This window comes from Triticum urartu, chromosome 2 (assembly GCF_003073215.2).
Source record: "Triticum urartu cultivar G1812 chromosome 2, Tu2.1, whole genome shotgun sequence".
Classification (NCBI taxonomy): Eukaryota; Viridiplantae; Streptophyta; class Magnoliopsida; order Poales; family Poaceae; genus Triticum; species Triticum urartu.
The window spans coordinates 82,145,108-82,216,406 of NC_053023.1; the positions used below are offsets into that span (position 1 = coordinate 82,145,108).

At 49.4% G+C, this 71,299-nt stretch overlaps 3 protein-coding genes across 3 annotated transcripts; 1 reads left to right on the forward strand and 2 right to left on the reverse strand.

The window, feature by feature from the left end:
• Window positions 1-19,367: 19,367 nt before the first annotated feature.
• Window positions 19,368-21,156, reverse strand: LOC125541122 (basic leucine zipper 2-like). The gene is made up of 4 exons (XM_048704599.1): window positions 20,391-21,156; window positions 20,201-20,291; window positions 19,988-20,114; window positions 19,368-19,854 (listed from the first exon to the last, which is right to left on the reverse strand). Exons 1-4 carry the CDS (start codon window positions 20,930-20,932, stop codon window positions 19,694-19,696), a joined length of 921 nt encoding a protein of 306 aa, XP_048560556.1. The 5' UTR covers window positions 20,933-21,156; the 3' UTR covers window positions 19,368-19,693.
• Window positions 21,157-31,495: 10,339 nt separating this feature from the next.
• On the forward strand, window positions 31,496-35,985 carry LOC125535175. The gene is made up of 6 exons (XM_048698219.1): window positions 31,496-31,783; window positions 31,882-31,989; window positions 32,540-32,575; window positions 32,695-33,030; window positions 33,369-33,954; window positions 35,942-35,985. The coding sequence occupies exons 1-6, from the start codon at window positions 31,496-31,498 to the stop codon at window positions 35,983-35,985; spliced, it is 1,398 nt and encodes a 465-aa protein (XP_048554176.1).
• A 1,881-nt stretch (window positions 35,986-37,866) lies between these two features.
• LOC125541124 lies at window positions 37,867-39,511 on the reverse strand. The gene is made up of 2 exons (XM_048704600.1): window positions 39,366-39,511; window positions 37,867-39,232 (listed from the first exon to the last, which is right to left on the reverse strand). The coding sequence occupies exon 2, from the start codon at window positions 39,220-39,222 to the stop codon at window positions 38,080-38,082; it is 1,143 nt and encodes a 380-aa protein (XP_048560557.1). The 5' UTR covers window positions 39,223-39,232; window positions 39,366-39,511; the 3' UTR covers window positions 37,867-38,079.
• Window positions 39,512-71,299: the final 31,788 nt, after the last annotated feature.

The window sequence follows — 71,299 nt, forward strand, 5'->3', positions numbered from 1 at the left end:
GTTTAGCCTCTACGATCTCGTGGTAGATCAACTCTTGTAATACTCATATCATCAATATCAATCAAGCAGGATGTAGGGTATTACCTCCATCAAGAGGGCCCGAACCTGGGTAAACATCGTGTCCCCTGCCTCCTGTTACCATCGATCCTAGACGCACAGTTCGGGACCCCTACCCGAGATCCGCCGGTTTTGACACCGACAACTAGGCAAGCAGACCGCCCTAGGAGAGGGATGGGCCTGACCCTTGCCGTAAGTCTGCAAGGCGGGGCGACAGGATCATTGATCATCTTTGTGCACTACCAATACACTAACAAAACTAGTGCAAAAAGAATCAACTCATTTGGACTTATAGATTAGGAGATATTGCTGGTCAAAGTTCTGATCAAAATATATGAATTTAACTGAAAATTAGAGATTCCAAAAGAGGCCACGTCGAAGGCGTATTTTCAGATACGTCTCCACTTATACCCCTTCGGGCGAGAGAGAGAGAGAGATAGAGAGAGAGAGGCTGACGGGTGGGGCCTCCTATCAGGTTTGAAGGAGAGAGGGGGGAAACAAAAGAGGCGGCGCTATCGCTGGTGGTTCTCTGGTGAGGAGGCTACGACGACTGGCGGAGAGGAGGGGGGTGGACCTAGCGTATTAAGGCGAGCACGGGCGTACCCCAATGATAACATCGGAACGGTCATCTCCAGAGATGGTGGGCGGTGGAGCTCGTCGAAGTTGGCGATTCTGGTGTCAATCCGGCGAACCGACGGCACCATCGTGCTCAGGAGAACAACACGAACTCGATGGGACAGGAGAGCGAGGTCGGAGAGCACCGGAGCAGGAGGGCGACTGAGGGGGATCTGCGGCCAACTCTGGCGATCTGCGACCGAGGCCTGTTGCTCAGGAGGCCTTCTTGTCCTTGCCGCACTAGGTAGAAGCTTGATTTGTGGCTAGAGGAGAAGATGTGGATGGCTAGAAGGGCTCGAGACGTGTTGTATTTATAGGTGGCGAGGTGGCTGAGCTCGAGCTCCACCAGAGAGGCTTCTGGAGAAGATAAGGAGAGAGGGAGGAGCTCGGGCTCGACGCGTAGGAGCAGAAGCATGGCGCCAAGCACAGTGGAGGGACGCGGCCAAGCTACAGGGCTCGGGTGGGACAAGTCACTCATGCGGGCGCACTGTGTCGTCGTGACTCGCTATGTCCGCATCTGTCGTGCAGGCCGCCAACGTTGGGGAGCTACAAAGAGGTGCTAGGTGGAAGAAGATGCTGAGTGGCAAGGACACATTGTGGTGGCACGAGGAGGGCGAACGGGCGGCGGCATAGGGGTCCCGACACTCATAGCGCGTCGATCGACTGTCGAACACCGCGTTCATGCGCGGTCACCGCGTGCACTAGCGCATGCGGTATGCTAGGGCTGCCAGACCGTGTCTAGGGTGTTGTCCCTTCGACGGGGTGCTGCAGAGTGCCCTTGGCTTGCCACCTCGCCACTATACAAGACTTGAGAAAGCAGATAAGTTTCTGGGCAGAAAATTGTGATGGAACTGGAGAGAAAATTACTGGGAGTTAGACAGTGAAATCGGGTGGTTAAGCTTCTGGTAGGAAGGTAGTCATGTGGTAAAAATTTCATCCCAAGAGGATCAAGTAAAAATGCACTTGCTTCACAAAGTGCCCTTATTGTCCAGAAGTCAAAATAATTTCTTGAGCTAAAATTCTCCAAATGACTATGGCATATTTTTGCATGGGAAGGTGAGGCATGATCCAAAGAATATTTGGAAATTTATTGGGAATATTCCAAGGAAGAAAAATGAGGGTTGCTTCATAGCAGATTGAGAAAACCTTCACTTTCAGAATGAAAATGAATATTATGCCATTAAATAAAATCATTTCATGGCATAACTTTGAGAGGGATGAGGTCAAGAGAGTGTTTAGAGATGATAGGACCCACTTGGAAGAAAACCAAAAGAATTTCCAAGTGGTAAGTCCAAAAGAATTGAGTGAAAATTTAAATGCAAATCTAAATATCCAATAAATCCAAGAAAAAGAAAAAGGGCAAAATCCAGGGTGTCACAGTGAGCGAGGCATGCGATCATTGATTTGTGGGCTAGAGAGCGGGCGAGAGCAACCAACGAGATCATTCATCTAGACGTATTTGTGGCCCAAATTTGCTTCAGGTTGTGGGTCCGGCGGATAAAAAGCAGAATGCCCGTTAGGCTGAGTTTTGCCTAAAACGAAAGAAACTGGGCGATTTGGGGTCTAGCACTGGAGTTGGCCTAAGTCCTAAGTCCTAGTAGAAAAGCTAGCCATAAGAGTAACTCCAATAAGGCGATCCATTTCATCTGTCGCCGTCCGTTTTGGGTCGGGGCGGACAGAAAAGCCGGCCCAATGCGCCGACCCAAACGGACGCGCGTCCGCTTTCGTCCGCGTGGCGACCCATTCCCGGTCCATTTTTGAGCCGGATTTGTGTCGGCGCTGACACAAGCCGGACGCGCGCGGTTGCCCTCTTTCCTCCCCGGGCCCGCTGGTCGGAGGCACATTGGCCTCTCCACATCCAATAGCGCATCCTCGCCCGCCAGCTTCGCCGTCGACGCCGCCGGCCATTTTTTCCGATAGAAAAAGGATACATAGATAGTTCTAGCGTACACAGATAAAAGAAAAGATCAACTACTCGTCGCTTTCCGACTCCGGCTCGGTAATGTCCTTCTCCGACGTCTGAATGTAGGCGTCAGCATACCCCTCGTCATCAAAGTCCCGCCCCGACGTTTCTCGTAGCTTCAGTTTTAATTGAGCGGCCTGCTTCCGCGCATGCTTGTCCTCCCGATAGGCGGCTCGCTCCGTCCTCCTCGCCTCCCTCTCCATCCTCCATTGCTTGTAGAACTGGCGCTCGCCGATGATGTCCCATGGGAAGCATTCGCGCCACACCACCATGGCTTCCACGTCCATCTCAGGGATGGCGAGGCGACGCTGCCACCTCCGGTGGACACGACGATCCTCGTCGGTGAAAAGCCACGGGAGAGGTGCGAGATTCTGCGCCCGCTGGCTCGACACGTCGGGAAAATTCATCTCCCGACAAGGCCTTAGGAGGTGCCACGCCGCCGCGTCATGCGTGCGGGGCGCCTCCTATGTGGTGTCGAAGGTGCCAAGGATGAGACGTTTCTCGCGAGATCAGATCTCGAAGGAGAAGTCGCGGAAGCGGCGCTCGCGGACTCCGCGAAAATCCGAAGCACCCAGGTGGCGCATCAACATGGTGGTGCAGAGGCGGTGAGGCTAGTGAGAGGGGGCGAGACGAGTGGGTGGCGGACAAAGTGTGGAGGAAGCTCCTTTTTATAACGAGCGCCGGGCTTTCCCACACGCTGGAGCACCAAAACCAGCACGCGCTAGGCCGATTTTCTCCCCCGCGCTGGAGCGCCAAAACCAGAACGACGACATGGCTGCTGGCATGATCTAAAGCGCGCGTGGTCATGAAATAAGCTGACGCGTTGGGCGTACTGTCGACCCAAATCTAAAAGAGGGCGGACGCCGGGCGGACGGTCGACCCAAATGGACAAAAAGCGAATAAAAGCGTCGTCGATTTGAATCGGCCCGTTGGAGTTACTCTAAGGCCCGAGGAAAGAAATGACGAGTCGCAATCCAGTAATCCATTGTTGGCATGGTGGTGTGAGATTTGTCCAAACCTTTGGGCCCTCTCGGGCTGGCTAGCTGACGACAAGCCAGAACCAACCTCGCCAACACGGCTGGATACCGGCTATGTACGCCAGACCCAACCCTGACAGTGGCAGGGGCAGGGTAACTTGCATCGGCGGATACGTACGGGTACAGCCGGCACGCACATACGCGTGACCCACAGGAACATGCATGCCTATCCCTTGCACCAAAAGTAAGGCACCTCCCCTCGAAAAAGAATTTTATGAGATTAGGTCTCACGTGAGACCCATCCTTATGGATAACACATGTTATTCATAAATCACAAAGCATCTCTCACCTCCCACTTAAAATCAGGGGGCGAGAGATTAGATACTTTGTGATTTGTGAATGCCACGTGTCATCCATCAGGACGGGTCTCATCTGCTAACCGTGAGACCTGGTCTCATATAATTTTTCCCCTCCCCTCCCCCTCTCGTTGTCACTGCATTTTAATATCCCTATTATTATCGAACAGCAAGGAATGACATGCCCCCTTGCATGTTCGCTTCACACTCTAGTTGCAGCTGCCCTGCATGTGACACCGTAATAAATCTGCTTATCTCTTCTCCTACCTAAAAGGAACGGAACGTTTCGTTTCCCATCTTACGTCGTGGGCTTCGTCTGACCTCCTCCGCATCGCTATGTTTTGAATTTTTTTTCCGCCCCTTTCATCTCTGACTTTCCTTTCATAGGTTTTCAAGAAGAAAAGCAGCCTCAAGTTCAAAAAAAAACAGTCTCAAATTACGCTCTAATTTGTCTCCCTAATTCTCAGCCAAAACTCCTCCATGCAGGCATGCACACAATCTCTCCCATCTCTCTTTGTATTCCTGATGCATACTAGGGTTTCCCGCCGCCGTCCACCTGGCTCCTAGCGCCGCCATGCCTTTGATCTCCTCCACCAATCCACTACGATCCTTCTCATCCACGTTACAGGTTCGTTCCCTTCCCTCCATTTTTTTTCAAATCGAGCAGAACAGAGTGTCTTTTCTGGATCCACGCGTTTGCGTGGCCGCCGAGGCTGGATATCGGGAGGAGCTAGAAGGAAGGTGCTATCCGCCGCTGCTAGAGGGGATCAGCTCGTTTCGAGGTGTAGGGAGAATAGAGGGATGGGCAGGGGGCCAACGCCGGCGTGGGCTTGCTGGTTTCTGCTGCTCCGTATGGGAGAGAGAGTGTGTGCATGTGTGAGAAAGGCACAGGGCCAGAGCAGTTTTACCCAGGCGCGAAATTGTGATGCCGACGAGGAGCAGCAACCGGAGTTGTGCATGATTTCGCAAGATGAACCAGGCCTCGGGCGTTGAGAGAGAGAGAGAGATGGAGCGATTATTTTTTCGTGACCGATTGATGCCGCTGATGTGCTGCTTCTGCTAATGCATAATCAGAGAGGGGCATGTGTCTAATACCGTTGTTGCTAATGCATACGCATAGATAGACAAAATTAAGTTGTGTGCTAGCTATGGGAGCGTGTACTTCTACTACTATTATTTTTAGTTGCTCTACTATTGTTAGCTATGGGAGCGTGATCACCGGGTCAGATCTCTCCTAGCCCAAGATTCCAACAACTGGTCGACTCAGAAGACCGATTTTGAAACACCCTATCACCCGCGTCGTCCTCCCCCTAGGGCGACTTGGGCGGCCAGAAACCTATCCGCCGCCGCCGCAAACTCCCTTCTCCTCTCCCTCCACCGCCGCCGGAAGACGCCGTCGGGCTAAGCCCGGGGGCCGACGGCGGTGGCGGGGGATCTCCTCTCTCGCGCGTCTTCGGCGTGGGGCGGACCCCAAAGCGTGTGGTGGCGCGACTGATCTGGGATCTGCGGCGCAGCGGATGGCTGCAGGCGGCGGGAGGCTGGCCCGTCCTCGGACAGCGATGGCTTGGCGCGGCGGAGGCCAGGGCTGCGGGCACTGCAGATGGCCCTTTGGGCGGCGGCGGCTACTGGCGGCGGCAGCCGTCTTGGCTGTGGTGGCGTGCATGCTGCCTTCAAATCGGCAACGGCGGTGTGGAGGGCCTGGTGGTCTCGTCGGCGGCACCTCCGATCAGATCTGTTCTGACCGGTGCAGCCGGCGGTGGTGGTCATCTCTTTCGTCAGAGGTGGTCGGCCTGAGGCTGGGTGTTCGGATCTCGGGATCCTTCATCTGGCACCAGCTGCGAGTCGGCGAGACGTAGTTGCCGGTTAAAACCGAGCCGACGGCGGGCGACGGCGGTGTTCCATGTCGTTACCTTGATGAAGGCATCGTCATGTTACTACCATCGACCCACTCGTATTGCTCCGGGGGAAACCCTAGGATCTTGTGTTCTAGACCGGACGATGGCGGCACTGCGGTGTCATTTCTCTCTTGGGAGCATCATTTTGTGGAGCAGCGCTGGAAGTCAGAGGCAGGAGGTGTCGTGGTTCTAACTCTGACAGTGAGGTAGGGGGTATGTATGGAGAGGCTAGATCTCAGCTATGGAGAAGCTGTAAATACACCAGGATGTACGAGTTCAGGCCCTTCGCGGAGGAAGTAACAGCCCTACGTCTCGGTGCCCGGAGGCGGTCGACTGGATTATGTGTGTATGAATTATAGGGGTGCCAACCCCTGCTACCGAGGAGGGGGGTGGCTTATATAGAGTTCGCCAGACCCCTCCGGTCCTCAGTAATGCAGGGTTAAAATACATTAAGACTGGGCGTTACTGGTAACGTCCCTATTAAAGTGCTATGATGACCATAAAGACTACTTAATGGCCGACCGTTTGCTTGCGGAGTGACTTTAGATCTCCTGTCAGTCGAGTGGTTGGTCTTCATAGTCGAGTGGTAGCTTCCTGGTCGAGTGTCTTGAATCCGTCGAGTGGGATACCTTCAAGTCGATTGAAAGGTGACTTCTTCCAGGGATGTCCTTGGGTAGGGCTCTTAGGACAGGTCCATGCCCCTACCCTAGGTACATAGCTTCATCATTAGCCCCCGAATGGATCGAGGTTCGAGTGGGGAAGGAGTTGGGGGTCCTTCCGACTGGTTCTTAGCGTTATACGAATGTCTTGTACTGGATCAATCGTCACGGATGACGTTGTCAACTTCTTTCGGTCACCTTGATCCATTCTTGGTCTCTCGTCGAGTGAATTTCCTTACTTGTGGAATACCGAGTGCCGGCACGGCGGGCTCTTCAGTTTGATGAGTTGTTCTGCAGCCCGCGGATTTTGTGGGATTCGAATTTCGGGAAGCGAGCGGGACGGGGGCGGCCGAAGTAATCGGATGGGATAGGATGGAAGCTCCTCGATCTTCGCGCCACCTTTTTTGCCACGTACCGCGCGCGCGCCTGTTGCGGGATTTGACGGGATCGCCTGGGCCTACCAGTCAGCCACTCGGAAGCGGCTCCTTATAAGTTGCCGGCTCGGGGCTCCCCAACAGTGTGCTCTCGCCTTTCCTTCTCCCCCCGCAAGGTCCTCCGCCACCTCCGCTCTCACCCTAGCGCCGTAGGTCCGTTCGAGCCTCGCCGGCGACGATGGTGAAGGACAAGACGTCGGCTTTGGAGCACGCGAAGAAGGCGGCGGTGCAGGGGAAGGGAAAGAAGTCCGCTCGGGGCGGATCTTCCTCGAGGACTGCTCTGCCCAGGGATTGGATCCAGGGTGACTGGATGCCCTCGATGATTCGGCAGGAAGATCTTTATGACATGGTCGAGGGGGGAGTCATTCCCCACGAAGCTGTGCGTCTCTCGGGGGGAGAAGTCGAACCCCAACCTCGTGACGGTGAGTGCGTCCTCCTCGCCACCCATATCGATCGCGGATTTTCTCTACCTCCTCATCCTTTTTTCCGGAGCTTTTTGAACTTCTTCGGAGCGCAGCTCCACCATTTCACTCCCAATTCCATCGTGTATCTTGCGGCTTTCGTTTCCTTGTGCGAAAGTTTCTTGGGTTGCTGCCCTCATTGGGGACTCTTTAAACACATCTTCACTTGCCGTTCCCAATCGGTAAAGAAAGCCAAGTCGAGTGACGAACGGACGCAAGTGATCCAGCTATGCGGGGGCCTGGCGATCCAGATGAGGGGTAAAAGTTCTTTCCCGTCTATCACTTTTCCCGAGTCGGTCTGTGGTTGGCAGTCGACCTAGTTTTATTGCCAAGACCAGGTGACCCCAGGGCAGTCGACTGGTCTTCCCCCTTTCTCTCTGGACCGAGCTCAAAAGCCTGCCTCTCTGAAAGTGCTGCCAGAGGAAAAGGCGCAAGTCAAGGTGCTGGTTGGTCGAGTGGTTCAGCTTGTCCGAGACGGCGTGACCGGCATGGACCTGCTGGAGGTCTTCCTTCGGAGGCGCATCCAACCGCTTCAGGCTCGTGACCACCCTATGTGGCTGTACTCGGGTCTCGACGACACCACGGGTTCACCCAGAGGAGGTCACCCATGAGATGCTGGAAGGGTGGCTGTCGAGCATCACAGGGAACAAAGACAACCCCCGAGGAGCCAGGAGGGTTGTCCCGCTTGACAGTACATACGAGGTGGACCAGGTCTGACCTTGTGTTCCCGACTGAGATCTTGCTTTCTTCATTTGCTCTCTTTGAATCGGTCGACTGACTTTCGACTTGTCTGCTATTCTCTAGGCAACTACAAAGATGTACTCGACACCCAACGGAGCACAGGGGCAGGCCGAGGAAGGGGAGGCGAGCGGAGGCGAAAGCGGAGACGAACAGGAGGAGTGGGAGTCTGACGGCGAAGGAGAGGGAGACGACGGCGTCGACTCCAGCGAAGAGGAGGAGGAGGAGGAAGCTGGACCTCCCCGCTCGGAAAGGCGATCCAAGCTTACACACGATCCTGCGCGGGAACGTGGTAAGGCGACTGCTCCCGTTGGGCAGTCATCGAAGCGCCCTCGGACCTCTTCTCCAGCGCCGACTGAGAAAGCTCCCAAGCACCCCCGCGCGGCGCCGTCCAAGCCACCCAAGGCTCTGCCCAAGATGAGGATGACTGTCCCCACCATTTCTGGGTAATGATAGAACTTGTTCTCCTTTGTCGACCGTGGACGGATCCTTGGTCGATCCACTGCGCCGACTGACGGTCTTTCAAAATTTGCAGTGCTGCTACTTCTGAGATCTCTGCCAAGGACGACGATCGAGAGATGGAAGATGCTGTTACTTCCAACCCTGGTATGATTACTGATGTTCTGCCTTGAATCGACTGACGATTTCTTATAACTCTAGTCGATTGAATTTTTCTCGTAGCTCCTCCTCATGTTATTAGCCTTCCTGACGACGAAGACGAAGCGCCGCTGAGAGTGAGGCGGAACAGGAAAGCGTCGGCTGGCGAGACTCCACAATCCACTCTGGCGCCTGAGGCCGTAGCTCGAGACGGTGGCGATACCACCCGGGCTTCTGTGACTTTCGCCAATCCTCTGGCGAGTGCACGGCCCTCGACGTCGACCGTAAATCCGCCTTCACTCTTCGCCACACACCACGTCCCTGAGGACCAAGTGGGTGCAGCTAAGGAAGCTATACGCCAGGCAGGCATCATGATGGAGCAGGTCAAGGTGGTCCGAGAAGCCAGCCAAGCGGCTTATGACACGAGTTCAGCTCTTCAGAGTAACGTCCAGGTCAGTCGATTCACTGCTTGTTCTGTTAGGGTATGCTGTCTGAAGAATCTCTTTTCTGAAGATCTTTTAAATCTGTACACCCACTGGGTGTTTCTGTTAAGTTTTTTGGTCGAGTGGGGGCACGCTGAGTGCACCCACTGGGTGTAGTCCCCGAGACTACGGTGGACTGCTGGCAGTCGACTGTAGTCTTTATATTGCGTTGCTGTAGTTTTACTCCTTCACTCGGTCTGGCCAGGCCATGTCGAATGAAACTGTATCCGATCGACTGCGGGCAGTCGATTTTTTTTTTCAAAACCAGTGGGGGCACGCTGAGTGCACCCACTAGGTGTAGTCCTCGAGACTACTGTTGAATGTTTTTGGTTCGGCTGTAGTCTTAGAAACGTCATCATTGTCTCTTGGTTACTCGGAAGTAACTTATCTTGGACCTCTGTCGACTGACTTTTGCAGAAATCCTGTGAACTTGTGGCTCTCTACACTGAGTTGGAGAACAAACAGATCCAGCTCGATCTTGACTTGAAGCTCGCTCAACAGAACCTGCAGAAGGCGCGAGACGAAGCAAAAGGTATGGCTGGCGAGGTTTCTCATTCTTGACGAGTGACTTCCCTTTCTTGCCCATTCTTAATGTTGAGTTCACTCGACGTTCTGTAGATGAACTGGAGGAAGCTCTGAAGAAGAAGGATCAAGATCTTGCCGAAGCACAAAAGGAGGCCTCGAGCAAAATGAAGCTTGCAGAAGAGAAACTGGCTTCGGTCGAAACTCTTGAACAGGAGAACTCCAGACTGAAAACTGCTCTCGAAACAGCTAATCGAGAGGTCAGTCGACTGAAGAAAGAAAATATGGTTCTGCACGACAAGGCGGGTGAGCTGGCGGGGAAGGTAAACGATCTGGAGGCTTATCTCGATGGACTCGCCAAGAAGCTGTTCGTCATGCTCGAAGGTAATTATTCTGACCCGGCTGTCTTGCAGTTACCAAGCCCGCGTAAGGCCATTGTCTTATTCTTGAATCGTGTTTGCAGAATTCTGCCAGAGCTTCGAAGAGGAAACTAGTCGAGTGGAGCCAGGCTTGGATCCCGCCAATTCTCTCGTGAAGGACGAGGCTGCTATGAACGTGCTCCGACTGGAGTCTCGTGTTACCAGCGTTGTTGACTATCTTGCTCGGCTGAAGGTTGCGATGTCGCGGATCGACACATCACTCTGGCCTGGAACGACGCTTCAGAATGACCTCGAGTCCCTGATGGTTCGACTGGATGAAGTCCCGGGTCGAGTGGCGGAATGGAAGAAATCTTCTGCCAGATGTGGTGCTGATGTCGCTCTGTCTCTGGTCCGCGTCCATTGCAAGGAGGCGCGAGAAGAAAAGCTGGCCGCCATCCAAGTTGCCAATACCAGGAAGCACAGCTTTCAAGACTTCATGGAGACTTTCATTGCTGCTGCTACTCGTGTTGCAGACGGGATCGACTTGGATGAGTTCGTCGCCCCTTCCAGTCCTCCGCTTGAGGAATGAAAAACTTTTATGCTTCACTTTAAATTTGCCTCAGAATGCCGAGTGGATTCTGTAACCGTTAAACTCTGTCGAGCCGAGGGCTCGAGTACTTTGATCTGAGGTCTTGGACCTTTGGGTTTTATTCGAACTTGATTTATCGTTGAATATCTTCGGGAATTTTTATATACTTAGGCGAGTACTTGGACTGCAGCTAAGCCCCCGAGTGGGAGGTTTGCTCTCCACTCGGTAGGATTTTCAAACACTTAGGAGAGCACTGGGCTGCAGCTAAGCCTCCGAGTGGGAGGTCTGCTCTCCACTCGGTAGGATTTTTATATACTTAGGCGAGCACTGGGACCGCAGCTAAGCCTCCGAGTGGGGGTCTAGCTCACCACTCGGTAGGATTTTCAAACACTTAGGCGAGCACTGGGCTGCAGCTAAGCCTCCGAGTGGGAGTCTGGCTCACCACTCGGTAGGATTTTCAAATACTTAGGCGAGTACTTTGGACTGCAGCTAAGCCCCCGAGTGGGAGGTTTGCTCTCCACTCGGTAGGATTTTCAAACACTTAGGCGAGCACTGGGCTGCAGCTAAGCCCCCGAGTGGGAGGTCTGCTCACCACTCGGTAGGATTTTCAAATACTTAGGCGAGTACTTGGACTGCAGCTAAGCCCCCGGGTGGGAGGTTTGCTCTCCACTCGGTAGGATTTTCAAACACTTAGGCGAGCACTGGGCTGCAGCTAAGCCCCCGAGTGGGAGTCTGGCTCGCCACTCGGTAGGATTTTTTGCAAACTTAGGCGAAACGGATTCGCAGCTAAGCTACCCACTGGGGGATTTCGTACGCAAACAAAAGTGACAGCAATTACAGGAAGAACTGGGACACTCTTGTCTTTGATAAAAATAAACTACAGAATTTTTTCTTATTACACCTCATCCGAGTGAGAATTCAAGTGTAAAATGGGCGGAGTAGTTCCGCATTCCAAGCTCGTGGCTCGTCGATCCGGCGACCGACGTTGTAGAGATTATATGCTCCATTGTGGAGGACTCTGGTGACGATGAAGGGGCCTTCCCAAGTAGGAGCAAGTTTGTGTGGTTTCTGCTGATCCACTCGGAGGACCAAATCTCCTTCTTGGAAGGCTCGGCTCTTCACATTTCTGGCATGGAATCGACGCAAGTCTTGCTGATAGATGGTCGATCTGATCATAGCCATTTCCCTCTCCTCCTCTAGGAGGTCGACTGCATCTTGCCGGGCTTGCTCTGCTTCGTCTTCGTTATAAAGCTCGACTCTGGGGGCGTTGTGAAGTAGATCACTCGGCAGGACGGCTTCGGCTCCGTAAACCAGAAAGAATGGCGTTCTTCCAGTCGACCGGTTTGAGGTGGTCCTCAGTCCCCACAAAACTGACGGAAGCTCGTCGACCCAAGTGCCTGCTGCGTGCTTGAGATCACGCATCAGTCGAGGCTTCAGTCCTTTGAGAATTAGACCATTTGCTATTTCAGCTTGTCCATTCGACTGGGGATGCGCGACCGACGCGTAGTCGACTCGTGTGCCTTGAGAGGCGCAAAAAGCTCTGAACTTGTCTGAATCGAAGTTTGACCCATTGTCAGTGATGATGCTATGCGGGACCCCATATCTGAATATCAACCCTCTGACGAAACTGATAGCAGTGCTAGCATCAAGATTTTTGATAGGCTTGGCTTCAATCCATTTGGTAAACTTGTCGACTGCCACAAGCACATGTGTGAGTCCGCTCCTGCCTGTTCTCAGTGGACCAACCATGTCCAGTCCCCAAACAGCGAAGGGCCAGACGAGTGGAATGGTCCTCAGAGCTGATGCTGGCTTGTGCGACATGTTGGAGTAGAACTGGCAGCCTTCACACTTGTCGACTATCTCTTTCGCCATTTCGTTTGTCCTGGGCCAGTAAAAACCCGCTCGGTATGCTTTGGCCGCGATGGTCCGAGAGGACGCATGGTGACCACAGGTCCCCGAGTGGATATCATCAAGGATTATCTGACCTTCTTCTGGCGTTATGCACTTCTGACCGATTCCAGTTGCGCTTTCTCTATACAACTGTCCTTTAATGACTGTGAAAGCTTTAGATCGATGGACGATCTGTCGAGCCTCTTCTTCGTCCTTTGGAAGTTCTTTCCTCAAGATATACGCGATGTATGGTATCGTCCAGTCGGGAGTGATTGCCAAGACCTCCATGACTAGGTCGACCACAGCAGGAATTTTGACTTCAGTCGGATCTGTGGCACTTTTCGGTTGCGGGGCTTCTTCTATAAAAGGATCCTCCTGGACTGACAGCGAGCGGATGTGCTCCAAAAACACATTGCTGGGAATGGCTTCTCTCTTGGAGCCTATCTTTGCCAGATCATCAGCTACTTGATTTTTCAGTCGGGGGATGTGATGAAGCTCTAACCCCTCGAATTTCTTTTCTAGCTTTCTTACTGCGTTGAAGTAGCCAGTCATAGCTGGGCTTCTGACATCCCACTCCTTCATCACCTGATTAACCACCAAATCTGAGTCGCCGTAGACCATGAGGCGTTGGACGCCGAGTGAAATGGCCATGCGCAACCCATACAAGAGTGCTTCATATTCTGCTTCATTATTGGAGGAATCGAAGTGAATCTGGAGAACATATCTGAGCTTATCTCCTCGGGGGGAGACCAATACTACCCCAGCACCGGAACCATTCAGCATCTTAGATCCATCGAAGAACATGGTCCAGTGCTCTGAGTGAACTTGAGTCGAAAGCTGCTGTTCAATCCACTCGGCGACGAAATCTGCAATTGCTTGGGACTTGATAGCCTTCTTTGCTTCAAACTTGATATCTAGGGGAAGGAGTTCAATCGCCCACTTCGCCACTCGACCAGCTGCATCTCTGTTGTGCAAAATCTCTGACAGTGGAGCGTCGCTGACGACTGTAATGGAATGGTCAGAGAAGTAGTGTGCAACCTTCTTCGTGGTCATGTAAATCCCATATACAAGCTTCTGGTAATGGGGATATCTTTGCTTCGAAGGAGTCAAAACTTCAGACACATAATATACTGGGCGCTGAACTCTGAAGGACTTTCCTTCTTCTTCCCGCTCGACTGTAAGTACTGTACTGACAACTTGTCCCGTGGCCGCAATGTAAAGCAGCAGAGGCTCTTTACTGATTGGGGCAGCAAGCATCGGCTGGGTGGAGAGCAGAGCTTTGAGCTCTGCGAACGCTGCATCAGCTTCTGGAGTCCACTCAAACTTGTCAGACTTCTTCATCAGTCGGTAAAGAGGCAACGCCTTTTCACCGAGACGAGAAATGAATCAACTTAGAGCGGCCAAGCAACCTGTAAGCTTCTAGACATCGTGTACACGCACAGGGTGCTTCATCCGGAATATGGTTCCAACTTTCTCGGGATTGGCGTCGATTCCTCGTTCGGAAACGAGAAAACCGAGTAACTTTCCACCTGGAACTCCGAATGTGCACTTTGATGGATTGAGCTTGATATCATATCTCCTGAGGTTAGCAAAGGTTTCGGCAAGGTCAGTCAGTAGGTCGGAACCTTTCCGTGACTTAACCACAATATCATCCATGTATGCTTCTACGTTCCGACTGATCTGAGTGAGCAAACACTTCTGAATCATCCTCATGAACGTGGCTTCAGCATTCTTGAGGCCGAAGGGCATGGTGATATAACAGAAGCACCCGAATGGGGTGATGAAAGCCGTTTTGATCTCGTCGGGTCCATACAGACGGATCTGATGGTACCCTGAATAAGCATCTAGAAAAGACAAACGCTCACACCCCGCGGTCGAGTCGACTACCTGGTCGATGCGGGGGAGAGGGAAATGATCTTTTGGGCAGGCCCGATTGATATGTTTAAAGTCAATGCACATGCGAAGTGACTTGTCCTTCTTGGGGACCATGACAACATTGGCGAGCCACTCGGAGTGGTAAATCTCTCGGATGAACTCCGCTGCTAAGAGCCGAGCCACCTCCTCGCCAATAGCTTTCCTCTTCTAGACGGCGAACCGTCGAAGATGTTCTTTCACAGGCTTGAACTTCGGATCGACTCGTAGATGGTGCTCAGCCAGCCCCCTGGGAACTCCAGGCATGTCAGAAGGCTTCCATGCGAAGATGTCCCAGTTCTCACGGAGGAACTGGACGAGCGCTTCTTCCTATTTGGAGTCGAGCGTCGTTGAGATGTGAGTCGGAGCAGCATCGGGGTCGGTCGGGTGAATGTGAACTGGCTTAGTTTCACCGGACGACTGAAAAGCTGATTCTGAAGCTGGCTTCTTGGCTCGCAGCAATTCACTCATATCAGCAGTCTTCTGGTACTCTTGCAGTTCGACTACTGACATCTGAGCATCAGCGATCTTTGATCCTTTCTGAAAACACTCCTCTGCTTTCTTCTGATTGCCTATAACGGTGATCACACCTCTGGGGCCGGGCATCTTCAACTTGAGATACACATAGCACGGTCGAGCCATGAAGCGTGCATAAGCTGGCCGGCCCAGAATAGCATGATAAGCACTTTGGAAGTCCACAACCTCAAATGTCAACTTTTCCTTGCGGTAATTCTTTGAATCAGCGAAAACCACATCGAGAGCAATCTGGCCGAGTGACTCGGATTTCTTTCCAGGAATGACTCCATGGAAACTCATGTTGCTGGCACTGAGTCTGGACATCGGAATGCCCATCCCTTTCAACATTTCTGCATATAGTATGTTCAGGCCGCTGCCACCATCCATCAGGACTTTGGTCAGTTGAGTGCCTTCGACAATTGGATCGACCACCAGAGCTTGCCTCCCAGGGGTGGCAATGTGCGCAGGGTGATCGGACTGGTCGAACGTGATGGCAGTCTGAGACCACTTCAGGTAGCTGGGTGTTGCCGGGGCAACCATATTCACTTCACGGTTAATGACTTTCAGTCGACTTTTGCTTTCGACATCAGCAAAAATCATCAAGGTGGAATTGACTTGGGGGTATCCATCGTCACTATCTTCTTTGTCCTCAACTCTGTCTGACTCTTTTTCCTTGTCTTTGGACTGCTTGCCCTGAAACTGCTGGATCAGGAGCCGGCACTGTCGAGTGGTATGCTTTGGGTAAATAAGGTTACCCTCTTCATCTTTCTTGGTATGGATGTGACATGGCAGATCCAAAACATCATTTCCATCTTGATCCTTGACTTTCTTGGGGTTCCAGGGCCCCTTGGGTTTTCCCTTGAATTTTCCCTGGGTTACGGCCAGGGCCTCCCCAGGAGCGGCCGGCTCGGCCTTCCGCTTCTGCTTCCGACTGGAATTGCCTCCGGTTTCTTGGGCGACTTCTTTCTGCTTGCCACTCTGGAGTCGATCTTCATCTTCTCCGTTAGCGTATTTGGTGGCAATTTCCATCATCCGATTCAGAGACATTTCTCCGGTCCGACCGAACTTCAGGTTCAGCTCTCTGTTCTTGACGCCTTCTTTAAAGGCACAAACTGCTTGGTGATCCGGTACGTTCTCAACTGTGTGATGCAAAGTGATCCACCTCTGGATGTAATCCCTCAGAGTTTCACTCGGTTTCTGCACGCAAGACCACAATTCTGTAAGGCCTGTTGGTCGCTTGCATGTTCCTTCAAAGGTCGTGACAAACACTCGAGAGAGATCCTCCCAAGTGTAGATGCTGCTGGGTGCTAACTGATTCAGCCACGCTCTGGCTGAGCCCTCTAACAGGAGAGGCAAATGCTTCATAGCCACCTCATCATTGCCGCCACCAATCTGGACAGCCACTCGGTAGTCTTCGAGCCAAGTGTCAGGCTTAGACTCGCCGATGAACTTGCTGACTCCAGTCGCCAACCGAAAGTTGGGAGGAATCACTGCGGCCCTGATGGCTCGACTGAAACACTCTGGCCCCGAAACACGTACTCTGCTGCTGGCAGGCGCATCCCTGTCGTGGCCTTCTCGGTGAGCTCTGTTCCTGTCAACCAGACCCTGAACGAGGATGAATCTCACATCAAAGCCTGGGTCCCTGGGGTCGACTGGAACCCTCCGCCCAACACTATGAGGGTGTCTGTCATCCTGCTGTCGAGGCGCATATGACCCACTCCTCGGGGGAGGGGTTGGCACTCGACGTCGATCAAACCAGTGATCATACTGCTCATTTCTTCTGTACTGATCGTACCGGTCTCCGCGTCCCTCACGCCTCGAGGGCGATCTTGGGCTGTGAGCCGACTGGACTGTATCCGTTGCAACGGATCGACTGTGGATCCTATTCCGCGACTGAGAAACAGCGGAATTCTGGTTCCCCGCTGCCCGGAGCAACGCTCTGATTTGCAACAAGCCCCTGCCAGCCTCCGACTGGGAGGGCTGAATCGATTCTGCTATACGGGCCGCGGCTGCCAAATTCTGAACCGGGGTCCGATATACCTGCGTAGGCGGGAAGAGCTGACGTCGACTGGACTCGGGAGCTCGCTGACGCGCTTGCTCGTCGAGTATCCGCTGGAGATTCTCCAGTCGAGTGCGCTCGGCCAAGTTAGCCAAGCGCGCGTCCTCCAAGGCCCGGGCCTCGGGGGTTTCTCCGACGATAGGAATGCGGAGTGCATCCATGTTCCGGCGGCGAAGCTCCTCTCGCTGCAATGATGTGAGAGGTTCGGGGAGATACTCATCGTGGGGATGCGACGGGTCGCCTCCACCCGCGCCTCCATCGGTGCGAGGGAAACCGGGAGGACTGTGTGTTCCATCGACCGCCAGAACCTCAGCCGCCGGGTCGCTGCTGCCGCACTCGGATGCGGTCTCCGCGGAGCCAGTCGACAGGTCGAACAGGCCGTAGAGGGATTCGTCGGGCTCGATTGCCGCGACTTGTGGGGCTACCGACTGGCGGGCCACGGCATGCCTCGCCCACCTTTGAAGTCTCGACCGGCCGGAGCGCTTGCGCCGGTGGGAGACAGGGCGGGAAGATGACACGGGAGCCGACCGATACTGGGTCGACGGCTGCCGCGGGAGGACGCCACGAACACATGCGCGGAAGTGCGTTGCACCGCGGACGGGGAGGGCGTCGATGTCGAGCGGAGCCTCCTGAAGCCAAGCGGAGTTGTCGGTGATGAACGTGAGTGCGCCGAGACGGATCTCGCGGCCCTCCACCAAATCTCCGCACGAAAACATGATCAAAGGGATCGGAAAAATCGCAACTTCTCCAACTAGGCGCTAAGACTCCTGCCCCACGGTGGGTGCCAACTGTCGTGGTTCTAACTCTGACAGTGAGGTAGGGGGGTATGTATGGAGAGGCTAGATCTCAGCTATGGAGAAGCTGTAAATACACCAGGATGTACGAGTTCAGGCCCTTCGCGGAGGAAGTAACAGCCCTACGTCTCGGTGCCCGGAGGCGGTCGACTGGATTATGTGTGTATGAATTACAGGGGTGCCAACCCCTGCTACTGAGGAGGGGGTGGCTTATATAGAGTTCGCCAGACCCCTCCGGTCCTCAGTAATGCAGGGTTAAAATACATTAAGACTGGGCGTTACTGGTAACGTCCCTATTAAAGTGCTATGATGACCATAAAGACTACTTAATGGCCGACTGTTTGCTTGCGGAGTGACTTTAGATCTCCTGTCAGTCGAGTGGTTGGTCTTCGTAGTCGAGTGGTAGCTTCCTGGTCGAGTGTCTTGAATCCGTCGAGTGGGATACCTTCAAGTCGATTGAAAGGTGACTTCTTCTAGGGATGTCCTTGTGTAGGGCTCTTAGGACAGGTCCATGCCCCTACCCTAGGTACATAGCTTCATCAGGAGGTGGAGCGGCTTCGTCTTGCATGGAGCTTCGGTGGAGATGTCAAGTCATGCCTGACCGACAGGTGCTACGCTTGGTCATGCCTTGTCGGCAGGTGCTACGCACGACAGATCCTCCAAGGGCTTCAAGTTGTGTCGGCTGGTGATACTTGGCAGCATGGCGCTGAGGTGTATCAGTGGCGACCGCGACGTGTTCAGCTGTTTGCGTGCAGGGAGGAGGTGTGGTTGGGCGCCGTGGTGACGTCGACGATAGCTGGACCGAGCAAGGTTGATGCATCAGTACAGTTCTGAAGATGGAGTGGTGGCAGTTGGCGGCGGCGGCCTCTGAGAGCACGCCGGACCAGTGTGTGCCTCAGACCCGGCAAGTGGCTAGATTGGGGTCTCAGGTCTTAGATGTTAGGCTTGGCTGCGATGTCTGTTTGGTATTAGACCCAGGCTATCTGCGCCCCTCCATCAACTAGATAGGTGTAGCGACAGTTTGTTGCCTAGACGGCACCTTTAGTCTTACTGTTGTATGACTTTGTAAAGTCTTGTAAGAATAATTAATAAAGTGGTCATATGCATCGCCCAGATGCAGAGGACGGGGGTCATCCTCCTTTTCTAAAAAACTATTGTTTCTCATCTGTACATATGTGTGTTATACAGATTGTTGTGATAAAAAAATAAACAATATGATCTTTTGCAAAGCTGTGTTGGACTGAATGATTTGTAGTGTTGTTTGATATACATGAGGATCGTAAAATTGTGTGTTAGACATGATTTATGTGAAAATATTAAAATTGTCTATTGTCTCATAGCAATGCACGGGCAATTACCTAGTCAATGTAAAGCAGGCAGGGACCTACGCATGAACCTTACATGTTACTACAAGTTTGGTCATGGGTGCAAGAAAAAAACTAGCAATGTATGAACAGTGGACGGAGAAAACATCACATTTGATTGACCAGAAATAGAACAAAACCCGCCAAGCAATGAAACCACTCGACCTCAACCAATCTGAGTTACAAATCCTTAGCTACAACCTTCGCCCAAAATGTCGGGGAAAAAATTACAGATCAGGGGAAGTAGAGAAGAATAATCAGGAGCAGACAGAGGACCCGAGAATGAACAAATTAGCAACCACCCACCGGAATGAACAAACTGAGTTACATACATAATCTCATCACACCCCGAAGAATGCAAACCAAGCCAATGGAATGCACCAAATCCTAACAACAACAGCAAGAAGCATAGCGACAACACTTGGTTGTCCTGAGGCCGACGGGCCGGATCTTGATCATGAGGGTGCGGCGGTCCCCTCGCCGGCGATCAAGCCATTGTTGTCGCTGCGGGCCAGGGGGCCGTCGTCGTGTGCCGGGGGTTCTACGTTCCTAAGGCTCTGCTGCTGGTAGATTTGCCTCAGCCTCTCTATCTCCTTCTTCAGTGCCTCCTGATGAGCTGAGCACGCACAACAGATTCGTTCACGCACAGGGAGTTAGTTAGCAAAGGGGTGGATTGTTTTGAATTGAATTCGGACGGTGGCCGGTGAGAAATTTCGAAATAAATTGCGAGGGGTGGCAATGCCGGTCACCATCTTTGAAGATCTTGTCCCGCGCGAGCGCCGCAATGCGCTGCTTGAGGTGGCTGTTCCCCAGCGTCAGCAGTGAGCGTTGGTGGTCGAGGAATGCCACGCGCGGGGACAATGCCGACACCTCCGTCTGCTCGGGAGCACAGTTTCCAGGTCAATTCATGGTGTGTTTTTTTTCTTTGGAGGCAGGGAAATCAAGCTCGAAATTCGATGGACCTGGAGCGACGTGACGCTGCGCTCAAGCTCCGAGATGTACTGCAGCTTGCGCACGCGTGACCGCTGTGCCGACTGCCGATTTGCAAGGATCCTGTGAATGTGGCGCCGAGGACGCTGGGAAATCAGACAATTCTTCGTTTCGGACCTATGCATTGTCGTAATTCTAATAGTAAAAGGAAAAAAAAATCACCTCTTGACCCGCTTGGGATCGACTGTGGCGGGCGAGGACAGCTGCCCAGGCGCCGCGCCATCGCCATTGCATTCGCTCTGCGCCTCCTCGGTGTCGCCCTTGTCCTGCTTCCCGTCGTTGATGCTGTTGTGATCAGACGGCGACGACGCGCTCGCCGCCTGCGCTTGCCGCTGTGGGGCCAACTCGTCGGAAAAAATGGACATGAGTTGGTTGTCGTCGAGGCGGTCGAGCTCGTTCTCCCCGATGGCGGCATTGCTGTCGTCGAGGAAGGCGATGGAGTCGCTGACCGTGCGGCGGTGCGCGCCACGCTTGGCGGCCGAGAAGTCGAGGAACTCGTCGACCCAGGAAGGCTGCTGCTGCGCCCCGTCCCCACTGGCGGGCACCGGGGGCGGGAGCGGCGGCATTGACTCGGCGAGGAAGGCGCCCGTGGAGGGGCTGCGTTGGTGATGGTGGTGGCGGGCGTGGGCGCTGTGGTGGTGCCCGCCCCCGAACTCCGGCCAGGCCGGCGCCATGGTGGGGATCTTGGGCGGCAGTTGCGCCATGGCCGGGACCGCGCGCCCGAATCAATCAACCGGCGCAGGCGCAGGCAGCGGGCGCGATCGATGGCGCAACGCCCAAACCTTTGCAGTGCCGGGGGCTCGGGCGGTAATGTAGGCTCGGGCCATGCCAGAAATTGTACGGCCCTCGTTTTCGCTCACGTTGCCGCTGCCGCTGGCCGCCGCTGCGGAAACAATGGGCGAATCCGCGAATGGATGGCGTGGGGGGTCAGCTTGGGGCTGATTTGGATCCATATGTTTCATGCTGTGGTTAAATCTACTGACGGTGTCCTGGACTAGGGGGTACGTGTCAGCTCCAACACTGAGCTAAATCGGGCAATGGGTGAATCTGCGAATGGATGGCATGGGGTGAAGCTCGACACTGAGCTAAATCGGGCAATGGGCATGATTGGGACAGAGGAGAGAGGAACGACTTGAAATGTGATATTACAAGGTGAAGTGGCGGGAGCGAAGTTGGGGCGTGGGTTCTTTGGGGCGGCGGCACGCGGAGGAGAGGAGCGCTCCATCCGTAGATTCAACATATCTACTACATTTTTTGTATTTCATGCATATAATCCTTTAATTATGCAATGTTTTTAAAGCCTTTTCAGGAACTAACATAGATACAAGCACCCAGATCCAACACGCCACCACCATACACAACACACACCATCGCGTCGAATAGCTTGTGGTGATAAGAGGCAAACAATAAATTCTTGAGGGTTGGATAGCCTGTGCATCCCTCCATCGCCCCCAGGTCGACTGGGGGGGAGGGGGCCTAACCCTAGTCGTCGTTGTCGCGAACCCCTCCTCCCTTCCTTCTCCCCTCGTCGTCCCTAGAGGTGGCCGCCAGGATAGCCTGTACGCCGCCAGTGAAGGGGACGATGGGGATCTCGCGTCCCGTGGTCATGGCGCTATTTCCTGGAGGGGCGGTGCATGGCAACACGTGATCTTCTTGTCGTGGATGCTCCTCCCAGCGGTGCGCTCTCCTGTCCGGCGACAACATGGGGATAGCGGCCTCGGTAGAGATCTACAATGCAAGGGCCCCGGAGCAGAGGCTTCGGACATGGTGGCAGCGGCGATGTCCCTTCCGTCGGGGATGGTGGGCCAGGAGGCGGCTTCATGTGGTGGTGCCTGGGACAATGGATCAAGGAATCACCTTCGCAGGTTCGTCACTAGCAGGCCCGGTCCTGATGGGGGGGCAGGGGTTCATCCCACAATACTGTTGAAGCAAGATAAGACTAGTAGCGGCAAGAAAGTTGACAACATCAACGCCCACAACAAATTGTGTTCTACTCGTGCAAGAGAACTACGCATAGACCTAGCTCATGATGCCACTGTTGGGGAACGTTGCAGAAAACAAAAAATTTCCTACGGTTTCACCAAGATCCATCTAGGAGTTCATCTAGCAACGAGTGGTTGGATTGCATCTACATACCTTTGTAGATCGCGAGCGGAAGCGTTCAAAGAACGGGGATGAGGTAGTCGTACACGACGTGATCCAAATCACCGGAGATCCTAGCGCCGAACGGACGGCACCTCCGCGTTCAACACACGTACGGTCAGCATAACGTCTCCTCCTTCTTGATCCAGCAAGGGGAGAGGAGAGGTTGAGGAAGATGGCTCCAGCAGCAGCACGACGGCGTGGTGGTGGTGGAGCTGCAGTACTCCGGCAGGGCTTCGCCAAGCACTATGGAGGAGGAGGAGGTGTTGGAGAGGGAGAGGGAGGCACCAAAGGCCTGGGGTAAGAAGTCCTCCATCTCCCCACTATATATAGGAGGGCCAAGGGGGCCGCCGGACCTAGGAGATCTAATCTCCTAGGGGGGTGCGGCCAAGGGGAGGAATCCCTCCTCCCCAAGGCACCTAGGAGGTGCCTTCCCCTCCTAGGACTCTTCCTCCCGTGAAACCCTAGGCGCATGGGCCTCTTGGGGCTGGTGCCCTTGGCCCATGTAGGCCAAGGCGCACCCCCTACAGCCCATGTGGCCCCCCGGGACAGGTGGCCCCACCCGGTGGACTCCCGGGACCCCTCCGGTGGTCCCGGTACAATACCGGTGACCCCGAAACTTGTCCCGATACCCGAAATAGCACTTCCTATATATAATTCTTTACCTCCGGACCATTCCGGAACTCCTCGTGACGTCCGGGATCTCATCCGGGACTCCGAACAGCATTCGGGTTACTGCATACACATATCCCTACAACCCTAGCGTCACCGAACCTTAAGTGTGTAGACCCTACGGGTTCGGGAGACATGTAGACATGACCGAGATCGCTCTCCGGTCAATAACCAACAGCGGGATCTGGATACCCATGTTGGCTCCCACATGCTCCTCGATGATCTCATCGGATGAACCACGATGTCGAGGATTCAAGCAACCCCGTATTCAATTCCCTTTGTCAATCGGTATGTTACTTGCCCGAGATTCGATCGTCGGTATCCCAATACCTCGTTCAATCTCGTTACCGGCAAGTCACTTTACTCGTACCATAATGCATGATCCCGTGACCAGACACTTGGTCACTTTGAGCTCACAATGATGATGCATTACCGAGTGGGCCCAGTGATACCTCTCCGTCATACGGAGTGACAAATCTCAGTCGTGATCCGTGTCAACCCAACAGACACTTTCGGAGATACCCGTAGTATACCTTTATAGTCACCCAGTTACGTTGTGACGTTTGGTATACCCAAAGCACTCCTACGGTATCCGGGAGTTACACGATCTCATGGTCTAAGGAAAAGATACTTGACATTGGAAAACTCTAGCAAACGAACTATACGATCTTGTGCTATGTTTAGGATTGGGTCTTGTCCATCACATCATTCTCCTAATGATGTGATCCCGTTATCAATGACATCCAATGTCCATAGTCAGGAAACCATGACTATCTGTTGATCAACGAGCTAGTCAACTAGAGGCTTACTAGGGACATGTTGGTGTCTATTATTCACACATGTATTACGATTTCCGGATAACACAACTATAGCATGAATAAAGACAATTATCATGAACAAGGAAATATAATAATAATGCTTTTATTATTGCCTCTTGGGCATATTTCCAACAAGGGGGGCGGGCGGCCCGGGCCCCCGGAACGGAGGGGCCCCCACCAGGGACGTACGTGTTATAGGCCTGCTATTGCGTGTGTCAGCTGAACACTGAGCTAAATCGGGCAATGGGTGAATCTGCGAATGGATGGCATGGGGTGAAGCTCGACACTGAGCTAAATCGGGCAATGGGCATGATTGGGACAGAGGAGAGAGGAACGACTTGAAATGTGATATTACAAGGTGAAGTGGCGGGAGCGAAGTTGGGGCGTGGGTTCTTTGGGGCGGCGGCACGCGGAGGAGAGGAGCGCTCCATCCGTAGATTCAACATATCTACTACATTTTTTGTATTTCATGCATATAATCCTTTAATTATGCAATGTTTTTAAAGCCTTTTCAGGAACTAACATAGATACAAGCACCCAGATCCAACACGCCACCACCATACACAACACACACCATCGCGTCGAATAGCTTGTGGTGATAAGAGGCAAACAACAAATTCTTGAGGGTTGGATAGCCTGTGCATCCCTCCATCGCCTCCAGGTCGACTGGGGGGGAGGGGGGCTAACCCTAGTCGTCGTTGCCGCGAACCCCTCCTCCCTTCCTTCTCCCCTCGCCGTCCCTAGAGGTGGCCGCCAGGATAGCCTGTACGCCGCCAGTGAAGGGGACGATGGGGATCTCGCGTCCCATGGCCATGGCGCTATTTCCTGGAGGGGCGGTGCATGGCAACACGTGATCTTCTTGTCGTGGATGCTCCTCCCGGCGGTGCGCTCTCCTGTCCGGCGACAACATGGGGATAGCGGCCTCGGTAGAGATCTACAATGCAAGGGCCCTGGAGCAGAGGCTTCGGACATGGTGGCAGTGGCGATGTCCCTTCCGTCGAGGATGGCGGGCCAGGAGGCGGCTTCATGTGGTGGTGCCTGGGACAATGGATCAAGGAATCACCTTCGCAGGTTCGTCACTAGCAGGCCCGGTCCTGATGGGGGGGCAGGGGGGCGGCCGCCCCGGGCCCCCGGAACGGAGGGGCCCCCATCAGGGACGTACGTGTTATAGGCCTGCTATTGCGTGTGTCAGCTCAACATTGAGCTAAATCGGGCAATGGGTGAATCTGCGAATGGATGGCATGGGGTGAAGCTCGACACTGAGCTAAATCGAGCAATGGGCATGATTGGGACAGAGGAGAGAGGAACGACTTGAAATGTGATATTACAAGGTGAAGTGGCGGGAGCGAAGTTGGGGCGTGGGTTCTTTGGGGCGGCGGCACGCGGAGGAGAGGAGCGCTCCATCCGTAGATTCAACATATCTACTACATTTTTTGTATTTCATGCATATAATCCTTTAATTATGCAATGTTTTTAAAGCCTTTTCAGGAACTAACATAGATACAAGCACCCAGATCCAACACGCCACCACCATACACAACACACACCATCGCGTCGAATAGCTTGTGGTGATAAGAGGCAAACAACAAATTCTTGAGGGTTGGATAGCCTGTGCATCCCTCCATCGCCCCCAGGTCGACTGGGGGGGAGGGGGGGCTAACCCTAGTCGTCGTTGCCGCGAACCCCTCCTCCCTTCCTTCTCCCCTCGTCGTCCCTAGAGGTGGCCGCCAGGATAGCCTGTACGCCGCCAGTGAAGGGGACGATGGGGATCTCGCGTCCCGTGGTCATGGCGCTATTTCCTGGAGGGGCGGTGCATGGCAACACGTGATCTTCTTATCGTGGATGCTCCTCCCAGCGGTGCGCTCTCCTGTCCGGCGACAACATGGGGATAGCGGCCTCGGTAGAGATCTACAATGCAAGGGCCCCAGAGTGGAGGCTTCAGACATGGTGGCAGCGGCGATGTCCCTTCCGTCGGGGATGGCGGGCCAGGAGGCGGCTTCATGTGGTGGTGCCTGGGACAATGGATCAAGGAATCACCTTCGCAGGTTCGTCACTGGCAGGCCCGGTCCTGATGGGGGGGCAGGAGGGGCGGCCGCCCCGGGCCCCCGGAACGGAGGGGCCCCCACCAGGGACGTACGTGTTATAGGCCTGCTATTACGTGTGTCTATATGGACTGAAAAAAAACACACTGCCTTGCTGGCCAAAGTTTGGTAGTACTACGTCGTGAGGCTAGCTACGTCGTGCGTCTATATGGAGTAACTGTTACGCATGCCGTCGATCATGGATCGAATCAGTCTTCATGGAAAGGCGCGTCAGTTACGCACGCACGCGAGGCACGATCTCTGCCGCCGCCACCGGACGCCCGGATGGATTTCGCCTCTTCGCCTCGCGATCGCTAGAACCAGTTGAACTACGGCGGAAAAGGGATGGCCAGCGAACATGAGCCCTGCACTACAATTTTAGCCGGAGACGCCCCATTATCGATTCAACAAGTTGATTCTAGATAAGGTACTGTGCCCTAGCGATTTTGCTTTTCCTATGATAATTAGTACAGATTATAAATTATAATCAATACTCCCTCTTCATTATTTCATAGGGCATTAATAATTGATAGATTGGACATGGTTACCGTAGATTTTAGAGACTTTGTCATTGAAATCATTGTGATAATTAATAAGAATTTTGTCGAGATAATTGATTGGATCATGGCTGTTCTTTGCAATTTCCTATGGAACACTGAGATGCAAGCACTAGTCCATGATTATAGTTAATCAATTGTTATCTAAATACAATGGATTTGATAGCACTCCCAATTCCGCATCCTAGTGAGTAAAATAATTTCATTGGCTGTTGAAGGCAAGATTGAATATTGGAATCAACGGGAAGCGGGAAAGACCTACGTAATCGGTCCCGAAGGCAACGCTTTAAGGGGCCCCGAGCTCTAATTTCGCCCCGGGCCCCTAAAATCCCAGGACCGGCCCTAGTCACTGGAGGCGAGTGGTGGCCGGAGCGCTCTCCGGCGTCGGTGGTGCCTGATGCATGAGATCCATAACCCTCTGAGGTTTGTGGATCGGAAGCTAGATGTGGGTCCAGGGATGTGCTTTTGCCGGTGAGAACCGCACCGACTTCAGTCATGGCGGACAATGGCGCCGTATTTGTGTCGTTTCCTTGTTGGAGGCATCGTTGTTGCAGCTATCGTCTTTTCGCCGATGCTGCGGAAACCCAAGACCTAAAGCTCGTGGATCGGACGATGCCAGTGCGTGGCGCCGTGTTCCTTCCTGGGGGCACTATTTTTTGGAGGGGTCCTGAGGTGGAGCGGCGAGGTCTTCCAAGTCAAAGACGAGGAGTCTCGGCGATGTGGTGTTACCAGGTCTCGCTGACGGGTTCTTGAGGATGGACGTGCGTAGAGCAGTGGTGCTTCTGCCGTCGACGGCAAGCCTGACAAGGTCATTTCATTGATCTTTGCACCGAAGATGGATTGGCTGAAGATGCAAGAGCGGATTCGGGAGGGAAGCGAAGGCGCGGGAGAGGCGGCGGCGGTAAGTTTTTTTAGGGGTGGTAAGTAAGGGGATGGGATGTGGGCCAGGTGAATGACATCATGCGTTTGGGCCCGTGTCGGGCATGCTTAAATATTCATCAAGGCTAGAGCCCATCACTTCTCCGTCTTCTTTGCTTTTTATGGGAGCAACTAACCTGAGGAAAACAATGAAGCCATTATTAGTGAGATCAAGTTACAGGCGTCTTTATTGAAATGTTAACCTGTCAATGTCGAAGCATATAGTCAAGTCAAGTTTGGTTTGACCAATCCCACGATCAGAACTGTATCCCACATTCTGTGATGTTTGATGAATAAAACTTGGTTTACCCCTTAAAAAATAACTGGAGGTTCCCCTTGCGGGGATCTTGAGGAGTAATTTTGGGTAACCTAGAGCACGCCAAGTCGTGCTTCCAGCCGCTGCCACATGTTGTGTGCTGGGTGGTTCTTTTCGATTTTATATTTTATTTTTCTTACGCATTTCCGGATTTTAGATGGGGTTTTCCATTTTGTGGCTTTTCGATTTTCGTCCAATTTTCCCTAGGAATTGAAGAAAAAAAACTTGCGTGGATTCTTTTTGCATGGAAAAATTTTATGCTTGCACAAATTTGCTTTTCGTGTATGCACATATTTGCTTCCGCGAAAACACAAATGTACTTTTCAGAAAGGAAAAAAAATATATGCTTCCACGAGAAGCTCAGGAAAGGGAAAAAAGATTGCTTCCACCAAAAGCACAATTGTACTTATCGGAGAAAAAAGTGCTTCCACAAGAAGCACAGTTGTGCATCTCAAAAGGTGAAAAAAATATGTGCTTCCATGAGAAGCACATATTGCTTCTCGTCGAGAAACATATTTGCTTCCACAAAGGAGCATATCTGTGTTTCTCGACAATAAAACCTTCCACAGGAAGCACAAAATATGCTTCCCGTGGAGAAACATATTTGCTTCCGCAAGGAGCACATATGTGTTTCTCCAAAAAAAAATCCTTTCACAGAAAGTACAAATTTGCTTCTCGTGGAAGCACATTTGTTTCCATTAGAAGTATAGTTGTGCTTCTCAAAAAGGAAAAAAGGAAAAAGGGGGGAAACGGCAGCCTTGTTGCTCTGGTTTTTTATTTGTTTTATCATTCACCTTTTTTGTTTGCTGTTTTTTTTGGTTTTCATTTTTTATTGGTTTTTTTGTATTGCCATTTCCCGGTTTCTGATTTTTCCAATTCTTTTTGTGAAAAAATGTTCGTCGAAACGTATTAACATAGGATGTAATTTCGAAGGTCTCGACGCAAGAAATCCAATGATAAAATCAGTTCAGATTTGGACGCATGGTTCAAGGGATAAAACGTTTTGAATAAACGAATTTACGAGGGTTGCCACAAGTGGCACGCCACTTGTCAGTGCCTCGAGATGGTGGGAGTGACATTTGCAAGAGTAACCCTTTAGTCATGATTTTCGTTTTATTATTGGCATGAGAGTCCTACAACGCAAACCCCATTCGGCGCCTAAAGCGCCAAAGTCAGGTTTATTTCAACTCGCGCACACCGCCTCACTCAACATCGTTCCTAAAAAGTCAGCCCATATAAGAGTAGTTCTAGTTTGGTTTGTTTTTTCAGAAGCCCCCTTCGGTGTTAGGACGCTTACAGCAGCTTCTCTTTCTTTTATGTGTTTTTGGTTTTCTAGTTTCACTCGGTTTTGTCCGGTATTTTAGTTTTTTTTTCATTTTCATCTTATTTTTCCTTTTTTCAAATGCGTGATTTTTGTTTCAAATTCGTGAACCTTATTTTCAAATTTCATGAATTTCCCAATTACAAACTTTTTTTATTTTTGTGAACTTGTCTTAATTTTTTTGAAAAATATAGTTTTTGCGAACCTTTTAAAATTATTATTTTTCAAGTCTTGAACTTTTTCAAATTCGTGAACTTTTTAAATTTCATGTTTTTTAAAATTTACGATATTTTTTATGAAAATTGAATTTATGTAAGGAAATTGATAAAAAAATCAACTTCTTGTGAATTTTTTAATTCACAATCTTTTTAATACATGATTGAATATTAAATTCGCAAACTTTTTGCATTTCTATAAGCTTTTTTCTAACTGTGAACTTTTCAAATTCATGAACTTTTTCAAACGGTCAATGGTAACAAGCCAGTTAGCAGGGTTATATCAATAGTCAAACCATGTCCTTGTGAAGAAAACAAACTGATGGCTGGAGCGACCCAAGCGAGGGACCAACTCGCATTCGTGAGCTGGCCCAAAAGGCGCCGCAGTGAGTGTCAGTTGGCTTCCGCGGCGCTAAAGGCGCTGAATAGTAAGGTTCTGTGGTGTTAAAGCAAGCACATGTGCCTATTTCTACAGAAGAGACGTCTAACTAAAGGGCTGCCATCTACAGATAAGCACCGGTGCTTAAAGAGATACCGATTTATTGACGCGTTTGGTTCGCCAATTTCGCACCGCCTCCCGATTACATCGCTTCCCGAAAACGTTACGGGCGTTTGGTTCGGCTGGGCCGGTTTCCGTTGCCGTGTAATCGGATACGTCGCTTCGGAAAACCGAAAACAGGGCACACCGAGTGAAAACATAAAACGCTCGTCTCCGTAATCAGATCCACTTTCCCTTCCTCCGCTCGTCCCGACCTCGCCTCCACCATGAGCTCTCCCCGTCGCCGCCACGACCTCCCCTCGCCGTCGGAGTAGGAACGCCGGCCTCTCACTCCTCCGCCGCAAGATCCAAAGCCGGACCTCTCCAAGCTCCGCCCCAAACAGCTGGTCCCCTTTCTTTCCTCGACGCGAACCTTCCCTGGATCGGCATCTTCGACAAGAACCACGGTGCGCCACCTCCCCTCTTCCCTCCCTCCTCTTCTTCTCGTGCTCTAGTGCCCGGATCTATCGTTTCCTTTCTCCGAACTGGAAGATCCAAGCGTTTTGGCCGAACTGTACTCTGGTTAGGGCTTCAGACTTAGTAAACCAGTTGAGATTTGGGTACTGTTCATGAATGTGCGCATGACTGGAATATTTTGAGGGATTCTTTGGTGGAATTAGTAATTTTTGCTTCCTCGTCATACTGTGATTTGTTGTCCCCAACAAATGAGGTGGTCAGATCCTTTTCTCTGTTGGATATAGATAAATAAAGTAGTTGTATTGGATCACACTGCATTGTTCTGTGCTTATATAGGCTGCTTGTTGTTCAATCAGAATTTGATGCTTGAGAATTGCATGGATTGCTCACATTGTATTGTACTGTACTACCTCACTGTAAATCTGATGCTTACTGCATTACCTAGATTTTCTTGTGCCCTTTTGTTTTGCGAGGGTGATACTATAAGAGAATATCTATGGAGGAGATAATATGAATAATATGAGTCATGCATGCCCTTGATAGGGAAGAGGCTGCTTGTTATTTAAAGAATAATTTGATTCTACAGTTTCTTGTGGATCACATATGCTGTACTGCACCGCTATTGTGGCCTCAGTGAGAGTGTGTGATGTATCCTGTTTTAGTTTGTTAGGTTGCAAAAGAAACATGTTTGGAGCTGTCTTTCCTTTTCATCTCTATAGCTTTGCACTTGCCCTGTGGTGAGGCTGGTTGTTAAAACTCTGGTACTCGTTTGGTTTCTTTCTTAATTGATTGGAGCCGGGGGGGTTTGACCCCTTATTATCGAAAAATATATATGATGTACTGTACTGTACTCATATAGGTTGCTTGCTATTTAAGCAGAATTTGACGCTTCAGAATTCTTGTGCCCTTTGTTTTGCTGAGAGTAATTTCATGAGCTAAGGAATATATTGTACTATACTCATATATATATTTATATATACTCATATGACTTCAAGATACACAATATTTATAATTTTGTGCTGCATTTTTATTTTCAGCATTATGGCTCGTCTTCCTTTGGCCACCACGAGATCTCGACGAAGGAATTTAGCATTTAGGAATATTTCGATTAGCATCATGCTTATGTACTATTATATATGGTTATTATTTGCACTAGTCTATAAAAGGAGGTTGTGGAAGATAGAAAAGAGGATTAGAAATAGAGAACTTAGAGCCGCACATTTGTACCAACTCATTGGCGAGAGTGATGTAGCTTGCATACAGGAGCTTCGCATGGACAGGAGGACATTCCACAAATTATGTGAGATGGTTAGAGTTACTGGTGGTCTAGAGGGCACAAGGAACACATCGCTGGAAGAGATAGTGGCTACATTTCTCTACATAATATCACACCATCTAAAAAATAGAACAATCAAGAAGTTATTTTATCGAAGTGGTGAGACGATAAGCAGAAATTTCAATAAATGTTTGCTGGCTGTTTTGAAGCTGCACAACCTACTACTTAAGAAACCAGAGCCTATACCTGAAGATTGCACAGATAATAATTGGAAGTATTTCAAGGTAAATTATCTCTGCATGAAAATTTTAGTGTCGGTCAGATGATATAATCTGATTAGTAGTATAACACACTAATATCACTCATGATGTTCATGTTGTAGAATTGTTTGGGCGCATTAGATGGTACACACGTCAAGGTTACCGTCCCAGCTAATCTAAGAGGGAGGTATAGGTCAAGGCTGGCTGATATTGATACAAATGTTTTGGGTGTATGTGCACCCGACATGCAGTTTATTTATATATTACCTGGCTGGGAGGGTTCGGCACATGATGGTCGTGTTCTTAGAGATGCTATTTCGAGGTTGGATGGGTTTCGAGTCCCTCAAGGACAATACTACCTTGTTGATGCTGGCTACACAAATGCAAATGGATTTTTAGCTCCTTATCGAGGTCAAAGGTACCACTTAGGTGGTTGGACTGCACAAAACCCACCACGCAGCACAGAGGAATATTATAATATGCTGCACGCTAGAGCTAGAAATATTATTGAGAGATGCTTTGGAAGACTCAAGGGCCGGTGGGCGATTTTGAGGTCTCCATCATATTTTCCTATCAAAACTCATTGCCGGATTATAATGGCATGCGCTCTATTACACAATCTGATTTTACAAAATATGGCTGAGGATCCACTCGCTGGTGAGGATGGGATGATGCAAGATAACATGGAAATCTTGGAGGGAGAGAACGATGAACCTGAATTTATCACTCATATATCAACATCTAATGAGTGGACTAATTTCCGGAATACTCTTTCTCAAGGGATGTATAATAGCTATAGAGCTAGAGGCCACTAAGGTTTGTGTTTCGGTGGATGATTGCAGATGTACATATATGCTTGTTTTAATTATAGAAATCTGAATATCTCATGAACTAATTTAACTTGTGCATTTTGTAGGTATGGACAACATGGATAGCTCAAGTGTTGCACGTGGCAGGGGGAAAACAAAAGAAAGTGGACAACAATGGAGGACGATGAGCTAGTCAATGCTCTCTATGATCTGTCATTGGATCCACGGTGGAAAGGTGATAATGGTTTCAAGAATGGGTATTCCTCAGTGCTGGAAAGTAGGTTGGCTGAAAAGGTACCTGGTTGTGGTCTTAGTGCTGCCCCACACATTGAGTCAAGGGTGAGATACTTTAGGACCAAGTATGGAGCAATTGAAGTTATGCTTAAAACAAGTGGGTTTTCTTGGGATGAGAATAGGAAAATGATCCAGTGTGAAAAGCAATCATACGAGGAACATTGTAAGGTATATAACTCCAGATGCCTATTACTTTTGCATTACATTTTCTACTTGTGGCCATATGGATTATCCAGCTGACATCTCTTGTATTACTACTTCTACTAGAAGTGAGGTCCTATTGGGTACCTCCTTTCCCTTCCAGTCACATTATTTCATAGATATAGATTGGAGAAAGTGCTTTTTCTGGTTCACTGCATGATTTTTCTTTACCTTGTAAGTTGTCGCACCGCATGACCTAGAAAACTGAGAACGTATGGAACTTCTTGAACAATATTTTATCTATTGATTATGGTTGTAGTAGAGTTAATCAAAAATATGATTTCCGTGCTTATTGTATTTTGCAGCTTCACAATGAGGCCAAGGGCTTGTATGGTGTGCCGTTCCCTTATTTTGATAAGTTGGCTGCAATTTATAGCAAAGATATAGCTACTGGGGAGGGTGCGGAAGGTTTTGGCGAAGCTATAACAAATTTGCAGAATGAGATTGTCATCGAGGATGAGATGAGTGATGAAGAGGAAGATGACAGAACGTCAAGAGAGACACCTAGACGGTCTGTTGACAGCCATGTCACCGCTGATTCTACAAACTCTAAGAACAGAAAGAAAGGTAACGGGTCTCGTAGGTCAGAATCAACGGATCCTTTTCTCACCATGTTTGGAGATGTAAACAGCCAGCTGAAGAGTGTCACTCAGAATGTTGGCCAAATGGCAGCAACAATGGAACGCGAAGCTATTGCCCAAGAGAAAGCAATGGAGGAAGATCCTAGACTGAAGTTTAAAGAGAAAGCTATCAATGAATTATCAAGGCTTGGATTCAATGGGACTGAAATCGTGAATGCTGCCAGCATATTTGCCAAAGCTCCAGAAGAAATGCATATGATGCTTGCACTCCCGCAGAATCTGAGAAGGGAGTATGTTAAGAAAACGCTTGGTAAGTTAAATTCATGCACTATTATCTTGTTCCGATGTTAAGTGATAGTTATGTGATGTTATCTTGTTCTTTCTCTCTTAAAAAGAATAGTCTGAGCAATACTAAACTGTTATATGTCATACCTTTGTCGAACAAATCCCATGTGATGCGACTGAACTTGCTTGTATATATTCCAATAACTAGGCCATGCACATTGATTTATGTCAGAAATGTCCAACACTGCCATTTCAGTTTTTATTGTTTATTGTTAGGCAGATTTCATGTGTGTTGTCATGAACAGATGAAATCCAACTTGCTATTATAATATCCTTCTTAGATCTGGGGCATTCAAGATTTGTTTTTCATGGCAAATCATATATGCAAAGCTTCTACATTTGCAATTCTTCAGAACTACAACATGTCTTGTTTAGAGAAATGACAAATTTTTGTTGGTCCAATGATGTGCTAGATGATGCAATTAGAAGATAAGGATCTGCTGCTACTGGTGGTGATGAGGAGCTGATGATGTGGATAATGCAATTAGAAGATGAGGGACTGCTGGTACTTGTGGTGATGATGAGCTGATGTGGTACCAGATGGATATCACATGAAAAATGTTATTGCTACTTTTCAACAATGAGAAAATGATCTATTTTGTTGGCTATTAATTATGCATGTGTTAATACATTTTTTGCTGATGACCCCATTTATGGAGTTAGCTTGAATTTGTTCAAATATTTATCTATTAAGATCCATCAAAAAAAATCTGTTACCTATGATATATGACATGGACGTGTCAGCCATGTACTAATGCTATATTGTGTAATCCCAATACATGGGTCAACCAAACGCTGCACTATATTTAGAATGCATACCTTTATTCAACCAAACAGAAGACGTGTTCACTCAATACACCATCTAATACAGTGCAGTCTGAATACAAAGCTGAATACGTTACCATAGACAAACCATACGCGTCGTAAGAGTGTTAGACAATCGTGCCATCGCTTTCTCCTCCTGCAAACACAACGGTGACCGCGGACACAGTCCCATTGGCGGGTAGCCGGGCTAGTCGTCACCCATGCATGGCAGTGGCACCACCACACTGGCACGGGCACCGGCGAGCTCCCGGAGGAACGCGCCTGGTGTCTCGCAGCACGACGGCGATGCAAGCATATGGTGCACGTCCATGTCCACCATTTCATCCCAAATCCGCCTTGCATTGGTTCCGTGATCTGCATCGTCACGATCGAGCATGACGTGACTCGAGCCGCGTGAGTGATTTGCAAGGCGTCATGGGCATGCGAGGGGTGACAGATGGACTGGGATGGTGAGGGGTATGATCAAACCATCATGCATGCCATAGCCATACACATGAGACATGCGCTGCGTAGAATCATGGATCGGTCATCGGTCCGGAACTCCACCAGATGGCCGTTCAGCGCTTGGAAATATATATCCCAACGGCCACAGGTAGTCGGCGACCTGACTTTGAAAAGGCACGGAATTTTGAAAAGTACGTACATATTCTTGAATCGTTCCTTGGGACAAAAACATGAACCCATTCTTTGAACAGAACTGGTCGTCGGCCTCGACGTAAAAGCCACCACAATAAAAACAGAACTGGTCGTAGAACGACTAATGATGGTTGGCGCAAGTGAACTCGGGTTTGGACATCTTGGCTTCTTGTATGTCCAAACTTTTAATGACAATGTTGAACAAGAAAACCCAATGAGTGTCAAAAGGTTTGTAATTTTATCTTTGTTGGTACCGTAGGATATTGGAATCCTACTGGCAGTCGAGAGGGTAGGATTTTTTCGCACCCTTCCTAGCAGCCTACAACATCCCACCGATGGTTGAGATTTGCCTAACACAGAGGGTATGATGGTCCACTTGTTAGGGAGCGAAATGTTTGAACCCTTTCTAATCTCCCGCGAGGTGGCGCAGGAGAGTTAGACACGACTGTTTGCGTGATTGGTTGTGTGATTGGTTGTATGATTGGTTGCAGATCTCCCGATGGACGCCAACAAGGACACGAGGCAGACCAACTAGGGGATATGGCTGGGGCTCTTGACATGGTCGAACTCGGATGTTGCGATGCATGGGCCCTAATGAGGAGGATGCACAATGTTGGCATCCATTGGTGCGATTGCACTCTTGAGGATGATTCTGGTGATGTCTACCGCGACCTCGGCTGCTAGATGCATCAGAGGAACACCCTTGCACTGGAAGAACGTACGCCAGCGTGCAAGACGCTCACGTGGGGAAATTAACGTCCTCCCAAAACTCCTTGATACAAAACCAACTATCGAGCTGAATACAAAATTTAATTTCAGCGCGAGAACCTTCCGCTTCCAACGAAATCTACCGGGGCCCAAACTGAAACACTGCGAAATTTCTACTCTATCCCTGGTCTAGAAATGGCATCCAGAAAATCAGGTAGTAACTAGGATTTAACAAGATATTTTGCTTAAGATGTTCAGATAAGATTCTATATGCTAGAGTACTATGAGATAACAATTTATTTCAATTGAAATTTAAATCCAAAAGCTGCCATAATTGATTTCCATCGGTAATTCTCTATTTCAAAATAGAATTTGAAAACATATTGTCAACAGATGGAAACTAACATCACCTACATTTTCTAAGAATTTTAGAGCACAATACCAAAACACGCGAAAGGACACCAGCACACACTTACTGCCGAAATTGGTATACACATGCCCAACGCGTATGCTAGTACTTTCATTGCCTTGCCGCCCTTCATTGCACCAGCAATAGAAGAGCCGATAAGTGTTCCCCACCAAATGCTTAGACCGTAAAATAGAACAAAAAAAGTCTGCAAAACAAAGGTAAAAAAAAAAAGATAAGGGCCGGCATGCTGCATGAGAAAATATAAAATATTACTAAAGCTATACTACTTAGGAAGCCATTTTTTTCATTAAGTTTTGCTTGCTTGCATTGCGTGTCACGTGGTAAAAAATTATAATCTTATATTGCATTCGAGTTATGTGTCCTCTTAGAATTTGATGAGGGAAAACAAGCAGGAACAGAAATTAAAAGAAAAGGATCAAGAATTGGTGCACACACCCATAGAACATAACGCGGCCGTGCTTTCTTCTCCTCTTGGCGTTCCTGCTCGTCATGGACGTGCAGCGCCGTGTCCCCGTGGTACCACTGCTCGCCCACACCGCCCTCCTTGGAGGCGGGCGGCGGTAACCCGTGATCGCCGGCGGTGCCGCCGGCTTCCTGGTCCACGATCGGATCGCCGCCGTCGCCGTGCCTGCCGTGGGCCTCCTTGTCGACGACCGGTGGATAATGTGTTCCACATACGCCCACACGGACCATGCACGTGGAACCGGAACACGTCACGGCCATCACCGACACCAGCGGCTGCTTGCATACCGCGCAGTAGCTCGTGAGGTTCGGCGGCGCATCGTCGTGTTGGCCGGGGTCCATACTTGCAAGGCAGCGGGATGTGCGTGCTTGTGCGGCTCCGTGGTTTGGACTTTGCACGTTCACGTGCGAGTTTATTTATATCGATGGACAAGAACGAGAGTCTGTCGCCGTCTCGGATAAGCGTTCGTCCCCCGCCGCAAGTAGAGTCCCTTTGAAAAACTGCAGATATCGTACCAGCCAGAAAGCAGGGCGTTTTGATTTTCGAGCGAATCGTGGGTCCACAGGATCAAATCCAAGCCTCTAAGAATAAGAATTTGAAAAGCAAAACACAAGAGCAAGGCAAGGCATCTCCAGCGCTGTGCATGAAGATTGGATTCAGAACTTCTGGACAGAAAGAGCAGACTAACAAAAGTCAGCACCTAAATTTTGGAGAGCCTCAGCAGCTTCTTTTTTTTTTTTGCGGGGAAGCCTCAGCAGCTTCTAATAAGCAATGAATACTGAGTGATTAGGACAGCATAAGATTAGGATGCTTGCAAGCTGAATCCTCGATGGGAAAGATAATTAGGGTCAGTTCAATCTGGCCAGAGGCAAAACTAGTTATGGACTACAGGCCATACTCAAACTAATTACTTTCTTCCTAACAAACATAATAGTTAACTAAGACACAATGATACATGGTGGACAGAACAGTTGAAACCACTGTAACCAACTAGAGTGTTGAAACCGAACGAAGGACGCAAGAGTTAATTAGAACACACACTCAATGCCACAGCCTTCGAAGACGTAAGTTCTGCTCTTGTGCTTGACCATCCGCAGCACGGTTTCACTCGTTTGTCCCTTGACAATCTCCAGACCGGTGATGATAGAAACCGTGTCAGTCGGCTCATCGTTCCTGTCCGGGGGTCCATTGTAAACGCCGAAGAACCTGACGACGCAAAACCTGTTGCCCCCGAGGTAAACCATGGTGCTGTTAACCAGCATCCAGTTCCTGGGAGTGTTGGAGCCTCGCCACTCGTGCAGCACCTTGGGAGGACCGTCGAGAGAGTAGAGGTCAATAGCACAGATGTTGTTTGGGTTGCTGCCGCTGAAGCCGAACCAGAGGTTGCCGAGCTCAGGGACGTGCCAGGCACGGCCGATGAAGGGCAGCGCCCAGCGGCCGGCCTTGGTCCACTCATGGCCGGACGTGTCGAAGCAGTAGGTGCCAAAGCCATTGTCAGGAAGTGAGGAGAAGCAGATGGTTTTGCCGTCCTCGAGCAGCGTGTAGGAATGGATGGTGTGATCCTGACCAGGATTATCAAGGTAGGGCGCCGACGGGAGCTTGAGCCAGTGCCAAGCTTTAGCTCCATCGATCCTCCCAAACTTAGAGTCAGAGGGGTTGCAGTGGACGAGTACCTCGAAGTCGCTCGAATTGAACATGTTGATGCCGTAGAGCACGTCGGAGCCGCCGGAGTCCCGAGCTGCCGCGTTGGCGTTGGCGCCGGTGACGCACAGGGAGATGGGAGTTCGCCAGTTAGACGAGTTAACGCGGGGCAGCGCCTCGACAGAGCAAGGGTCGGCGTCGGCGTCGTAGAGGACGGTGTGCCCGGTCGAGTCGAGCGCGACGATCCTGCCCTCGCTGGGGCTGTCTCGCCCGTAGAAAGGCATGAAGTCGAGCGTCAGGCAGTCCGTGCAGGATGACTTGAATCTGGCCGCCGGCGGGGGCAGCTCCAGGGTGCTCCCGAACGGCAGCATCGCATTGATCTTGTCCTTCCTGGCCTGCTGCGCCTGCGCCGTCATGGCTTCCGCCGTGGAGGCGTAGAAGAGGTTTTCCTGGGGCCTCATGCGGCTCAGCCAGTAGGAGCCGTCGACGGCGTAATCCTTCATCACCAGATTGATGAACCGCCGCCGCATCTTGTCCTTCCTTCCAAATCACACAAAAGAAAACAGAACACAAGATCAGAATTTTTTAACACAAAAGATGAATCGTAGAAGCCCCTTCCACTCCAATCCACAAATTTACATACGGCAGACGAGCATGTGGGATCGAAGCTTACCTCTGGCAGTCAGGACGACCGGGGGTGGAAGCTGGATTCGCTGAAGATGCAAGAGAGGATTCGGGAGGGAAGGGGAAGGCGAGAGGGAGGCGGCGGCGGTAAGTGTTTTTTTAGGGGTGGTTTTTTTTAGGGATGAAGGACTTTATTCATTCATCGAAAACCACACTTTGTAGGATACAAAGAGGGTTATGGGGGTTAATAAGCCACAGGTGGCGCCCCGAGCTAAGGAAAGCGAAAATTTAGCTAAACTATGAGCATCTCCGTTAAACCGGCGCCCTTCAAAAACTATCTGACAGTTCAAACTCAAAATTTTAGACTTGATTTCTGAGATAACCATGCCATAAGGACCCCTGCTGTTGCTAGATATAGCTTGCACCACTTGTTTTGCGTCTGACGCCACGATCAGATTCTGAACTGATAAATCCTCGGCTAGTGCTAAAGCTTCTCTGCATGCCATACATTCAAGAATCGCCGCGTCCTGCATTCCTTCAACCACCAATGCTGAGCTTCCCAAGTAGTTTCCCCAGTCATCGCGGCATACAGCCACTGCCGCCCCTCTTCCATGGCGTTTAGATACCCCTGCATCGACATGGATTTTGATGAATCCGGCCGGCGGAGCCTTTGGCCTTGCACTGTCCGTTGCTGCTGTCCGGGGTATTGCTCTTCTCGACGTTACATGCTGATTCTCCTTAACTATTTCCAGCTCAACCAGGTAGCGGTTGATGAATGCGTGTGTCGCGTGAGGGCTCTAGAAGATGCCTTCGTGAATTGCCTTTCTCCTCGCTGTCCACGTTGCCCAAAGTGTTACTGCCAGTTTCACAAAAACTTCGTGCGATAACGAGTGTAGTAATGAGAACAGCCACTGTTTAGCGCTCAGCTCGCTTGATTCCCTCAACTGGTCCGCTAACTCCGCATCCGCTAGTGCCCAGATGCACCTGGACATAGAGCAGTCCAGAAGAGAGTGCCTCCAGCAATCATGTGCACCGCACAAAACGCATGAACTTGAAGTAGTCATGTAATGCGTGCCTCCCCAGTCTCCAGAGAAACATCCTTATTTTCCCAGGGACGCTGACATGCCATATGGACTTCCAAGAACCCTTTTCTTGCTGTATGTTCGAAGTTCCTGCTGTCCCTTCTAGCCAAGCTTCTCTTCTTTGCTTTGTTGCTATTAGCATCTTTTAGGGGTGGTAAGTAAGGTGATGGGATGTGGCCAGGTTTCTTTTTCATTTATTTGTTTAGACAATGGGATTTGGCCGGGTGAATGATATCATGCATTTGGGCCATGATTCATAGATCGGCCCGGCCATGCTTAAATATTCGTCAAGATACACTAGTGCAGAACCGGGCAATAGCACCGGTTCGTAAGGCCCTTTAGTGCCGGTTCCATAACCGGCACTAAAGTGTGGGCACTAAACGCCCCCCCTTTAGTACCGGTTCAGCACGAACCAGTGCTAAAGGGCAACCACGTGGCACGAGCCAGCTCCGGGGGTCGGGAGCCCTTTAGTACCGGTTGGTAACACCAGCCGGTACTACAAGGTTTGAGGTTTTTTTGGTTTTATGATTTCTTTTTCATTTAATTTTGTGTTTTCCATTTAATTCTTTTTCGTTTGCTGGTATTTTACGATACTACACATTGTACATTTATATGCATATATATAAATAGAATTTCTAGTAGAACCAATCATATATATATCATCAAATGTCTCACAAACCACCATATTAATTCACACATACACACATGTATAGCTATATACAATTTCTCCTACATGTTGCCTTCGGAGCCAGTGGCATTAGCCTAACTGGTGCCTTCGGAGCACGGTGACAATTGGAAGTGGTTCATGGGGGCGGTAGCAGGTAATGGTATTCTCCCTTCGGATCTATGACCTGGTCGAGAAAAAATCCCGCTATTTCCTCTTGAAGTGCTTGTACGCGCTCCGTTTCTAGGAGCTTGTCCCGCACCTCTTTGAACTGTTAAGAAGGAGATCAATATGCATGTGTATTAGCTGTGTGACTAGATATCGATAATGGTGTAAAAATTGTGAATAGTGTTCTGACGAACGTGCTCATTCCTGTCTTTGAGATCTGCTCCTTTCGGACGCCATCATGCGAATGTTCTCGCAAACGCAGTATGCACACAGATCAGTCCACTGCGCCTGCTTCAGGGCCTTTACGAGAATGGAATTTGATCAGATAATAATTAATCAAGCATGATAATTAAAGAGATGGCAGCTAGCTAGCTAGCTAGTACTACTTAATTACTTACCTTAGGTCGAAACCATTTCAGCTTTTGTTTCCATTCGCCTGGAGTGACGCTGATGAACCTTGCCCAAGCCCTGCCCGCCGACAAAGAAAATGAATAAAGGGGTTATTAAATAGTTCATATCATGAAATGACGAACTAAATAGGCTGAGATATATAGTTAATAATGATTGAAATTACCTGTTGACTATCCCAAACAAGATGTTATAGTCAGTATTTGCTTTGAGTAGTGAGTCCAGTATTTCAACTGTTTCGGCATCAACTTTAATGATACACAAGATCCAGTGAAATCTGCATGCACACACGTTTGCATGTCTTAATTAAGCGGGCAAATGTAAGCAAAAACATGTAGCTAGCTAGTAGGCAAAACCAGAGAATTTGTAGTACAAGATAATGTGACTCACTGGAAGTTGTAAGGAAGTAGTATATCTTCATTGTATTTGAGGCGCTTCAAGAACTCTAGCATGCTGTCCTCTACATGCTTTTCATGATATGCATCTATTCTCCATGTGTATTCATTAACGGTGTTTGGGTCAATGAACCTAATGCCATAGCGTCCACCTTTTTTTATTTCATACATCTTCATCCTGCATAATACCACAGAAAAGAATATAGTGAGGATAATTGCAGGTAATGATTGATCAAAAGGATCACTACAGCTAGCTTGAGACTTAAATTACAGAAAGAAATCACTTACAGACAATAGCAACTGACAATAGATTTGTCGAGTGCGTCTTGATTGTATAACTGAAACAGTTCATTATACTCAACGGCCACAGCTTTCTGATGGTAGTAATGATCCTTCTTGACTTCCACCATGAAGGACTCTCGATTGGAACTCTTGGTAATGTCCATGTACCATTGATGCAATTCATACATTCTCGTTGGGAGCTTCTTGACCTCGTCTGGCTTGACCAAAGGTTCGCCCCGGACATATTTCCGTTTTATTTCCTCCTCTGTAAGCACAGGCATGGGCTCGATCTCGAGTGAAAGGATCGATATGGTTGACTAGAGGGGGGGTGAATAGGCAACTACCAATTTTTAGCTTTTCTTTACCAAATTAATCTTTGCATCAAAGTAGGTTGTCTAGATGTGCAACTAGGTGAACAACCTATATGATGCAACAACAACAAGCACACAAGCAAGCAAGGGAACAAACACTAAAGAGCTTGCACAAGTAAAGGTAAGAGATAACCAAGAGTGGATCCGGTGAAGACGAGGATGTGTTACCGAAGTTCCTTCCTTTTGAGGGGAAGTACGTCTCCGTTGGAGCGGTGTGGAGGCACAATGCTCCCCAAGAAGCCACTAGGGCCACCGTATTCTCCTCACGCCCTCACACAATGCGAGATGCCGTGATTCCACTATTGGTGCCCTTGAAGGCGGCGACCGAACCTTTACAAACAAGGTTGGGGCAAACTCCACAACTTAATCGGAGGCTCCCAACAAGACCACGAAGCTTCACCACAATGGAATATGGCTCCGAGGTGACCTCAACCGTCTAGGGTGCTCAAACACCCAAGAGTAACAAGATCCGCTAAGGATGAGTGGGGGAATCAAAAATCTCTCGGTGGAAGTGTAGATCGGGGCCTTCTCAACCACTCCCGAGCAAATCAACAAGTTTGGTTGGCTAGGGAGTGAGATCGGGCGAAAATGGAGCTTGGAGCAATAATGGAGCTTTAATGGTGGAAGAGGTAGGTCAAAGGGGGGGGGGAAGAAGACACCCTTTTATAGTGGGGGGAACAATCCAACCGTTATCCCCCACTCAGCCCCGCAGAGAGCGGTACTACCGCGGGGGCAGGGTGGTACTACCGCTCATAAGCGGTACTACCGCTCCACCTCAGCGGTACTGCCGCGCTAGAAGAGAAGAGGCTGGGGCTGGGACCCAGAGCGGTACTACCGCGGAGGCAGGGCGGTACTACCGCTCGCAAGAAGCACTACCGCCACTACTACTGTAGCTAGTACCGTAAAACCCGTCATGAGAAAATGCGCACTCGAGTCGAGGCAGTAGGAGCACGGAGCCAGAGCGGTACTGCGGCTGAGGCCATCCAGCGGTACTACCGCTCGGAGGAGCGGTACTACCGCTTGCTGAGCTTCAGCCGTACTACCGCTATACTGCAGCTAGTGCCGTAAAACCCGACACGAGAAAATGCGCACTCGAGTCGAGGCGGTAGGAACACGGAGCCGCAGCGGTACTGCTGCTGAGGCCATAAAGCGGTACTACCGCTCCGAGGAGCGGTACTGCCGCTTAGTGAGTCTCAGCGGTACTACCGCTGTGGCCCGCGGTACTACCGCTGGGTCCAGGAAAACACGCACAGAGGAGAAAAGAGGAGCACCAGAGAGACGGAAAGAAACGGTGGGTGAGAGAAGAACGTGTACGTGTTGATTCCACCCAAACCATACCGAAGCAGATCCCCTCTTGATAGTACGGTGACTACTACGAAACTTAGTCCACCAACAAAGTCACGAAGGAAGCTACACCGTCTTGAGTAGAGCGCCGAGGGGAAATAATCGTTTCGTGCCGAAGGATGAATATCTGAAAGAACTCAAAGCACCCAATTAGTCCGCAAATGCATTGTCATCAATCACCAAAACACCGTAGGGATAAATATGCCCTTACAATCTCCCCCTTTTTGGTGGATTGATGACAATACGGGATTTGCACAGAAAAGAGTAATGACATAGAATGCAAGAGAACCCACGCCTCTAAAAAATAGACAGGCTCCCCCTAGATGTTGTGCACACTAGATAAGTGCTTTGGACTGCACGGCACACATACTAGGATCACGGCTCCCCCTATATTTTAGAGACCAACAACCTAAGCAAGATGTATGAGAACAACATATATGATAGGATAAGCATGCAAGCTATAAGATACCGAGGTGCATAACACATAGATAAGATAACAAAGGTAGCATATGTCTTACACCATATGTCTGGAACTTAGGTCTCACAAGCACAAAACCAAACAAAACCAACAACGAGAAAGCAAAGCAAACGAACGACACAAAGACACACTCACAAACACAAATCCCTAAACTCTCTCCCCCTTTGACATCGAGACACCAAAAAGGGCTGAGAGGGACACTACGACTCCAGGTGATGGGCGAGGAAGGTCTTGAACATCACATCTCTGCATCTTCATCGTGGGTTGAAAAGTGCTCGGCATCGGAGTCGGTCCAGTGACAGTTCTGATGAATCCAGTCCTCCTCTTCAGTGATCTGTCCCTCAGACCCACTGACAACTGTGGCTCCCAACTGACGCATGATCTCCTTGTGGCACGTCCTGGCATTCTTCTCAGCCACATGAGTCATGTATTGACCATGGGACTCCATGCAGAAGAGCTTCTTCATCTTGCGCTTGAGCTTCTGGGCCCAAGATGGTTCTGCACTGGAGTGGCTAACGTCCTCATCGTGGGCATCAGGAGCAGCCTCACCCACAGTTCCCATGGCAGCAGCAGCAGCAGACGGGCCCCTCGTGGCAGCAGTACCTGTGTGAGGCGCTGACCAGTTATCCTTCTTCCTCAGACTCTTGATCTCATGTGACACCAACTCTCCAGTTTCTAGCGGCACTCTGGGATAAGTCTGTGCCCAGGCCCTCTCAATGAGCCTCATGATGAAGGGACCATAGATAGGACACTTGCGCTCAGACACGGCAGATACAAGTTCAGACCACATGACATGAGAGATATCCAGGCTCTCTCCAGTGTTTGCTTCCTTCTCATGCTGACAGAAAAGGAGCATGTCCACGAGGTAGGAGTGAACCTGATCCAGATTCCCAATGCGAGGGAAGAGAGTCTCACGGAATATGCGATGAAGAATGTCCAGATACGGACACAACTCGTAGGTCTTCTTCTCAGTGACAGGGTGAACCTTCACAGTGCAGTAGGGCCAAAGGGCTTGCTTGTGGGTGGAAGTAACATGGCGGTGAGGACGGAAACCGACAGGAGTCTCAAGCCCGTTATCCACCACATCAAGTAACTCCATGAACGCCCGCCACGTGACAAAAAGCCGCTTGCCATTGGTCATCCAAGTCAGAGTCCTGTCGCTATCTGTTCCAAGATGGACGGTGGCATAGAATTGAGCCAACAAATCCGCATCGAAATCCTTGTTGAACTGCATGATTCTGAGAATGTTCAGCTGTGTGCACATCTGAAAGGCTTCTCCAAAGTACTCTGGATCCTTCTCCATAGCATCGGTGTCAATGGAGCGAACATCAACATAGAGATTCTTCTTGGCCTTGATCACATCAAAGTAGATGGCAAACTGAAAACGGTTCCAGAACGGACGGTTGACCAAAGTGGGTTCTTGGTCCACCGTATAGGGGTTGCGGCGACGCTTCTCCCAAAACTCCTTGCTGTTCATCTCAGTCACAGCCTTCCCTTTTGGCTTGTTGGCGGCTCGCTTCGATTGCTGAGGAGGTGGAGGAACAGTTGCAGAAGCACTTGCTGGAGGCGGTTGGGTGCTCGAGGAACCACCGGCAGGCTCTGAGGTCCGGTAGCGCTTGGAGGTGGCACGCCCGGGGTTGATACGGCGACCTTGCTGCTCGGAAATGTCATCACCTGGAGCCAAACACAAAAGGAGGCAAAACAACCAGAAGAAACGAGCATAAGCCAACAAACACAACAAAAATATCAAGGGAAGGTAGGAGAATGATGGAAATTGGCATGCAGCGGTAGTACGGTGACCTGCCCGCGGTAGTACCGCCCCAAAGGGAGTGCTAGTACCGCCCTAGGCCAAGCGGTAGTACCACTCCAAAGGGAGCAGTAGTACGGCTTGAGGCGGATACACAGCAGTTTCAAAGCGCGAGGCGGTGAAACAGTGATTTCCTACTACCGTGGACAGATCCGGCACTACCGGCCTACCAAATTCAAAAATATTCCTACCAAACATCAATCTAGATGATCTAGTTGCCTTCTCCAACCAACTCAAGCCTAGATTTAGCCAAAAATCTAGAGATGCAACCACCATTGCCCCTAAGCACAAGATCTAAAAGCAAGACCAAAAGAGAGAAGGAACGTGGGCAATACCGGCATCCATGGCAAGAGGACGAGGTGGGGATTGACTCCACCGAAGGAAATGGAGAGGAACGCCCCGAAGGAGGAGATCCACCGGAGCCCTTCCGCGGCGGAACAGTGCTGGAGAGAGGGAGAGGCACGAGGGGGCGAGCGAATGGGTATGGGGGAGAAGAAACCTCCCCCTGCCCCGATAAAAAAACCCCTGGCCCCGCCCCGCAGTGGTAGTACCGCACTGGGGAGCGGTAGTACCGCTCATAAGCGGTAGTTCCGCACTGGTGTGGCGGTAGTACCGCTTACTACGGTAGTACCGTCCATCACCAGCAGTAGTACCGCTTATCAGCGGTAGTACCGCTCGCCAGCAGCGGCAGTACCGCCCAGCACACCGCGGCAACTGGACTACATGGCTTAGCTAAAAAAACAGAAAACCCGCAACGAAAAGCAAAAGAACACATCAGCAAGAGGCCAAGAAACCTCTCTTCAAGAGAGGGCGGTGGCCGAAGCCACCTATGTTTGAGTCAAGAGGTATGGCGCCGCGAAGATTTTAACCTTGGGCCCATGACCAAAACTCGTCTTTTGAGCACACGTGCCATCAACAATGGCTAAAGTGAAAGACTTGATCAATTTATGCATAATGGGGGGAGGGAGAGTTCATTGAGAGAACAACACTCCCCCTATGTCCATGCCTACACCTAAACTAGACAACAAATGGAGCGCGGTGGGGTGTGCACGGGTTCAAGCAACATTGCTCGAATCAATGATATTTAGCTCATGCCTTAACTCGCGAAATCTTGCTTCATCCAAGGGCTTCGTGAAAATATCTGCAAGGTTGTCATGAGTGTTGACGTAGTTGAGCTCGATCTCTCCTCGCCTAATGTGATCCCGGATGAAGTGATACCGAATCTCAATATGCTTCATCTTGAAGTGTTGCACCGGGTTGAGAGAAATCTTGATGGCACTTTCATTGTCACACCAAAGAGGCACTTTGTCACAAGTGACACCGTAATCCTTTAAAGTTTGCCTCATCCATAAGAGTTGTGCACAACAACTACCGGCCGCAACATACTCCGCTTCGATGGACGAGAGAGACACACAACTTTGCTTTTTGGAAGACCAACTTACCAACAAGCAACCAAGGAATTGGCATCCTCCGGAACTGGACTTCCTATCCACTTTGTCTCCCGCCCAATCGGAATCCGAGTACCCTACAAGCTTGAAGTTTGATCCTCTTGGGTACCATAAGCCAAAGTTTGGGGTATGAGCCAAATATCGAAAGATTCGTTTGACGGCCACATAGTGACTTTCCTTAGGTGCGGCTTGAAACCGTGCACAAATTCCCACACTCAACATGATGTCCGGTCTAGATGCACAAAGGTAAAGCAAGGATCCAATCATGGAACGGTATACCTTTTGATCCACCACTTTACCATTGGGATCTAGATCAAGTTGGCACTTGGTGGGCATTGGGGTGGAAGCCGGCTTGACGTCACTTAGCTTGAATCTCTTGAGCATGTTTTGAGTGTATTTGGATTGATTGATGAAGGTTCCTTCTCTTCTTTGCTTCACTTCGAACCCTAGAAATAACTTCAACTCCCCCATGGAGGACATCTCGAACTTTGAGGTCACGAGAGCGGCAAATTGTTCATTGAAAGCTTTGTTAGGAGAACCAAAGATAATATCATCAACATATAATTGGCACAGAAACAACTCCCCTTTGACCTTCTTAGTAAAAAGAGTGGGGTCGATTATCCCAACTTCAAACCCACGGTCTTGTAACAACTCGGTAAGGTGGTCATACCACGCACGTGGGGCTTGTTTAAGGCCATAGAGTGCCTTATCGAGTTGATACACATGATCGGGAAAGTAGGGATCCTCGAACCCGGGGGGGTTGCTTGACGTACACCAATTCATTAATGGGACCATTAAGAAAAGCACTCTTCACATCCATTTGATGTAGCTTAAAGTTATGATGAGAAGCATATGCAATCAACATGCGAATGGATTCAAGACGAGCAACGGGAGCAAAGGTTTCACCGTAGTCGATACCCTCGACTTGGGAGTAGCCTTGTGCTACCAAACGAGCCTTGTTGCGAATGATAATCCCATGGGCATCTTGCTTGTTCTTGAATATCCACTTGGTTCCAATGACATTGTGGTTCTCCGTTGGCCTTGGCACCAATCTCCACACTTTGTTGCGCTCGAAGTTGTTGAGTTCTTCATGCATGGCATTGAGCCAATCCGGATCTTCGAGCTCCTCATAGACCTTGTGAGGTTCCACACAAGAGACAAACGCGTGATGCTCACAATAATTTGCTAATTGTCTACGAGTGCTTACCCCCTTTCTTAAGCTTCCAAGCACATTCGTCATGAGATGATCCTTGGTGGAGAGCTTGGAAGCAACTTTGGCGGCACGACGCTCTAATTCCTCCTCGGTGGTGAGTTGAGGAGCGGTTACTTGATCATCTTGAGCGTCGTGAAGAACTTGTTCTTGGTCTTGAACTTGCTCGGGGGAGAGAACTTGACCTTGAGCATCACTTGGTGTGTCAACACCGTCTTGAGTATGATCTTGCCCTAGGTCTTGTTCATGAGGTTGAGGGCCTTCACTTTGTTCTTCGGAAGCGTGTGGGCCTTGGGTTGGTGATGGCTCCACTTGAGTGGAGCATTGTCCTTCTCCTTCGGCCACAAGGGGTTCCTCAATGGGTAGGATGAAACCAACACCCATTCTTCTTATGGCTTGAGGAGGAATTTCATCACCTACATCACAAGTGCCACTTTGCTCCGCTTGGGAGCCGTTATTCTCATCAAACTCCACGTTACACGTCTCCTCAATAAGTCCCGTGGATTTATTGAGGACACGGTAAGCATGAGAGTTTGTAGCATAACCAACAAATATGCCCTCATAAGCTCTAGCCTCAAATTTAGACAACCGAACACCTTTCTTGAGAATGAAACACTTACACCCGAATACCCGGAAGTACTTGAGGTTGGGCTTGTTACCGGTGAGTATCTCATAAGGGATCTTGTTCAAACCCTTGCGGAGGTAGAGCCGATTTGATGCATGACACGCGGTGTTGATGGCTTCGGCCCAAAAGTTGTACGGAGACTTGAACTCCGCCATCATGGTCCTTGCCGCATCCATCAACGTCTGGTTCTTCCTCTCCGCAACACCGTTTTGTTGAGGGGTGTATGGTGCGGAATATTGATGCTTGATTCCCTCATCACTAAGAAATTCATCCAAGGTGTAGTTCTTGAACTCGGTGCCGTTGTCACTTCTTATTGTCAAGATCTTTGCATTGTGTTGACGTTGTGCTTCATTGGCAAAGTCAATGACGGTTTGTTGGGTCTCGCTCTTCCTCTTGAAGAAATAAACCCACGTGTACCTTGAGTAGTCATCCACAATCACCAAGCAATACTTTCTACCTCCAAGACTATCGAAGGATGGAGGCCCAAAGAGATCCATGTGAAGGAGCTCCAAAGGCCTCTTTGAATAAATGATGGTCGTGGGAGGGTGAGCCTTCTCATGTAGCTTTCCTTCGATACAGGCACTGCAAGCACGATCTTTAGCAAAACTAACATTCGTTAGTCCACGGACATGGTCCCCCTTTAGGAGACTTTGCAAAGATCTCATATTGACATGGGCTAAACGGCGATGCCAAAGCCATCCCACATCAACTTTAGCCATTAGGCATGTCGTGGTCTTAGTGGGTCGCTCCGAAAAGTTAATCACATGTAGACCGTTCTCGACATGCCCAACAAAGGCTACTTTAAGAGTCTTGCTCCACAAGAGGGCCACGTATCGATATCAAAGAAAGTGGCAAAGCCCATGATTGCAAGTTGACGTACGGAAAGTAAATTGTATGCAAGGGACTCAACAAGCATGACCTTCTCGATCGTGAGATCATGAGAGATGACCACCTTGCCAAGTCCCAATACCTTAGAAGATGAGGCGTCACCCCACTCGACATTGGTGGGCATAGATGGAACCTTGTGCACGTCCACCACCAAGTCCTTGCTTCCGGTCATATGATTTGTAGCTCCGCTATCGAGCAACCATGATCCACCACCGGAAGCAAACACCTACAAGAGATCAATGCTTGGTTTTAGGTACCCATTTTGTAATGGGTCCTTTGATGTTAGTAACAAGGGTCTTAGGAACCCAAATAGACCATTCAATGTGCTCATGAAGAGGACCAACAAATTTGGCATAAACATGCCCATCACTAGCACGACACAACACATAAGAAGGATTAAAATCGCCGGCTTTGTTGGGTGAGGTGACATTGCCCTTCTTGACTTTGTTCTTCTTCTTCTCCTCGGGGACACTTTCTCCCGCCCTCACAAAGGTTTGCATGAGGGGAGGAGGACGTTTGGTCTTGTCATTATTCTTCTTGTTTTTGGAGTCGGGGACGTACCCAACCCCTTCCTTCGCCACATCTCCCTTTTGGTTGATCAAGAGATCATTGAGGTTCTTTTTGCCTTGTATGCAAGTCGCAAGGCCTCTCTCAAGTTGCTCCTTCAACTTAGCATTTTCCTCAACAAGATGTATATGCTCACAACACGGGTTAGTAGCATTTGCATTATCAATTAAAACCATATGAGGAAAAGTTGCTTTCTCCTTAGTTAGCTTCACTTGGAGTTGATCATGAGACTCCTTGAGACTAGCGTGAATACCCTTCAAGGCCTTGTGGGCCTTGTCAAGTATATCAAACTCCTCTTTGAGTCTAGCAAGATCAACTCCGAGTTTGGCCTTCTCGGAATTTAGCACACGAGAAACAACGAGGGCATGATCATAATCTTTCTCTAACTTAGCATGATCAACGTTGTATGACTCCTCAAGAGCCAAACGAAGACCACGCTCTTCCTCAAGAGCATTGGAAAGATCTGAAATCTCATCGGCATAGTCACGACTATGCCCTTCCATCTTTGAGATGGTGTCTTCGTGAGCCTCGATCATGTCATTGGCCTCACCAAGTTGTTCCAAGAGAGCAACAAAGTGCTTCTTGGATTTTCCCTTGAGTTTTCCCATAAAGGCCTCAAACTCGTTAGTCTCCACATTAGCTCCCTCAACTTCATTAATGCTCTCCGATGGGGAAGGATGATTAATGATGGTAGTTTTGATATTGGAGGTTACCTTGTTGGTGGCTTTCGCCATGAGGCACTTGGCGTTGATGCTCTCGTTAGGTGAGTCGAAGAGAGACACTCATGACGTTGTGGCAATGGCGACGGAGGCCATGGCAACCGACTCATCATCTTCATCATCGTCATTATCCTCATTGTACTCTTCTTGCACAACCAAGGCCTTGGGAGGAGTCTTCTTGGTGAAGTTGTTCTTGTTGGGGAACGACTTGGCCTTGTCCTTTCGGATGAGTTTGCCACCATTGTCTTCCCTCTTCTCATACGGGCATTCCGCAACGAAATGACTCATGTTGCCGCAATTGTAGCACGTCCTTACACGTTGCTTGCCCCTCGTGCCACTCGAGGTGTTTTTGCTAAAGTTGTTCCTCGAGTTTTTCTTGCTCCAAAATTGCCTTGAAGCAAGTGCCATGTGTTCATGATATGCATACTTTGTATCTTCGGGGTTGCTCTCCTCCTCTTCCTCTTCTTCTTCTTCCACGATGAGCTTGGCCTTCAAAGCAAGGTTAGGCTTCTTTCCCCGTTGAGAACGGAGCACCGCATTGTCGGCGGTCTTGTCCAAAATGTTCATGGCCACAAACTCATCCAACACCTCGCTTGAGGTCAAAGTGTGGAAGTCCGGTCTTTGGCGAATGACGGAGGACATGGCATTGTGGTAGGGCATCATTGCCTTGAGGAATTTGCGCTTGATCCAATTGTCATCCGTGTCCTTGCTCCCGTGATCTCGTAGCGAGACCGCGAGTTTGGTGACTCTCCGATAAAGCTCACGAGGTTCTTCATCTTCCTTCATTGCAAACTCATCGGCCTCATCTTGTACCACTTAATAGTTGGAGCGTTGAATGCTTGCGCTTCCCCGGTAGAGAGACACGACACAATGCCATGCATCTTTGGCCAAGGCGTAGGGACGAAGATGAGGTAGGTCTTCGGGTGGAATTGCATCTTGAATGATGAAGAGAGCATTCTCATTGAACTGATTGTCCGCGGCTTCTCGAGGAGTGAAGTTGCTTGGATCATGTGGATTAGTGTTCACATGATTTAAATGACGTTTAAAGCGGTAAACCTAAGAATCAAAATCCTCATTTTTCATAATCTTAGGAGGAGGACCGGCATGATTCAAATGAGTAGAAGGAACCGGTCCACCATACACAAGTGGTGGTTCCACATGGGCAAAGATGCCGGTGCCATTCTTGCCACTAGAAGAAGGAGTTTTTTCACTACTAGCTTCCCCCTTGTCGGGGATAGCATCCGACACCTTGTTGGTGGGATCCCCCACTTTCAACGGTGCGGTGGATAGTTTAAGCCCCTCAAGAAATTTAGTAAACATGTTTTCAACTTCGGTCGTCATGGAGGTTTTCAATGTCTCCAAGGCTACATTGAACTCCTCACGAGAGACCGAAGTTCCCCCATCGCCCATAGACGAGATAGGATTCACATCGGAGTGTTCCTCCGCTCCGTCTACGGTATCAACCATACTCTTTGGACGGTAAAGTCCTTAATAAAGAGACGAGGCTCTGATACCAATTGAAAGGATCGATATGGTTGACTAGAGGGGGGGTGAATAGGCAACTACCAATTTTTAGCTTTTCTTTACCAAATTAAACTTTGCATCAAAGTAGGTTGTCTAGATGTGCAACTAGGTGAACAACCTATATGATGCAACAACAACAAGCACACAAGCAAGCAAGGGAACAAACACTAAAGAGCTTGCACAAGTAAAGGTAAGAGATAACCAAGAGTGGATCCGGTGAGACGAGGATGTGTTACCGAAGTTCCTTCCCTTTTGAGGGAAGTACGTCTCCGTTGGAGCGGTGTGGAGGCACAATGCTCCCCAAGAAGCCACTAGGGCCACCGTATTCTCCTCACGCCCTCACACAATGCGAGATGCCGTGATTCCACTATTGGTGCCCTTGAAGGCGGCGACCGAACCTTTACAAACAAGGTTGGGGCAATCTCCACAACTTAATCGAGGCTCCCAACAAGACCACGAAGCTTCACCACAATGGAATATGGCTCCGAGGTGACCTCAACCGTCTAGGGTGCTCAAACACCCAAGAGTAACAAGATCCGCTAGATGAGTGGGGGAATCAAAAATCCTCTTGGTGGAAGTGTAGATCGGGGCCTTCTCAACCACTCCCGAGCAAATCAACAAGTTTGATTGGCTAGGGAGTGAGATCGGGCGAAAATGGAGCTTGGAGCAACAATGGAGCTTAGGGTTGGAAGAGGTGAGTCAACTAGAGGAAGAAGACACCCCTTATATAGGTGGACAAAAATCCAACCGTTATCCACCTACCAGCCCGCGACAGCGGTACTACCGCCCCGACAGGGTACTACCAGGCCATGCAACGTACTACGCCCACCCAATCAACTGGTACGCCGGGGCTAGGAAAGGAGAAAGGCTGGGGCTGACCAACGCTTACCGCGGAAGGCAGGCGGTACTACCGCGGCAAAGAAGCACTACCGCCACTACTACGCAGCTAGTACCATAAAACCCGACAAGAAAATGCGCACTCGAGTCGAGGCGGTAGGCACGAGCCACAACGGTACTGCGGCTGAGGCCAACCAGCGGTACTACCGCTCCGAGGAGCGGTACTACCGCTTACTGAGCTTCAGCCGTACTACCGCTATACTGCAGCTAGTGCCGTAAAACCCGACACGAGAAAATGCGCACTCGAGTCGAGGCGGTAGGAGCACGGAGCCGCAGCGGTACTGCAGCTGAGGCCATAAAGCGGTACTACCGCTCCGAGGAGCGGTACTGCCGCTTAGTGAGCCTCAGCGGTACTACCGCTGTGGCCCGCGGTACTACCGCTGGGTCCAGGAAAAGACACAAGGGGAGAAAAGAGAAGCTCCAGAGAGACGGAAAAGAAACGGTGGGTGAGAGAAGAACGTGTACGTGTTGATTCCACCCAAACCATACCGAAGCAGATCCCCTCTTGATAGTACGGTGACTACTACGAAACTTAGTCCACCAACAAAGTCACGAAGGAAGCTACACCGTCTTGAGTAGAGCGCCAAGGGGAAATAATCGTTTCGTGCCGAAGGATGAATATCTGAAAGAACTCAAAGCACCCAATTAGTCCGCAAATGCATTGTCATCAATCACCAAAACACCGTAGGGATAAATATGCCCTTACATCGAGGAGTTGTCCAACAGTGATGTTGAGAATTTCAGCCTGCATTATATGCTCCTCGGTTATTACCACATTGCCCACCTCGGGAACCTAAACTGTTTTCCCACAATAATATTGGGCGCGCGTACTGTCACGTGTTGTTGGCACAACAAGCGAGGGGATTGATTGCGCCGCCTGTTCTCCTAGCTGAGGAACGGTTTTCCCGCATTTTTTGACAGTTGCTTGTTGTTTGCTCGAGCTCGAGCTCGCCTCCTTCTGTAGACGTGCTCGATTTAACTTCCTGATGTGGCGCTCATAGTCGGTGTCAACAGGCTTGGGAGCTGGTGGTTGAGCCATACGAATGAAGTGGTCAATCTTTTCCGCAGGCACTTTCTCCCTTGGCGGCGGTGGCGGTTTCGGTCCAAAATGGGCGTCGACTTCTACCCGCACTATGGCATTGGTTTGCTCCTCGGTCCTGTCGTAAGCCCTCTGGGGAAGAGGAGTAGTGAGGCTTGGACCATATTTATATCGCTTGCCTCCGCCTGTACTTCCTGTACTACAACCTCGACTCGTACCGCTACGCACCATAGCTGCGGGGTGTCTCTTCTGCGATTGCTGAGGCGGCGGAGATGGCTGACGGGGCTGAGTTGGACGAGGAGGAGTGGCCTAAAGCTGTGCCGGACTTGGAGGAGGAGTGGCCTGAGATTGTGCCAAACTTGGAGGAGGAGTGGACGTCTGACGCTGTGTCGGACTTGGAGGAGGAGTGGCCTGACGCTTTGCCGGACTTGGAGGAGGAGGAGTGGTCTGACGCATTGGTGGACTTGCAGGAGCGGGAGTCTGCTGACTCGGTGGCGGACTTCGACGAGGAGTCGGCTGACACGGTGTCGGTGGCCTTCGAAAGATGATGCAATCCTTTCTCCATAGGATGATACGATGTTTGGCCTCTCCGAGTGTGTGCTCCTCGTCACCTCCAGGAATGTCAAGCTCTAGCCCCGAATATTGGTCCACCACCTCATCAACCAAGACACAAGCATAGCCTGCTGGAATCGGGTTGCAATGGAAGGTTGCATCGGGGGAATTTGTAAAAGCAACGGCGTCCGCCACCTTCATGGATATGTTCTTCATTTTGCAGTGTAGCTCGCAGTTAGTGTTCTCCATGATGTCATCCACGGGGTATCTATCCAGCATTGCGTCGCCCGGGGCGGAACCCACGCTGCTTCTCGGCATGGATGGGGCGGTGGTATCCAATGCTGGATCATCCGCTAGCTGTTGCAGCTGCTGAGACCCCCTTTGCTGGCTAAGTGAGTCGATCTGCTCCTGCTGCCGCTGGAATTTGACTGCCAAGTCTGCGTGCTTTGATTCTAGGCCTTGAAGGCGTTCATAGTCCAGCTTCCTCTACTCCTCCTCCATCTTCCTCTCCTTCTCCTCCGCAATCTTCCTTCTCACACGGGTTTTGTAGTCGGCGTTCCAGTCCAAAAACCCCTCATACCACGGAATAGCGCCCTTGCCTCGTGTTCTTCCCGGGTGTTCAGGATTTCCCAGGGCACGCGTAAGCTCGTCGTTCTCTCTATTGGGTTGGAACACCCCTGTTCGAGCCTCTTCTATTGCAACAAGTATCTTATCGTCGGCTCCGTTCAGACATGCCTTCGTCGAAACTTTGCCTGTCTTCGGGTCCAACTCCCCCCCATGCGCATAGAACCAAGTCCTGCACCTGGGGGGCCAGCTCCTAGTAACCGGAGTGACACCTGCATCCTTCATCTCTTTCTCATACTTATCCCACTTAGGCATTGCCACCACGTAGCCACCTGGCCCCAGCTTATGGAACTTATCCTTTTTTTCGGCATTCTTCTTGTTTATTCTCGACCGTTCCTTAGCTAATTCTGAATCCTTGAATTTCACGAAATCGTCCCAATGAGCACTTTGCTTCTCTAGTGTTTCCTCGAATACTGGAGTCTTCCTTCCTCCCTTGACGTACTTGTCCCATTCATGATTCTTGTGGTTCTTGAATGCAACCGCCATCTTCCTAAGAGCAACGTCCTTGACTTTCTGCACATCTGCTTCTGTGAAATGATCTGGTAGGGTGAAATGTTCCATGAGAGTATCCCAAAGCAGACTTTTTTGTCTGTCCTCGACAAAAGTAAGATCTGGACGTGGCTTTGCTGGCTCTCTCCATTCTTGAAGGGAGATCGGGAGTTGGTCCTTCACAAGAACTCCGCACTGACGAACGAACTTGTCCACAATCTTCTTAGGCGCCCATTTTCAAATGGCGACAGAAAGAAAGGAATCACGAAATAGAAGAAAAAGTGCAATGGTTCGCCATTAGGTCTGATTGCCTCGATATTGTACTTTACGCCCTCCTTCAACTTTTTGTTCGGGCCTCGTTTCGTCCTGTTGCCTGAAGATTTGCTCGATCCGGATGGCTGAAAGAAGAAAGATCGATTCGTTAATATATCTTCAACTCATTTAAAACATGTGATGATCACTAGATGCATGCTTATATAAATATATATACCTCACCGGTCTTTGTTGTTTCAAGATCAACATTTTCTTCGTCATCATCATAATCGTAGTTCATGACTTCATCAATTCGGTCGTCACGATCAAATATCATATCACCCTCTCCGGTGTTGTTTAGAAATTTGGAGCCGTCATAATCTTCTTCATTCTGATCATCATCTGGCCAGCGAGGATGGTGTATCATATCGAACAGGGTCTGTTCTCCCTCTCTGCCGGTATTGTCCGCCATAGCTTTTATTTAACTAATCCAAAAGAAATATAAAACAATTTAGTATTCAAATTACATCGTCTCGAATAATAGATATAATCTCGAATACATCGTCTCGAATAATAGATATAATATCGAATACATCGTCTCGAATAATATATAATCTCGAATACATCGTCTCGAATAATATATAATATCGAATACATCACTGGCTAGGTAGCTAATAAAGATCGAATACTACAGAAGAATCTAGGACACTTGCGGTTCCTGCGGCGCGGGCAGTGGACACCCAAAGAGAAGGAACCCTCACAGGATCATAGCTGAACTGAGATCCCTGAAGAAACTGCCAGGTATTGGAGAACCTGCCGCCCTCTAACGCAACCATGTAGCGATGGACGTGCTCGTCCTTCTCCCTGACACGGCGACGTACCACCTCTGGCGGGGCCGGCTCCCTCCGCACCGAAACTGGCCCACGCGAACGCCACCAAACGAGATCAGGGTCGACGACGGGACCCGGGGCCGGGTTCCTCATCAAGCGGCGCGCCCCTCTAGGCAGCACCTCCCAGTGCCAGCCCGGCGGAGCCCTGTCCCGGACATGGGTCAGCCGGACGTCGTCGCGGACGGGTCGACGGCGAGGATGCGGGCCGGGCATCGTCGAGAACAAATACTAGCTATATGCCCGCAAAAAGTAACATTTTTTAATGATTGGATTTTGATAACTAAAATTTCTAACATTTCTATAACATTTCTAACAATGCTATATAACTAACATTTCTATAACATTTCTAATATTTCTATAACTAAAAGATAGAAAAAAAATTATAACATTTCTATATATAACTAACATTTGTATAACATTTCTAATATTTCTAGAACTAAAAAAAGAAAAAATTCTAACTTTTTTATAACTATTTCTATAACTAAAAAACAGAAAAATTTCTAACAATTCTAACTTTTTTATAACTATTTCTATAACTAAAAAACAGAAAAATTTCTAACAATTCTAACATTTCTATAACATTTCTAACAATGCTATATAACTAACTATTTCTATAACAAAAAAAGAAAAATTTCTATCATTTTTATAACTATTTCTATAACTAAAAAACTAAAAATTGTATGTGTGTGTGCGCGCGCGCTCACCGGCGAGGCGAGAGGCGACGGGGGGCGGCGACGGGGACGACGACAGGGATGGCGATGACGGGGACGGGGCGGCGACGACGGGGACGGGGACGTACGGGCCGGGGCGGCGACGACGACGGGGACGGGGCGGCGATGACGGGGATGGGGACAACGTGGGACGGGCCAGGACGGGGCGGCGGTGACGACGGGGACGACAGGGCGGCGACAACGGGGACGGCGACGAGGAATATGGAGACGGGGGCGGCGGGCGACGGTGCAGAGGAGAAGAAGCAGATGAGAAACTGAAATTTTTGAAGTATTTTCTTATATAGGATGGACCTTTAGTACCGGTTTGAGCCACCAACCGGTACTAAAGGCCTGTTTTGGCCAGGCCAAGCGGCGGGAAGCGCACCCCCTTTAGTACTGGTTGGTGGCTCCAACCGGTACTAAAGACTCCCCTTTAGTACCGGTTGGTGCCACGACCCGGTACTAAAGGGGGTGCGCTGGCGCAGGTGCGGTGCGACAAGTTTAGTCCCACCTCGCTAGCCGAGGGGCGTCCGCACTGGTTTATAACCCCTCGTGCGGTAGCTCTCTCGAGCTCCTCTCCAAAGCAGGCCTACTGGGCCTACATGTTCTGTGCTGCCCTATGGGCCTACTGGGCCTTCGCGGGCCTGCATCCTGGCCCAACAACAGGTTGGGCTTCTAGTCGTATGCAGGCCGCTCTGGCCTAGTAGGCGGGCTTTTTTATTTTTTTTGCTTTATTTATTTTTGAGTTGTTTTTTTGTGTATGTAGAGTTTCTTTGTGAATATTTTTGCTGTAGGTACAAAAAATTACAAACTTTCTGTTAGTGCCTGTAGTTTTCAAATTTGAATAGTTTAAATTTTGAATTATTTGAAATTAGTGTGAATTACTAGTTTGTGAATAACTTAACTTTAAAAATCAGTAAAGGCATGAAAGAATTTGTTTGCACATAAAATTTCTTCGCGTTTCAAATGCCAAAACACATAACTACCCTAACTATTACAGAGATTCCCTTCTGGGTGTGAAACATAGAAGAAAGTGATGATAGTGAAGCCGATCACATCCCAGATCTTTGGGTGTGAAACTTTTTCTTCGCGTGTGTCCCTTTGCGCCGTAACCATGGAAAATCTTCATCATTTAACGGGATGCTCGGGTCAATATTCACTGTGAATGGAGCAATCTCATCAAACTTTTCATAATCTTCTGACTTGTCTGTCTTGTCATCCACTCCCACGATGTTTCTCTTCCCAGAAAGAACTATGTGCCGCTTTGGCTCATCGTACGATGCATTCGCTTTCTTATCTTTTCTTTTCCTTGGCTTGGTAGACATGTCCTTCACATAGAAAACCTGTGCCACGTCATTGGCTAGGACGAATGGTTCGTCTGCATACGCAAGATTATTGAGATCCACTGTTGTCATTCCGTACTGCGGGTCTTTCGTTACCCCGCCTCGTGTCATATTGACCCATTTGCACCGAAACAAAGGGACCTTCAAACCACGTCGATAGTCAAGTTCCCATATGTCCTGTATATAACCATAATATGTTTCCTTTCCCGTCTTGGTTTCTGCATCAAAGCGGACACCACTGTTTTGGTTGGTGCTCTTCTTATCTTGGGCGATCGTGTAAAATGCATTACCATTTATCTCGTACCCTTTGAAAGTCATTATATTCGAAGATGGTAACTGGGACAGCAAGTACATGTCATCTTCAATAGAGGTGTCATGCATGGTACGTGTCTGCAACCAGCTGGCGAAACTCCTGGTTTGTTCACGTGTAATCCAGTCATCAGACCGCTCCGGGTGTTTGGAGCGTAGCAAATTCTTGTGTTCATCCATATACGGAGCCACCAAGGCGGAATTCTGTAGAACTGTGTAGTGTGCTTCAGTGAGAGAATGTCCGTCCATACATATTATTTGTTCCCCTCCTAGCATGCCTTTTCCATCCAGTCTGCCCTTATGCCGCGATTCAGGAACACCAATCGGCTTAAGGTCAGGAATAAAGTCAATACAAAACACAATGACCTCCTCATTGTGATGGCCCTTGGAGATGCTTCCTTCTGGCCTAGCACGGTTATGAACATATTTCTTTAAGACTCCCATGAACCTTTCAAAGGGGAACATATTGTGTAGAAATACAGGACCCAAAACGTTAATCTCTTCGCATAGGTGAACTAGGACGTGCGTCATGATGTTGAAGAAGGATGGTGGGAACACCAACTCGAAACTGACAAGACATTACACCAAATCATTCTCTAACCTTGGTATGATTTCTGGATCAATTACCTTCTGAGAGATTGCATTGAGAAATACACATAGCTTCACAATGGCTAATCGAACGTTTTCCGGTAGAAGCCCCCTCAATGCAATCGGAAGCAGTTGCGTCATAATCACATGGCAGTCATGAGACTTTAGGTTCTGGAACTTTTTCTCTGCCATGTTTATTATTCTCTTTATATTCGACAAGAAGCCAGACGGTACCTTAATACTGAGCATGCATTCAAAGAAGATTTCCTTCTCTTCTTTGGTAAGAGCGTAGCTTGCATGACCCTGATGTATGCCGTCTTTTCCATGCATACGTTGCTGGTCCTCCCGTGCCTCAGGTGTATCTTTTGTCTTCCCATACACGCCCAAGAAGCCAAGCAGGGTCACACAAAGATTCTTCGTCACGTGCATCACGTCGATTGCGGAGCGGACCTCTAGGTCTTTCCAATAGGCAGGTCCCAAAATATAGATTTCTTCTTCCACATGGGTGCGCGTCCGTCAGCGTCATTCGGAACAGGTTGTCCACCAGGACCCTTTCCAAATACCACCTTCAAATCCTTTACCATATCATGTACATCAGCACCAGTACGGTGGCGAGGCTTCTCCGGTGATCCGCCTCACCTTTGAAATGCTTGCCTTTCTTTCTTACGGGATGCCTGCTCAGAAGAAATCGACGATGTCCCAGGTACACATTCTTCTTACAATTAGCCAAATATATATTGTCGGTATCGTCCAAACAGTGTGTGCATGCGCGGTATCCCTTGTTTGTTTGTCCTGAAAGGTTACTGAGAGCAGGCCAATCATTGATGGTCACGAACAGCAATGCCTTTAGGTCAAATTCTTCCCCCATGTGCTCATCCCATGCACGTACACCTGTTCCATTCCACAGTTGTAAGAGTTCTTCAACTAATGGCCTTAGGTACACATCAATGTTGTTGCCGGGTTGCTTAGGGCCTTGGATGAGCACTGGCATCATAATGAACTTCCGCTTCATGCACAACCAAGGAGGAAGGTTATACAAACATAGAGTCACAGGCCAGGTGCTATGGTTGCTACTCTGCTCCCCAAAAGGATTAATGCCATCTGCGCTTAGACCAAACCATACGCTCCTTGCGTCATCTGCAAACTCCTTCCCATACTTTATTTCGATTTTTCTCCACTGCGACCCGTCAGCGGGTACTCTCAACTTTCCGTCTTTCTTACGGTCTTCTCTGTGCCATCGCATCGCCTTGGCATGCTCTTTGTTTTGGAACAAACGTTTCAACCGTGGTATTATAGGAGCATACCACATCACCTTGGCAGGAATCTTCTTCCTGGGGCGCTCGCCCTTGACATCACCAGGGTCATCGCGGCTGATCTTATAGCGCAATGCACCGCATACCGGGCAAGCGTTCAAATCCTCGTACTCACCGCGGTAGAGGATGCAGTCATTAGGGCATGCATGTATCTTCTGCACCTCTAACCCTAGAGGGCAGACAGCCTTCTTTGCTTCGTACGTACTTTCGGGCAATTCGTTGTCCTTTGGAAGCATATCCTTTATCATTACCAGCAACTTTCCAAATCCCTTGCCAGATACACCATTCTCTGCCTTCCATTGCAGCAATTCCAGTGTGGTGCCCAGCCTTTTCTTGTCACCTACGCAATTCGGGTACAACAATTTTTTGTGATCCTCTAACATGCGCTGCAGCATCTTCTTCTCCAAATCACTTGCGCAGTTTCTCTTTGCATCGGCAATGGCCCGACCTAGATCATCAATGGACTCATCTGATGCCTCTTCTTCAGCTTCTTTCCGCATTGTCGGCTCAGCTTCTTCCCGCATTACCGGCTCAGCTTCTTCCCCTATTGTTGTATCATCATATTCAGGGAACCCATGGCCAGGATAGCTGTCGTCGTCCTCTTCTTCTTCATTGTGTTCCATCATAACCCCTCTTTCTCCGTGCTTGGTCCAAACATTATAGTGGGGCACGAAACCGGACTTAAATAGGTGGACGTGAATGATTCTTGACTTAGAGTAATTTTGACCATTCTTACAGACAGCACATGGACAAGGCATAAAACCATCCGCCCGCTTGTTTGCCTCAGTCGCAAGCAGAAAAGTTTGCACGCCATTAATGAACTCGGGAGAGTATCGGTCATCGTACATCCATTGTCGGCTCCTCTTCAATACACAGCACCAAAAACACCAACTTAATACAAGTTCATACATAAAGTTCATACAACACTTAAATGCAACAAACAAATAACTCTCTTGCTAAAGCATTTAAATGCAACAACAAATGCGATCAAGATCGCAACTAAGGTAACAATTGATCCAACAGCATAATGATACCAAGCCTCACTATCGATGGCATATTTTCTAATCTTTCTAATCTTCAAGCGCATTTTCTCCATCTTGATCTTGTGATCATCGACGACATCGGGAACATGCAACTCCAATTACATCTTCTTCCCCTCAATTCTTTTCAATTTTTCTTTCAAGTACTTGTTTTCTCTTTCAGCTAAATTTAACCTCTCGACAATAGGGTTGGTTGGAATTTCCGGTTCACATACCTCCTAGAAAAAATATCGATGTCAACTTGATGGGCATAATTTGTCATAACACGAAATGCAACTAGTTTTAAAAGAGAATATATATACCACATCCGAATCATAACAAGGACGAGGGCCGACGGGGACGGATATCAAAACCATGACACTATGTATAACAAACAACGTATGGGTAAGACAATTATACGAGTAACTATATATTCAAATCACACAAACATCAATTTTTATATAAAATTTCATGAACAAGAGGCTCACCACAAGGTAGTGCCGGCGACGGGACGGTGCGGGCGATCGACGGTGGTTACGACGGAGATTTAGAAGGCACTAAGTAAACCACACCTACATATGCAAACTAAGTGTTATTTTTGACCTCAAATTGCATATAAATCAAATACTAGCACATATATTTCCTTCCAAATTACTAAACTCACAAATTAATCACTATATAAAGCATTGCAAGAGCTAATCTAGCAATGAGAAATGAAAGGACAAAGTTGCTAAGCTTTGTGATCATTTGAATGGATGGGGGCCTTCAAATCTTGACAAATTTTGGGCAAAATGTGTGATGAGCTCGAGAGGAAGAGGGGAAGAACAGAGAGGAGAGGGGAAAGGGGAAGAACAGAGCGAGCTCGGATGGACGAAGGGTTTATGTACGACCACCTTTAGCACCGGTTCGTGTCAAGAACCGGTACTAAAGGTGCTGGAGAGGCCCCAGACTGACAACATCCTGCCACCACTCTCATTAGTACCGGTTCGTGGCACGAACCGTTGCTAAAGGCTCGCCACGAACTGGTACTAATGAGAGCGGCCCGGCTAGCCGTTGGAACCGGCACTAATATACACATTAGTGCCGGCTCAAATTCAAACCGGCACTAATGTGCTTCACGTTTGACCCTTTTTCTACTAGTGGGTAGAGCCCATCACTTCTTCGTTTCATTTCTTTTTTGTGGGAGCAACTAACCGGAGGAAACAATGGAGCCACTATTAGCGAGATCAAGTTATAGGCGTCTTCTTTTTTCAGGGGAAGTTACTAGCATCTTTATTCAAATGTAATTTTATTTTTCAAGGTCAAACTGTCAATGTCGAAGCACATACTCTAGCCAAGTTTTGGCTTTCCTTAGGTTTGGGACATCACATTTGGTTTGGCGAATCCCATGACTAGAAATGTATCCCACATTCTGTGATGTTTGATGAACAAAACTAGGTTTACTCCTTAAAAACATAATTGGAGGTTCCCCTTGCGGGGATCTTCAGGAGTAATTTTTGGTGGCATGGAGCACGACAAGTGGTGTGTTCAGCCATAACTGCATGTCGTGTGCTGGGTACTTACTCTGAATTTTATTATTTTATTTTCCTTACGTGTTTTCGGATTTTAGATGTTTTTTTGTTTTTTTGGATTTTTGGTTTTTGTCCGATTTGCCACAGGAACTGGAGAGAGAAAATTGCATTTGTGTTTTTGCGAGGAAAAAATTTGCGCTTCCACGGGGAGCACATATTTGTTTTTTGTGGATGCACATATTTACTTCCACAAAAAACACTGTCATGCTTTTAAGAAAGGGAAAAAATATGCTTCCAGAAGAAGCACATGAAAGGAAAAAAAATTGCTTTCCATGAGAAGCACAGTTGTACTTGTCGAAAAAAATGTGCATCCACAAGAAGCACAATTGTGCTTCTCAAAAAGAAAAAAAATATGTGCTTCAATGAGAAGCACATATTGCTTCTCATGGAGAAATACATCTGCTTCCGCAAGAAGCACATCTGTGCTGCTTGAAAAAAATTCCTTCCACAGCAAGCACAAATTTGTTTCTCGTGGAAGCACACATTTGTTTTTATGAGAAGTATAGTTGTGCTTCTCAAAAAGGGAAAAAGGGAAGAACCGCGACTGTGCTGCTCTTTTTTCCGTTTCTTTGTCATTCGCATTTTTTCTTTGCCCTTTTTTTTGCTTTTCATTTTTTATCTTTTTTTGTATTGCTACTTTCCCGGTTTCTGATTTTTCCAATTCTTTCCGTGAATTTTTTTTTGTCAAAACTATTAACATGGAATCTAATTTTGAATGTCTCGACGCAAGAAATCCAATGACAAAATCAGTTCAAAATTTGTACGCATGGTTCAAGAGATAAAATGTTTTGCATAAACGGATCTATGAGAAAAAAAAAAGAACTCCTAGGCTGCGACAAGTGGCGTGCCGCTTGTCCACTTGTCAGTGCCTCAAAATGTGGGAGTAGCATTTGCAAGGGCAGCCCTTTAATCATGATTTTGGTTTTTTTATTGGCATGAGGGTCCTGCAACGCAAACCCTATTCGGCGCCAGAGTCAGGCTTATTTCAACTCGCACACACCGCCTTGCTCAACATCAATCCTAACGGCCGACCCATACAAGAGTAGATCGAGTTCGTTTTTTCAGATGCCCCCTCCGGCGTTAAGAAGCTTCTAGAAAGTCAACTTCCTTTTTGTGTTTTTAGTTTTCTACTTTCACTAGGTTTTTGTCCGACTTTTTCTTTTTTCTTTTTCCTTTTTATTTATTTCGTTTCTTGTCAAATGCGTGAACCTTATTTTAAAATTCCGTGATTTTTTTCCAATTACAAACTTTTTTGAAGTTTTTATTAAATTTTGTGAAAATACTTAATTTTTGCGAACCTATTCAAATTGTTACTTTTTCAAGTCTTGATACTTTTTTCAAATTTACGAACTTTAAAAAAATTGATTTTTGTAAGGAAATTGAAAAAGAATTAACTTCGTGTGGATTTCTTTGAATTCGCAAACTTTTTTGAATACATGATTGAATTCTAAATTTGCAAACTTTTTTGCGTTTCCATGATCTTTTTAAAAAAAGTCTGTGAACATTTTGAACGGTCAACGGTCAACAAGCCAGTCAGTGGTTAGCAGGGTCAAGTCAATATATCAACCCATGTCTCTGTAGAAAAACAAACCGATGGCTGGAGCGGCCTGAGCGAGCAACCAACTCGCATTCGTGGGCTAGCCCAAAAAGTGCCGCAGCGAGCGTCAGTTGGGCAGCTGGGCTACTCGTCGCCCATGCATGGCACCACCATACGGGCGCCGGCGAGCACCCAGAGGGACGCGCCCGGTGACTCTCACCGCTACGGTGATCAGGTATCGCGACGCGAGCATATGGCAGCCGTGCCGTGCCGAGCGTACGTGCACGTCCATGTCCACCTTTTCATCCCAAATCCGCCTTGAATTGGTTCCGTGATCTGCTTCGTCACGAGCGTCGTGACGTGACTCTCACCTCCCCGCACAAACTAGCCAAACAATTTAGACGCGTTTGGCTGCCCGCGTATATTTCAGCCAGGCCCGCGCGGCAATAAAAATGCCTATTTGATTACCCGCGTTCATTATTGGGCCTGCATAGCATGAATATTAAAGTACATTTAGGCCTGCATCCCTAAGAACGCTTAAATCGGCCATTTCTCCTCAGCCCGAGCGATGCAACCCTAGGCATGTGGGCGTGGGCGGTTGCACGCGTGGGTGCGGTTCCGAGATGTCGTGTTGTTTCCAGACGCGTCGTCATAAATTACCCTCACCTCCCCCTCCTCACCGCTCTCTCCCCTCTTCCCCACTCACACTGACGGCGGCAACAGCGGCGACCACCTGAGCTCTACTGCGAATCGATCCAAGACGGCGGTGGCAACCACCGGAGCGATTGCAGACCTCCACCGGAGCGCATCGGCCATGGCGGTAAGACCTCGTCCTCTCTGTGCATTCACTGCTTTCGACTCCGGCTAGATTCGATTAGAGCATGCGATTGAAGAGTTAGGGAGGGGATTGAACACTGCATCTACGGCTCATAGGTTATTTTTCGACTACATCGGTGCCGGGAATTGGATTCTCTAGCCGCGGCGACCCTGGAGTCGCGTCGAGCGGCGGGGGGAGGGGGGGCGTAGTCATCTTCTTTTCTTCCTCATCGGCTTCGTCCTCATCGTCTTCGTCAAGAACGATGGGTCTTACACGGTCGCCTGCCGCCGGCGCCCTGGCCACCATCTGCACCTCGTCGTTGTCGGACTCCGGCGACCCGAACGTACTACTCCAGTACGCCGTGGCACACTGGTCTTGAGGCGCCTTGTACTGACTGTACTTGGCCCATCGAGCGTCGCCGGAGTCTGCCTGATTCATGGCCTAGCGCAGGATGTCCACTGACATCGCGCCCTTGGCTGGGTCCGAAACCAGTGTCTTCAGCTCGTCCGGCATAGCCTTCTTCATCACAGCATCGGCCTCCTTGTGCATGTCATCGATGCTGCTGAAGTTCAAGCACACCTCTTGCGGTCACCGCGCGAGCACCCAAGGAAGAAGGCCCTCGATCCAATGCCCCAGGGAAAAGGGTTGGGGTTAGAGTTGGAGTTCATGGCGAGGGAGAGGTGGTGAAACAAAGAGGTGGAAGAGGAGAGGTGGTGAAACAGAGGGGGTTTGAGTGCAGTGCTGAGTTAGTAGAGTGGGTTAATATACGAGCGTTAGGCCGATATGAATGAATGCTGACCATTGAACTGCGTGTTGTTCATAATGCAGATAGACAAGGGCAAGGATGTCGTGCCAGCATTGCAGAAGGACAAGGAGGTTGTGCCTTCATTGGACGAAGTGCAAGTGCTGGATCACCCAAGCCCCAAGCAGAGGAACTATGGCCACTTCCATCAGGAGTGAGGACCAAACCACTTCTGCAAGGTTATCCTCGCTCCTAAGCTGGAGAGTCTGCCATTGTCTCTGGACTTCACAAAGCACTTCCCCGCCATCCCTACAGAGTTCAAGCTGAAGACGAACACCGGCTGCGCATGGAGGGTGACGGTGAGAGTGATCGACGGCAGGGTCACCCTTGATCAGGGTTAGGCCACCTTCGCCGCCGTTCACCAAACCATGATCGGGTACATGCTGACGTTCAAGTTGCTGTCCCCCGACACAATGAAGGTGATCGTCTTCAACGACAAGGGTGTGGAGGTGATCACCAAGTGCAAGGAGCACGGCAATGTCTTCGTCGCGGCCGCCTGAGCTCCTGTGGTCCAGTCCTTGGTTGTTCTTGCTTTAAGACTTTGGTTTCGTTTAAAACTTATCGTACTGTGTTGGATTAAAACTTGTTCTGCATGGTTAAGACTAATATTTATGCCTAAGATTGTTCTGTTGCTACTAGTTTAGTTCTAACTACTTCGTGTGTGCCTTTGGTAATCTCATCACATCTAGAAGGAGGTTACCACACAACTGTTCTGGATGTAACCAAACAATCGGATTTGTGTTTTCTCTTAAACAAGTCCGCAACCAAACAGCAGAGATTTTGTTTTAGCACATTCATGCTAAAGAGGATGCAGGCAACTAATCAACATACAAATGTTGATTTTTAGTCTGTATATATTAAGCCATATCCAAGCGAGACAAATATGCAAAGTGGCAAAAAAACGATGCAGATAATCAAATGGACCCTTGAAGTCGCCGGCCGGGCGGCCCAGCGTCCGTGCGTGCGCGTGCAGGGGAAACGAACGGGGCGGCGCGCTGGCGTTGGGTTGCCGAAGCGAGCGGAGGCATGCAGCGGCCTTGCCCCATGCCAGATTGCCCGGCTAGGGCTAGGCAAGCCAGCGCACGCGAGTCGCGTGAGTGATTAGCAAGGCGTCATGGGCACTCGACGGGTGACATATTTTCTTCTTCTTTTTTTTGCGAGGGGGTGACAGATCGACTGGGATGGTGAGGGATATTTTTTGAAAAATGAGACATGCGCTGTGTAGAACCATGGATCGGTCGGTCAGCAGTCCGGAACTCCAGCAGAAGGCCCGATCACGTGCACGCTGATCCTGCATGCTCTCGTGACTCGTCTTGCACCCAAAGGCACGGTCGATGCACCGCCGCTCAGCTCTTGGAAAGAGTATATCCCCATAACTGCAGGAAGTCGGCGACGTGGCTTCAGTTGAAAAAGGCACAGAATTTTCGCATGCAAATGCAAAGAAGAGTAGTGAAAATACATGGACATGGACATATTCTCGAATCGTTCCTTGGGACAAGAACGAACAGATTCTTGGCTCCCGTAGCCGCCGTACGCAACGAAGGCGTGTTGGAATCTTGGCTCCCGTGCCGTCGGCTTCGACGGGGTTGGAGCGTAGCGCGCGTCGCCTCTCGCCGGGCACTCATTCCCCTCCGGAACTCGCCAAGCGACCAACCTTTCGCCCATCTTTTCCGCTTTTAGATTTTAGTTAGCGCCGTACGTGCATTGCGCCAAGAAGGGCTCTGCTACATACGGCGTCGAAGCTGTCCCGGTCCGGTCCTGGAAGACGAGGCTGCCAAGCACGGTCTGGAAAGCGAAACCAGAGCTTGCGCGAAAACTACGTCGCCATCGCCGTGACATGACAGCGGACGCAGTACGAGAGACGCAATTTATTCTTTATTTTCCTTTTGGATGGACATGGACATCGCGACGGTGCATCGGCGTTGCCATCGAAAAAGTGTTTGCCGGGCGGGCGCGCGCGTCGACCGGCGGGTTCGTGCATGCATGGCCGCCGCGGGGACTCGGGGCGCGGCGCGACATGGCCGATTGTGAGCCGCCGGTTACCAGAGGAGCACCTGGATTGTTTAGAGCTAAGCTAGCTTCGGATCGGAGGTGCGACACCGGAGTATGGGACTTCCCTCGTAGCCACGCGACGGCATGCCAACTTGCCAAGAATAGAAAAGGCTATGACACGATCAATTATTCCGGAATGTATGGTATGGTACTACTCTACTTGTTTTGTCCCGTCACATTTAGAAACACGTTATTCTTTTTCTCCGCAAGGGTTAGGCCGCCTTCGTTGTCATCGATTTTCTTCTTCTTTTGAACATAGTACAAGGCAGACGCCAACATGCACACGCAAACGCGGACCCTATGTGCTCACGCACAGCTATTCTTATGGACATCTTTGAGATACTGGACCGGCACAATATTTTAAGATTAACGAAGTTACCACAGATGCCTTCATAGTCAGTAGTAACATACCAACGTCTCCATCCCATTAAACAACGGAGCCAGAAAAATAGAATGAGAAGGGCCAAGTCTCCATCCCATTGAACAACGGAGCCAGGAAAATAGAATGAGAAGGGCCGAGTGTGGTAAATCCTTGCTAGGGAGGGCTAGCTAGTTGTAGAATATACCACTTTCTATTTCCTCCTCACAAGAAAAGCTCTTCTCCCGTCGGCGGGCGCCGACGGTCCGTCCCATTTCCAATGGCCTCTAGGCCATGGATGTGCAGAGGATCTCAGCCCCCGCCAGCGGGTGGGACCCCGTTCTCGTTCTTGTTAGATTCATCGTCTTGGTTGGCGTTGTGTGTGACTGTGACGATGTCCCTTAGTAGGAATAATGTCTCCCGCGCTCTACCTGTTGGGAAACGTTGCATGGAAAATTAAAAAAAATTACGCACACGCAAGATCTATCCATGGAGATGCATAGCAACGAGGGGGGGGGGAGTGTGTCTACGTACCCTCGTAGACCGTAAGCGGAAGCGTTTAGTAACGCGGTTGATGTAGTCGAACTTCTTCGCGCTCGAACCGATCAAGTACCGAACGTACGACACCTCCGCGTTCAGCACACGTTCAGCTCGGTGACGTCCTCCGCCTTCTTGATCCAGCAAGATGGCGAGGCAGTGGATGAATTTCGGTAGCACGACGGCATGGTGACGGTGATGGTGAAGTTATCTCCGCAGGGCTTCGCCTGAGCACTACAAGAATATGATCGAGGGTGTAAACGATGGAGGGGGGCGCCGCACATGGCTAAGCAATTGTTCTGGA

Bases quoted from the DNA above. Each gene is read 5' to 3' on its own strand.
- LOC125535175 (XM_048698219.1), top strand. From the start codon at position 31,496: ATGGACAGGAGGACATTCCACAAATTATGTGAGATGGTTAGAGTTACT. The intron at 32,576-32,694 runs GTTTGTGTTTCG...CAACATGGATAG, and splicing joins TAGAGCTAGAGGCCACTAAG to CTCAAGTGTTGCACGTGGCA. The intron at 33,955-35,941 runs GTAAGTTAAATT...GATTGGTTGCAG, and splicing joins GTATGTTAAGAAAACGCTTG to ATCTCCCGATGGACGCCAAC.
- LOC125541122 (XM_048704599.1), bottom strand. From the start codon at position 20,932: ATGGCGCAACTGCCGCCCAAGATCCCCACCATGGCGCCGGCCTGGCCG. The intron at 20,292-20,390 runs GTGATTTTTTTT...CCACATTCACAG, and splicing joins GATCCCAAGCGGGTCAAGAG to GATCCTTGCAAATCGGCAGT. The intron at 20,115-20,200 runs GTCCATCGAATT...GCTCCCGAGCAG, and splicing joins GCAGCGTCACGTCGCTCCAG to ACGGAGGTGTCGGCATTGTC.
- LOC125541124 (XM_048704600.1), bottom strand. From the start codon at position 39,222: ATGCGGCGGCGGTTCATCAATCTGGTGATGAAGGATTACGCCGTCGAC.